The 72,089-nt window shown below is 39.3% G+C and overlaps 3 protein-coding genes and 1 long non-coding RNA gene across 5 annotated transcripts; 1 reads left to right on the forward strand and 3 right to left on the reverse strand.

The window, feature by feature from the left end:
• Positions 1 to 4,387: 4,387 nt before the first annotated feature.
• LOC133738495 (uncharacterized) lies at positions 4,388 to 11,642 on the reverse strand. Its single transcript, XM_062166053.1, has 10 exons — positions 11,481 to 11,642; positions 11,062 to 11,113; positions 10,538 to 10,615; positions 10,135 to 10,159; positions 9,996 to 10,028; positions 9,773 to 9,894; positions 9,518 to 9,648; positions 5,822 to 6,045; positions 4,957 to 5,210; positions 4,388 to 4,852 (listed from the first exon to the last, which is right to left on the reverse strand). The coding sequence occupies exons 2-10, from the start codon at positions 11,062 to 11,064 to the stop codon at positions 4,751 to 4,753; spliced, it is 972 nt and encodes a 323-aa protein (XP_062022037.1). The 5' UTR covers positions 11,065 to 11,113; positions 11,481 to 11,642; the 3' UTR covers positions 4,388 to 4,750.
• Positions 11,643 to 35,803: 24,161 nt separating this feature from the next.
• On the reverse strand, positions 35,804 to 44,679 carry LOC133738632 (uncharacterized). Its single transcript, XR_009860190.1, has 3 exons — positions 44,417 to 44,679; positions 39,825 to 41,378; positions 35,804 to 39,199 (listed from the first exon to the last, which is right to left on the reverse strand). It is a non-coding gene; the product is annotated as an uncharacterized LOC133738632 (long non-coding RNA).
• Positions 44,680 to 44,985: 306 nt separating this feature from the next.
• On the forward strand, positions 44,986 to 48,750 carry LOC133740522 (RNA-directed DNA methylation 4). Of its 2 annotated transcripts, none has more exons than XM_062168480.1 (10): positions 44,986 to 45,745; positions 45,825 to 45,905; positions 46,028 to 46,125; positions 46,247 to 46,321; positions 46,428 to 46,469; positions 47,283 to 47,431; positions 47,517 to 47,629; positions 47,865 to 47,952; positions 48,030 to 48,100; positions 48,182 to 48,750. In XM_062168480.1, the coding sequence occupies exons 1-10, from the start codon at positions 45,646 to 45,648 to the stop codon at positions 48,400 to 48,402; spliced, it is 1,038 nt and encodes a 345-aa protein (XP_062024464.1). In that variant the 5' UTR covers positions 44,986 to 45,645; the 3' UTR covers positions 48,403 to 48,750. The 2 variants fall into 2 exon arrangements, with proteins under 2 accessions (XP_062024464.1, XP_062024465.1); XM_062168481.1 differs by having other exon boundaries at positions 46,031 to 46,125.
• A 7,118-nt stretch (positions 48,751 to 55,868) lies between these two features.
• Positions 55,869 to 58,854, reverse strand: LOC133739222 (arginine decarboxylase-like). Its single transcript, XM_062166960.1, has one exon. The coding sequence runs from the start codon at positions 58,344 to 58,346 to the stop codon at positions 56,181 to 56,183; it is 2,166 nt and encodes a 721-aa protein (XP_062022944.1). The 5' UTR covers positions 58,347 to 58,854; the 3' UTR covers positions 55,869 to 56,180.
• Positions 58,855 to 72,089: the final 13,235 nt, after the last annotated feature.

A 72,089-nucleotide genomic window follows, 5' to 3' on the forward strand; every position in this document is an offset into this window, starting at 1 on the left:
TTTAGGAACAATGAATCTTCCTCATACAATAGTCTATTTCTCAAATCAGTAAGATCTAGGGTATTGAAACCACACAAGCATCACACTTCTTCAGATTATTTCTTCACAAACAACCAGCTACACTTTATATCAAGGTTTTGAAACCTCTAGAATCAATCTCAAAGAAACAATCACAATCTTCAAGAATTTCTTTAAGAACAAACAATTATACCTTGCAGCAAGGTTTTGAAACCTCAGTACCAAATCAGCTTCATAAATTTTCAAGATTTAGGGTTTTGAAACCTCAACAATATCATAGATTTGTAGAATTTTCTTCGATTTAACACTTGTAACTAGAATCAAAGCAACTCAGTCATAATAAACACAGAATCTTAAGCTTCGAAGTAAAACTATTTCAGATTTCTCCAAGAAAGCTATCGATGAACATGTTCAAGGTAGTAGAACACTTATCTTTGATAGTAGAATCAAATCGAGCACGAGAATATGAGAAACGAAGACGAAGCAAGCAGAGGAAGCACGAACAAGAACGATAGCCAAACCCTAGATCGTAACCTGAGCGAATGATACCATGTTAGCTGAGCTTAGAGGAAGCAGGCTAGGAGAGAAAATGAAAAAGAGAAACTGAGATATTTTCACTAACAAACTTTGGGAGAAATCGTTCTAATTCTGTTACAGTGAGTGGTGAGCTACTTATATATACTTCCAGATTGTATGAGAGTGTGCCATGTGTAGCACAGCTGTAGAGCACTAACATATTACACCTAACTAACTAATTAACACTAATTAAGCTGATAATCGAAAGAAACTGATAAATGGGCTTTTCTTTTGTTAACATCATTAAGGAGGAGGATTCCATAAATGTGAACCGCCTACACTGGTAGCTAAGAATGAGCAAACGGGAGATTCCACCGCCCCCGCGCCCTGCGCCTCGCGCCCCCATTCCCCATTTGAAGATATTTTCATATGGGGGATTCCCCGCCCCGCCCCCGCATTTGCCATTTTCTCTATATGAGCTTTTTTGGTTTTCTATTTTGAAATTTTTTATTTTCTATCTTTTAAAATTTTTTTTCCTTTCTTTTTCTGACAAAAAATAATTCACAAATCTCAATTATACGACAATCCAACGGTAGGATCCTCACAGATCACCTAGAGGATCATCTTTATCGATTTATACGATGATCCAACGGTTGGATCCTCACGGATCGCCCTTAGGTTCATCCTCTCAAAATTATACGAAGATCCAACGGTCAGATCCTCCCGGATCACCTAGAGAATCATCTTTACCGATTTATCGATTTATACCATGATCCAATGGTCAGATCCTCACAGATCGCCCTTAGGTTCATCCTCTCAAAATTATGTGAATATCCAACGGTTGGATCGTCCCGGATCGCCCTTAGAATCATCCTCACAAAGTTATATGACGATCCAACGGTCGGATCCTCCCAGATCACCTTTTGAATCATCTTTTCACAATTATACGAAGATCCAATAGTCGGTCCTCACCGATCGCCCTTAGGATCATCCTCTCAAAATTATGTGAAGATCCAACGGGTGGATCGTCCCAGATCGCCTTTAGAATCATCCTTACAAAATTATACGACGATCCAACAGTCAAATCCTCACAGATCTTCTTTTGAATCGTCTTTTCATAATTATATAAAAATCCAACTGTCAGATTCTCATGAGGAATAAGAAAAATTATAAAAATGCCCAGGTTGAAAAAAAAAAAAAAACAAACAAACAAAATGGGGAACCCGCATGGGTAATGGGAAACCCCCCACCCCCGCACATGTGATTGGGAACCCCGCCCCCGCCCCCGCTTGACAAATGCGGGGAAAACCCGGAGGTACCCCGCCCCCCCACCCCCGTTTGCTCATTCCTACTGGCAGCCTAGTGAGTGGCACCGCCATTACATCGTCAACACCATCCTATTTGTCGTCAAAGTACCAAAAATTGTACAAGAGAAGAGGAACTTGATGTAACCACTCGTTGAGATACATGTACTGAATTGGAGCCAATGAAATCTTTTCTTTTCTTCACCCTTTGTAACACTAATGATGTACAGCTTTCAGATATGAAATCCCCGCTCGTTCCCTGAGTTTGTTCATTTTCAACGTATATTATCTTGGAGTCATTTTCTGAAAAACCAAAGGGCCTTGCCCACCCATAGCCTTAATATCTTAATTAACAACTTTCCTATTGCTCTTGGGTAACCCGAAGCAACTTAATCTCCTTTTTTCTCTTTTCTTCTGCTCAATGGGATTAATCAGGCCTTTCCCAGTGTCACTATAGTTCAGTCCCTTCTTCTTCTACATAAATAAAAAGAAACAATGTCCAGTCGATCACTTCATTGAAACTTGAAAGCTAGCTAGTATGCAGCTCTCTGTCATGGCTTCAATAATTTCTGATTCTCTTCATATAAACTATCCTGTAACTGTATTTCTCATTCTTATAGTCCTCTCGCAAAACCTGGACTCACCTCCGCCATAGACATACTCGTGATTATGCTCATATACTCTGCACCATTTTGCTTGATGCCATTGATGATCCCCTTGACTCAATTGTAACATTCACACGCATTTATTTTGGTACCCAATCTGTGTATATGATTTAATAGTCATCATTGATCCGTATTGTTCAAGGAAGCTGATTACACTGATCACTGATGCAAGAGCTACACACCAAAGCGACATTTCCCCTGGTAAGAATTAGTGCCATGAGGCCGAAAAGCGATGTGATTCAGTTATCGGTTGAACAAAGAAATGGGGTTTTGCAGCGGGGACTGTGCTATTTGCCTGATGGAGTTCGAGAAAGAAGACAGGTGCACTTTGCTAGATAAATATAGACACACATTTCTCCATGTATGCCTCCAGAAGTGTACAGATATCTCAGCCTAATGTCCACTCTGTCGCCAAAGTATCAAAGACTGTACAAAAGAATAAGGAACTCGATGTAGGCAGGCATGTATTGAATGATTTTCAATAAATTTGTCTTTTACTTATCTATAGTGGAACTGGATTTCTTCAACGGATTAGAATTCGTGTTCTTGTATATAATTTAGGGAATTTACAAACAAAACATACCATTCAGTTGGTCACCGGTTTTTTCTTTTCCTTACCTCAGTGGGATTGCTCCTCTATATAAAGGAAACAAGGCTACTCCATATAACTTATTTAAAACTTTAAAGCTAGCCACTAAGCAACTCTGTATCATGAATCCTGTGGTTTCTGCACTGATTTTATCGGTTCCCACCGGCGTAGTCCTCTGGGTCATAGTTGGCGTACTCGAAGAGAAAATCAGAGTCGCCAGACCTGGATTCGCCCCCGCCATAGATATCGCTGTGAGTATACTCACGATACTAGTTATTTTTCTTTTCCGCACCATTACGCTTGGTACCATTTCCATTGTTGAACCCTCCCTCGATTACAGGATCGTAACAGGCCTCGGCTATGGGTTTTATATCCCAATGTTACCCTGGGTATATGACATAATAACCACCGTTGGCTCATGTTGTTCAAGAACAATGGTTAAACTGATGCACAATGCTACTTTTCTTATGGTGACAATCGGTGCCAAGAGCCCTGAAGGCTATGCGATTTTCAATTATCAAGTGGACCAAGAAAAGGGGTTTTGCAGAGGCGAGTGTGCCATTTGCTTGATGGAGTACGAGACAAAAGACAAGTGTGCATTGTTAGATAAATGTGGACATACGTTTCACCACAAATGTCTATATGAGAATTTGGCTATGTCTACCCGATGTCCGCTTTGTCGTCAAGTATCAAAGATAGTAAGGAACTCCATGCAGCTGCCAGTCAATAACTTTAGGGTTCTTGAAGCGAGAAACCAACATAACATCCTCCTACTCATAAATGTTGTCACCTAGAAGAAGATCCACTGGTGACAACACACCCTTATCATGAATTGCAAGGGAGGTAGGAAGAAAAAAGGAAGTGAAGAGTGGGATAAGTGACGAGGAAGATAACGGAATGAATAGGTAGGAAGAGGTCATGGCAGGGGATTGGCAGCGGTCGAAAGGCCTTTAAGCCTTAAACTCTACTATGTATTTGTTCCGTTCTTGGAATTTTGTCTAGCCACTTTCAATAGTGTTTAGATCTTCACATGCAACCTACAAAGATGAATAAGCGTACCACCTAGATGCTAATTAATAACTTCAGGGTTCTTGAAGCCACATCTAGATCGGTTATTAAATTTCGACATCATTTAATGAAAGTTTATGATTTGTTTGATTAATAAAATGGTTATGATAGTTTAGCTAGATCGGTTATTAAATTTCGACACCAAAAAAACGATTCGCCTAACACTACAAAACTAGAATGACAGTTGCAAAATAAAACGTCAATGAGAAACGTCACTCGGAAGGACATAGTTTATGGCCACATCAATTTTTCTTATTCTCATCAAATTGGGTATTAGTTCAACCAACCACACCGACTTAAATTGCTGGATGCAGTTATGATGGAGCTCAGTATTTCGGTACACCAGAATGAGCTCAAACAGCTCAAGTTCAACACTGTAATAATGACATAGGCAAAGGATTCAGGGTGCCCAAAGGAAAACAGATGCTTCACAAACAGAAGTTGTATTTCTATCCTCAGTTTCAGCGAGTGTAGTGTTTCATTCAATATTACAACATTTGAGATCAGTTTAGAATCTTCTACTATCTGCACCAGAGGTCAGATGGCAGGAGCAACATAAGTTAAAAAGAGACGGTGGTTTCAGAATTCAATCAACCCCTAAGCGAGTACTTTTTTCCGGTAAATGGCTGGAACTTGGGATCTTCTTTCTTTTCAGGTTGCTGCTCTTGTTTAGCGTCTTTTGTAGCTTCCTTCTGAACAGAAGAAAAAAGAAAGTACAATTAATATTATGGTCAACATTAGAACAATTTGGTAATGTATTCCAAACTTGTAGGAAACCATGAAACAAAGAGTGTACCTTTGGTGCCTCCTTTGGAATACGGCTGGCATTTGCTCCAAAAACAAGCTTTCCCTGAGCCTGACGATTGGCAGTTTGAGAACTAGATCCTGCAGAAGGTGGTGCAGTTCCATTGGTGGCCACAGGTTTCTTGTCTTTGGACCCTGATGAGGAAGCTGGTGCTGGCTCATACTTCAAAGGCTTACCATCCAAGCGCCTTCCAGCTCCAGTAAAAGGGTTGAATTTTGGTTCAGTCGCAGCAGGGTCCTCTTCAACTGCAAGAAAACAGAAACTCATATAACTTCCTAGATTTCTTTTTTTTCTTTTTTTTTCTTTTTTTGGAAAATGGGACCTGACTGCTAAAATAGTATTGACTATTAGAATTCAACATTAGTCATATACCAGTGTGATTTGAAAAAACATTAGTCATATATCTGAGCATTTTACACTAAACTAAAATCTAAATTGTGCCGAGATTTTTATTTTCAGCAATTACACTGTAACAGTTGCCAACAGTAAGAAAATTGGATTCCCAGGAATCTGAATAGACTTTATACATCACATTATAGCAAATTCAAAGATCAGAAAGCCAAGATCAACGAATTCCTGTTAAGATATTCCAATCAACACCTATGTGTGGCCTCTAGAAGTATATGCGTCAACAAATTTGCATAATGAAAAATGTTAGAGCACCCTTTTCAATTATGCAGCTCGCATACTAAAACAAACTATATATGACCACACTCTGAAAGAGAACACAAAGAAAAATGGAAGGAAAAAGCCACGCAGAGAAAACAAGGAAATCCATTGAACCGTAAGTCACTAAGTGAAGAAAGAAAACGGCAAACAGGACCAGCGATGGCAATGAGGATAGAGAAATCTGTACCTTGAGCTGTTGCCTTGTTAAGAGGAACAGGTGCCACAGGCCTTTCAGGTTCCTTGTAATCAAGAGGAGGTGCAAAGTCCACCTCACAGTCTGTCTCAATTATACTTATTGCATTAGAAGGCTTTGATTCAATGATATCTATATAATACTTCTTGTTGTTGTATGCTACCATAATACTATCCCCAATGGTCAAGCAGGAAAAATTCCTTAGTGTCGTCTCCAAGCTGTACGACAAAAAATAAATCGATATGTCAAATCAGAGACCTAGCAGGATATTCAAAAGATGCAAATAATTAACATGTAAAAATTAAAAAATAAAAACAGACACGCATAGCCCGTGCTGATGAAAAAAAAAATTATATATTTTGGTTTGGCTGAAATGTGGAAGATAATTTCTGCAACAATAGAAGGTATAATTGGATAGGAAGAAAAGGTGGCTCAGTTTTTAAAGAGCAAGTAACTGAAACACCAACCAAAAAGAGGGCAGAAAAGAAGAAAAACAAACAATACCAGCACTTTTCTCTTCTTTAGTTCTTTTTCATTTTCTGTTAGGAAACAAACTTTCATGGCTAGAGGACTCTCTATCGTCCCCATCGTCCCAACAGCCGATCACGCAATTAGAGCTACAAACAGTTTGATTCTTGGGCAACAGAATCCCAGGGTGGCAAGGACTTCGACTGCCTTGTATCGGGTGAAGAGAAGGGGGTGGTAGGCTTAGTAGGGCTCAAACCTACAATATAACAGTTATGAGCGGTACGTTTCAACCAATTAAACTATAAGCCCCTACGGATCTATACATGCAATTCGCTCAGTTCGGGAAGAGCGGACGGAAATAAAGAGGAGGCCTTTGCTCTACAAAAAGTCCCTAGAAAAACAAGAGAACTCTACAGAAGATACCAAGGCACAACAGCATTCCAATCATAAGATATTGCATGACACAATGATCCCTAAACTCAGAAGATACTTGAGCCCAAGGCAGCCTCAAAAACTGACTCATCCCACTAAAGATTTACCTTTTTCATACCTTGCTCCCTCAAAATTCTTGTATTCCCCTCCACCCACGCTAACCATCAGATTAACAACACAGCATGTCTCCCTAGCACCACAACCCTCTTATTTCTACCAAAGAACATATAGGTTTTATTCAATACTAGGCAAGACAAGAACTGGATTGTACCAGCTCACTTGGATCTCACAAAACAATATTCTCTGAACTTTCAGCATCCAGTTTGCACATGGCTCACCAAAGATGAGAGACAGCAAGAAGGTCGTCTCCTCAGAACCATATTACAACTTGCCAAATTAAAATAGGGAGACTGAAAAGGGAAAAAGTCCATTAGCTTTTTGAATAAGATGTTATGAGAAAGCTCCTGAGGGAGTGTTATGAGAAAGCTCCTGAAGACTCCCTCAATAATCTTCCATCCAGCCTATTAGGAACCAATTTAAACTTTTGCAAAGCAGCCAATACTCTGCGAACTCTCCCACCTCCTGATCATTTAGTTTCTACGAAACCCAAAGTTCCAACTGAAGATAGAAAAAGGATATGCACACAACCTTGCAGTAGAGATATCATGTATGTATAAACAGGGAAATACTATACAAAAAGCTCTCTCTCACTCACTCCATTTCCCCCTCCAACCGATAATAAGCAAAAGAAGAAATACCTTGGGACGTACATATTGACATGCAACCCATATTCACTTCTCACAACAGCACCAGAAAGCGCCTCACTTTCCTGATGAATCCTCCCACATTGTCCTAGTAAAAGCTTCAATTCTCCTTGACCAATTTCAGACACCATATTCCCCATTTTCCTTCACTCATGAAACCAATTCCCATCTGACCACGTAACTCTTCTTCCTTCCAACAGCCTTCCACCGAAAATTCCTCGTCAAATATTAACTTACCAATTCCCATCTGACCAAGTAACTCTTCTTCCTTCCAACAGCCTTCCATTGAAAATTCCTCTTCAAATATTAACTTCTGGCCACACTAATATGGATCCCAAAGAGTGAAATAGTAAATATGCATGTTGCATACAAGTTATTGGATAAGAGTTACTCTTCCCACTATAGATATAAAGGCTTTGCTTCAGCTGCATAATAGTTTCTCCGCATTTTCTAAAACCGGATCCCAAAAACTGATTGCCTCAAACTAACCACCAATAGGCAGCCCCAAATACGCCATAGGCCAATGGGAACAACCTCACAGTTGGATTAAGAAACGATCATAGAAACAAAAAGACTAAAAGGGGGACTGATCTGAAAGATCTATTTATTTTTTTTACAAGATACATTTTACTGAAAAAAAAAATTAAAATAAAATAAAAGGAGAACAATTACAAACAAGCGGATAGAAAATCCACCAAAAGAAGCTCCAAAAACACCAACACCAACTAGAGAAAAACAAAACATGTAATTAACTAACAGGGGCAGACCAATCTAAGTACCAAAAAAAATTAAAAATTAAAAAAAATAAACAAACGATTTTTAAACACTTAAGAAATAGATATTCATGGGGAAGACCAAAAACAAAGTCCACCCCACAAACTGTCAAAATCTTCCCCTCCCAAATTCTCAATTCTTGTTCTTCTTCTCCATCCAGAGAACCTAAATTACCGCCATAGTAGCACACCTACCCAGAAGGCCAGAACCAAACCCTTCTTTCTTCCTCCAAACAAACTGAACCTTTCACCCAGCCGGGTTAAATGATTAGCTGGATTAACCCAGGTCACATTACTATCCTTAAACACCCTTTTCCAGACAGCTGAAGCAATCAGATGATGTAAAAACATATGGTTTGCACTCTCTGCATCTCTGTGCATAATACACCAGTGAGGGGAGAAACTAGCAAAGGGTCTACTCCATTGAACCAAATCACAAGTATTTACCTTCCCATTTGCAATAATCGAATCTGGGGATAGAGAAAGTATCTGTAACAAATTCAAATCTGGAATTGGAGAATGAGGGTCAAGAGAAGCTGAGAAGAAACTCGGAAGACAGAGGGACATTTGATGTAAACCTCTCTTCAGAATGCTAAGCTTAGACTAGGTTCACAGAAGGAGGTTCAATTTAAACTACATTTAATCAGTTCTTATAACGAAGCTCTTAATTGTGTTATGCCTTCCGTTTCCTTAATTTCTGAATTTCAAGCATGGCATTCTCCATCTATAAAAGACTGGGATTGGTGGGTTGTGATACATTTGTTGACTTGTGATTCCCCATAAATGAAAAATAAATAGAAGTGATAATATTAAAACTATAACAGATAAAGACCTAGTTCCTGGACATAACCAAGGAGGAGGAACCCTCAGTATTATTTAGAGAGACCAATAACACACCATGATGACAAAGAAGCACATAAAATCGATAAGTATACAACATTTGAGTCAAAATGTATCACCTCCTAGGTTACTGTCCTCAAAGTAACGGCTCATATCAATTCATTCCTATACTACTCCTTTATGGACATAATAAAAATAACAACCCATGGTAGTTAACCTAATTAAAGAAAGGCAAAATTAATCCCAAGTTCTATACATGTCTGTTGTCTAGGATCTCCCTAAATAGTTAAGTTGTCACAAGTACAAGCACAGTGTAGGCATTTACCTTTCACAAGAACCACTTTTTTTCAAGACACAATTATTAACAAATAAGTAAAAACATTTAAAAAAAAAAAAAAAACATGTTTACTTACATAGCTTTTGGATTTGAGATGTCTAAAAAGTCCTTTGTATGGGGTTGAAGTTTAACATATGTTCCCTTTGGAAGAGTCACATTTTTCAGTCGCACAATGTCCCCCTCTTGCAAGAGCATATTCTCCATCATCTAAGTGAAAATAATTAAGAAGGAAACAACACGAATTGAAGATCATAATACAATTTTGGCTGCCAGAAAAATTCACAGTAACTTGCCCAAATTATACGAGTCATCTCACACACTGAAGTCTTACCCAATAAGGCATGTAGATCATGCCTTCTTCTGCGATGAACTCCAACACCCCACAATGAGAGACCCGCTCAGCAGTGTCATTACGAAGCTCAAACAACATTGGATAATCAATGTGGAGCGATGCTGCATGATTTTGATCGATATAAGTAATTCCAGATCAGAATGATAGGTAATACAAATTAATCAATAAGTAAAACACCATAATAAAGGAGTAAGCGACTAACCAAGGCGGTCAAGGGCTGAGGGAGGCATTATAACTGGAAAAAAGAAAAACACAACAATAAAGCAAATCAGGACTACATATTGTCAGATACCAGTAAGAACTATCTAACCAAAAATAGTGATAAGAAGTTAAAGACTTACTTTTATCACCACTTTCAAGTTGCGGCTGCAAAATTGATTACGGAAATAAACATCAGAACAAAGGAACAATTGAAAAGAAAAACTCTAGATTTCAAATGCTGTTACATGAACGGGATTCAGCTTCCTAAAGAAGTGGGAGGGGGATTACCCTAAAAAAAAAAAAGTGGGAGGGGGGAAGTTTCTCCTCTTTTCAAATCCAGAATAAAAGTTTGCCAAGTATTTCTCGACACAATCAAAAAAGGGAAAGCATTATGGAGAGGGGAGTGTGCCTGAGGTTTTTTAGTAGACAATAGAAACCCAAAAATGAAGGACATAAACATTATTCTCAAAGTGCTCAATCACACATAATCTGGGGAAAATATGAAGAAGAAAAAAATTAATCAAATACGAAAGCATTTCCAACCTTTTCAATAAATGATGCAGGATAACATCGATATGTCTGCTCGAATGACGTCCCATGATACCCATATCCATCAAAATACTGCAACATGACAAACTTTTATTAAACTTCAAGTTAATCAAAAAATTTTATGGGATTCAAAGGAAGGCAGATGAATAAAAAAGCTGTCCTCACAAAGACCAAGCAATATGAATGGTAGCAGTTATCATCCTGTTTTGACAAATTAAAGCTAAAGCTTGTATAAAGACAAGTGAATAGAAACACCGTCCTCAGGTGATTAACACAAGCACCAAACACCTGAATGGTAGCAGCTTACTTTGACAAACAAAAATTCAAAAGCAAACTTGTATAGTACATATTTTCGTCTGCCAATAACACGCATCATCAATAACTAGTAACATCTCCAATTGCATGGAAAATGCAGAGTAGATTGTAAGCTAGAAGAGCTATTTGTCAAAACTAGTATCTGGAATCAGTAAAGTAGAAAAAGTAAAACCTTTTACATTTCGATTGAAATGAATTCATACCATTTTCACTGCTGATAGATTTGCACACCAGTAAATAACCTCCAAAGGCTCCCTACAAAAAAAAGCAAAGATAGCACAATAATGAAATACTTATCACTCTCAAAAGCAACTACAGCCCAAACTGAAATAATAAATAGTAAAAAGTTTTCAACTTTTTATTGAATTTTCACTTGTTCTTGTCATTGTAGTCTGAGTAAATCAAAAAAAAAAATCACATTCATACAATTAACAGAAGAATACAGAAAATAAATCAATGGCATAACCCTAAAGAAAAGAATAACCTTGACTTCAATTTCAAAACTGACCCAATACAATTTCAAAACGCAAAGAAGAAATATTGATCGCAAGGCAATGGGCAAAAGAGCCAAAATTGGATGGATCTAAGAAAGCGTAGAAATTGAGATTCGGAATTGCAATACCTTTAGGGCAGAGAGAGAGAGAGAGAGAGAGAGAGTGTTTGATCAGAGCTCTGAGAAGAGGGAAAGGATGTTGGTATTTGGTATTTGGTATTTGTATGTGATTATTAGAGAACCTATTGCGCACGAAATGGCTAAGATGCGCCTCTGCTTTCTGTGCACGCCATATATAGGAACAATTTACAAATATGGACCGAACCTTCTTTTCTTTTCTTTTTTTTTTGGCTTTTGTCTCTCTCTATCTCTCACTCTCCAACGTCTTGTCTTGCCAGCCTCGGATGTAAATCCAACGGTGAAATTATCTTAAGTTGAGTTGTTTTTATTTTCCATCATTACATCTACAATTTCTATATCTACTAGTAATTGAGCATAATTTTCATGGTCAGTTACTAACCAGGTGACCACCACTGAGAGTTGCGCTATTGACACTCTATAGTGATATAGTCTCTACTTTTGTTCATCCTACAAATACTTTTTGGTTCTAAAGTATCTTACTTTTCATCCTTATTGTATTAATTGATTCTAGGATGGTGGTACTCTTTTTTACTTGCTCTGATCAAGCTGGATTTTTAACGAGGCCACCTTAAGTTCTCAATGCTGTATTGACCATGGGAGCCATTGTAATGAGGACCACTAAAATGAGGACTAGTTGAGGACTTTTGTGTTAAACCCACTTTTCGATCACATTTCCACAAATTAACCGTTAGATGTTTAGATATTTATGTGCAGATCATTTATGTAATTTTCAACCAAATTGAAAATTGTTAAGACATTCATAACTGTGATTTAACAGTTATGAACATGAACGGTTTATATTTGACAGATTTGGTTTGTCCATTGATTGATCTAGTTTGGTACCTTAATGATTAGCAATTTAGAAGAAAATTTTAAGAAGTGATCTACTCATGCATTCATAAACATCTCACAGTTGATTTGTCATAATGCAATCGAAAATTGGGTCTCTTAAACCGTTGATTAGAAAGTCTTCAACTAGTCCTCATTTTAGTGGTCCTCATTACAATGGCTCTCGTATTAACCATGTGCTATTTTTCAACCAAATTGAAAATTGTTAAGACATTCATAACTGTGATTTAACAATTATAAACATGAACGGTTCATATTTGACAGATTCGGTTCGTCCATTGATTTGGGCCCAGTTTGGGATTGATTTTGGAGCTGCTTTTGGGCTTACGGTATGGTGTTTGGTAAATTCTCTAGAAGTTGCTTTTGGTCCAAATAGCTTCTCCTGGAAGCTAAAAGTGAGAAGCAACTAAGGCCCCGTTTGAGATTGCTTCGCTTTTAAAAAAATCAGCTTTTGTTCAAAATTTTAGATTTTATTGTGCTTGGTAAATAAATAAAAAGCAGCTTTAATTGAAACTTGAAAGTTATAGGTCACTGGCAGCAGATTTTAGAAGCAGCCTAGAGGTTGCTTTTAGAAGCTGTTGTGGATCAAAACACATTCTGCAGTTGTTTTATGTACTTACAGCACTTTTTAAAATATTATTTACCAAACACGAAACTATTTAAATTCACAGTTGATTATTCTCACAACACAGCAGCAGCAATTTTTTAAAAAAGTCACAGCAATCTCAAACTAGCCCTATGGAAAACACGGAGTGAACAGTGCATCTTTAATGAAATTTACCAAATTACCTATTCTATCCTTATCATTTTCTAATAATTACGTTGAGCCAGATAGGGTTACTTAGGCTATGTTTGGTATGGCTAGACTTTTCAGAAAAGCTAGCTTCTGCTTATTTCTGAGAATAAGTGGCTGAAAAGCAAAGCAGCTGAGTATTTGGTAAACTGGCTTTTTATAAGAGCTGTCAGTGGCAAAAGCAGTGGCAAAGTGTTTGGTAAACTCAAACTGGCTTGTGCTTTTTGTTTGTGGAATTACCAAATTGGACATGAGAGATTATTTGGTAATACAATGTTGTTCAAATGCTCTTGTTATTATTTTTTATCTTTATTATGTCCTTATTAATTTTTGTTAACTTTAAATTTTTATAAATCATGGTGACCATATGATTAATATTGGACAATTTTAAAAATAACTAATATATTTATATTAGTAACATTAATAACAATTGGTTTCTGGTTTGCATCAAGTAATCACAAAAAATAGGGGAATTTGATTCTACACCCAAATTCACACACCCCTTTTAGAATAAACTCATCCATAAGAGTGTTTTAATATACACCCAAACCAATTAATTAGGTTTATTCAAAATAAAAAAACCTATTAAATAGGGTAAATATTAAAACTCAATGTTGTTAAGAATTACTGAAGCTACCATTATCAAATTCCTCATTCACCTATTAAATAGGATTAATAGTCAAAATCATCTAGCAAATATTATGGAGTTTGATTGACGTTATTGTTGGTATTACCTTCACTTTAGGTTTTTATCAGTACTTAATTTTAGGTGTTTACATTAATGTCATTATTATCATATAATGATGAATTTTTGGTATGTTTCTTCCTATATATAGAAGCTAGTGAATTCATTCATCATTTTTTCTTTGGGTGGAGACCTTTCACAAAGTTGCATATGATTTCAAGGGATGAATTCAAACGACCTATTCATGAGGTTTGTTTCATCATTTTCTTATGGGTTAGAGACTTTCTTTCAAATAGGTACATATATCATATTCGTAATTCAAATTACCTATTCATCAGATTTATTTAGTATAATATCTTTGTTAATCTTTTGATTTTGTGTAAAGCTTGAATTGGATGAATTTTTAGTAATTAGGAATTTCAATTTATGAATCTGGTACAAAACTTAGTTTCATTCCTTCAAAATAGAATCGGTGTTTCTAATTACCTGATACTTAGATTGCTTTAATATGTAATACCTATGATTTAGATGTTTATTTTTGTTGTTTTAAATTATTTGTGTGACTCTATATCATAGGTTGTTTATTCCATAACCTACAATATTGACAATTAATATACCTATAATTTAGATAATATATTTTGGATATATGTATTTAAATCCTATTAGAGTTTTACCTTTGAAATAGATCTATGAAGGTAATTTGCAATTGCATAAGGAATCACAACATGCAGGGCACTAGTAGTTGGGAGATTTATGAAGACTACATTGCAAAGCGCTAGTCGAGATGACGGATGAAGTGTTATAATGCATGTTTTTTATATTAGGTTCGAAAATGTAAAGTTTATATTTTAATTGTAAAAACAAATTTAAAATTGTTTATTTCAATACTGGATGAACATCATTTACGGTTGTACTCATTGTCCGTATTTCAATAAATTTTTAGGTTTATTCCTTCAAAAAGAATGTGTATTTAAATTACCTTGATATTAGAAATAAACTTCTTAATATTGTAAAGTTCATTTTCAATTGTAAAACAATGAATGATAATAATGAGTTTGCTAAATTATAGTGCAAAAACTCTTGCACATTCAAAATTATTCAATGTGCCAAAATTAAGGATAATTATATATTAAGCAAACTCTACAGTTACACATAACTATTATGTGGTCCTTGACCACCCCATAGAATCAGGCACCTATGTGGAGAAAAATGTAGGGGCGGAAAAAAAAAATCTTAAAGCAATCAATCTACATCAAGTACATTTTACATGGGCTAATTACATTAACTCGACTATTTTAGAAAATTAATGAATATGGAATGATTGTATAACTACACCTATTAGAACGGATAAGCAAAATAACATACCTTAATGAGAGGATGTTTAATCATGTCGAGAAAGAGAAATATTTATATAATATGAATATAACAGAATCTGATGATACACAATAACAAATATATAGATCACATCGGAAAGGAAGAAATATAGGATAATTAAGGCAATTAATCGTTTTAAATAAGAGAAAAATCAAGGATTAAATTGATTGTATTAAATTTTAAATATTTAAATTCAAAAAATAGTCAACAACTATATTTGAGGAATATTTTATTTATTCAATCAGAATGGCAAAAAAGTCAAACTAAAAAAATGTGAAAAATGTTAATTATAGATTTAAAACCTATAAGGAATGTTCAATTAAGTGAATTGGGTGTAGATTAAAAGAAAATATAGGGATGAGTTTTTCTTAATAGGAGCTTTGTTTTTTGGGTTTTTATCTAATTTTCTCCAAAAAATATCATAACATATTCAAATGTCCACGTTATTACGCGCACTCATCAAACTTTGAGTAATGCTATTTCTTATTGTTTCTATTTCTTGTGCACCATGACCATGATATTCTTCTTCTACATCATCATCCATCTCTATCCCACCACTTGACCCATCACCTTCTCTTTCTTCACTGCGGACAAAATGTCTATCACAATGTGCATGTCTTCGTATATAATTATGAAGTGTCATGGTAGCAATGATAATCTTCATTTGCTTCTTAAATGAATAACATTGCATGTCCTTTAAAATCTTCCACTATTTTTTTCAAACTCCAAATGTGCGAAACTAAAAAACATTTTATGGAATAAGTAGTCTCGTGAACATTAAGAAATGATATTCAAGCTTGGGGACAACGAGCGTGATTAAAAACGGTTCCTCCCTAAACCCTAGTTCTTCTCGCAAGATCCAATAAGCTGAATCATAGACTTTGAACTGAGTATATCCAGAATTCATCTCTTTGAATGTTTTATCTTTTTTTTTTAGGGGAAAGGAAGATATATTCCTGTGATCGAAAAGATCATACGACCGTACAAGGTCATTCTAGGAGATCTGAAGATCACCCATTACATTTGTATGGACCCAAAATGAGCATTTTGACCTGACAAGGCACGTCTTGGAGAAATTGAGCCAATGTCAGTGGCTCAAGCTATATATTGTCGACAAGTTCGAAATATATATTTAGAGGCTAAATAAAGCCTACTATGGAAGCATGGAAATGAAAAGTCAACTTTAGCACATTTTCCTACTTCGGCTAGGAGAAACCAAGCTAAACAAGGAAGGAGGGGCGGCAGACTAACCAAACGAAATCTAAATGAGCTAAAACTTTCTAGATTAAATCTAAACAGCCCAAGGATCATTTCTTATGAATAGTGCCAGAGCTATTTTTGAGTGGAAGACCTTCAAACAATCAGTCCAATTTTCTACAGAAGCAAAACTGGAAAACTGGACCTATAAGAGGTCCAGCAGCTTTTACGGCCCAACCACTATACGAAAAGCCCTGAAATTTTACCAAGATGATCTACACTCATAGTGGAACATTTGTTATGAAGAAGTCACGGTCAAAATCTGAATCCTTGATGGAGATATAATTGAAGGAATAAAGGAGCCGAAAGTGCTTCCTTATCTCCAAAATTCATCATTCCTTATCTCCAATTATGCTTCCTTATCTCCTTATCTCCGAAATTCATCATTCCTTATCTCCAATTATGCTTCCTTATCTCCAAAACTCATCATTCCTTATCTCTACTATCATTTGTTTAAGAATAAACACTTTGGCATGGTAGCCTATAAATAGAGGTTACAATGAAACACTTAGACACACAATTCACAACAACAATATCTAAGATTATCCAAGCCTCTCTAGAGCAACCCTCTCCTTCTCTTACCTCTAGTCACACTCCAGCCCTAGTCTCCTCAAGAGCCGACTGTTAGTGCCACCAAACCTTCCAGCCAAGCTAAAGTCACGCTTTAGCAAGTTCTCCTCACTTCCTAGTAGTTCTCGCTTTGCTCGATCTACAACATCGAGTATCGATTGTGATTTTGAAGAAGCTCAGCAAAAGTCCTCGCCACGAGGCACAAAGAATTCCACGACGAGGTTGGTGCTCTCCTCGTCCACAATCGCTTAAAAGAAGTCAGGTCAAGGGACACCCCCGACGACCGCACCCGAACGGTGCTGGCACGCCCGCTCAAGAAAAGAGATTGTTGACCAGCTCAAGGAAAACTGGAGCCAAACAACATTCACTGCTCCACTAACCGTAGTCAGGCACACTTCCTAAAAGAAGATGCAAAAACTAAAATCCTAAAAAGGAAAATGCGAAACACTAAAAACCAAAAGGAAAATACAAAAAAACAACTAACAACTAAGGGGGGTGTATTCAATTAGGATTCTGTGAGATTGTTTTGGATTTTTAAAATCTATAGGTATTCAATCAAGATTTTAAAAAGTCTTTTAAAATCTTGTGGTATTCAATTAAGATTTTTAAAAGTCCTTCTAAATCTAGTGGTATTCAAAAACTCATTGATTTTCAATGATTTTATTAAATGGTGGATTGTGGAGGATTCTAAAGTGTTTGGTATAAATACCAAGCCCTATCAGAAATCCACTCTCTAGAGGTGAGATTTTGACGTCTTATTTTTTTTTTCTCTCATCCTGATGAAACGACCTCAAATAGTAGAATATGAACTGAAAATGAACCGACCTTGACCTGATGGGACTTGCAGTCCAACAATTTTCGGAGGCAGGTTGGATTCGGAAATCAAAACTCTCGGATTTCTGCGAGGTACATTGGGATGTTGTTTCAAGTTGTGGATGACATTCTGGATGTGACGAACTCTTCATTGAATTTGGGGAAGACTGCTGGGAAGGACTTGTTGTCTGATAAGGTGACTTATCCTAACCTAATGCAGATTGAGAAATCAAGGGAATTTGCAGACAAACAGGGATGCACCAGAACAGCTCATCGGATTCGACCTAGAAAAGGCTGCTTCTTTGATTGGTTTGGCTAATTCCATTGCTTACGGGTAAAACTGGAGCTGAGGCTCTATTGTTGTATTCTAGAATTGGTTGTTTAATAGAATTTATGAGAATCTCTCACAGTTTACATGATCCTGTGTTTGAAAAAAAAAAAAAAAGTTGGAAATAGCTGGGAGATATACACATTTTTACTGTTTCAAATCTATGACAAAATCTTTGTTTAATGTGGAATAGTATTCGTTAATTTCGTACTTTACTTTTGCATTCAACTATCAGTTACAATGATTTCTGAGAAATCTGTGGGTAATGAAAAAGCAGCAGCAGAAGTTGGCTGTTTCTGGCCAAGTAGAAGTTGAGTTGTTATGCAAAGTGGATGGGTGTTTTCAGATGATTATATGGAATCTGTTGAGAAATAGAATGGAGATGATCACGGATTAGGGCATGGGGTTTGATCTAGGGAAAGCAAAATTGATGGCGGCAAAATTTGTCACGTCCATATGTATGTTCATAGGAGTTGAATGTTCTGGTACTACTGTGATTCAAATTTTACAAGGAATTGATATTGTAGTATTGTGCATTAATGAGAATTGACTGAGCAGGTCCATCAGTTTGTTTTCCCACCTTCTGAGAAAAATCCATTGTTATGCTCTCTTGTCATAGTTAACAGTGTTAACTCATGAGACACATTTTTTGTGTGCCTATCTTCTTTTCGGTTCTGAACTTCTTCCAAGTTATCCCCAATTCTGGGTGTACTTCATATAACTGCAGCACCTATACTCATCAGGATTAAAACCCTCATGTGTAACAAACAAGGTAAGAAGGGAATGCATGGTAAAATAAAAAGGAACTGAGATTGCGAGGACTGAGGCTGGTATTGATAGGAAACTTATCAAAAAGCTGCTCAAGAATTTCTCTTGCAAAGGTAACATATTTGCTCTCTTTCTGCATAAGCTGAAGAATGTTTTCGTTCTGTCTGGTTTCTGTTAATCTCATGAAATAAACAATGAATGCTTCTATTTTTACTCTGTTTTCATTGTGTATAGTCTCTAGTTCTCTTACTTTATGAGAAGCTATAGAATGCTCTTGATGATTTGTATTGGACCATAGTTGGTGATTCTGAACAGTTTTGTGACCTTTTAAAGGGAGTATGGTACGTGGTTTAAAGGTAGGCCAGGGGTTTGATCCTATAGTATAAGCAAACAAGAGGAAAAATGTAACTGTAAACTTGAGTTTGGTAAAAATACATCAGTCATGAAGGAGGTTCCACTGGTGATTATGTCTTCTGAAAGCATACCGAATTGGATTAACAAGTAAATATTGTTAATAGTTGTTGAATTATGCTAGTTTTCCTTTGGTCTTTGTTTTGTTACATAGAGGTTAATGTCATTAATATTATGAAATATATAGGTGCTTGGAGGAAGGAGCTAAGATGTTCATGCAAAAACCGATCAAACAGTCAGACATTAAGCAATTGAGATGTCATCTGATGAAACTGCAGAAGCTGAACACACATACTTTGTTCTGGAGGAGAAATGGAGAGAAGCTAAAGAAATCACCTGCTTTTTTTTTCCCCTTCAGAACTTGCTATCTTCATATCTTGATGAGTTCTTTTAATTGGATTTCCATCTCACTGTTGTCCTTAGTGTGACTGAAATCATTTGCTACTGTGGTGATAATTGGATGGAGCAAAACTGTAAATATATATTCATTGAAAATAAATTTGTACCAAGTAAAGAAATCATACCTTATATAGTACATGGAAATCACCCGCTAATTTTTGTTTTTGGATTTTGTTTCCTCAGAACTTGCTATCTTCACATTTTGAATGAGGCAAATATTTTGAATTAGCATACATTTGTTTGAGATTTACAATTTGCCTTAAAAAAGTGTTAGAATTTGTTTCATTGCTTCTCTGATGATTTCCATATATATTGTTTTAACACCATCCATATGATATCTATATGATGCTGTTTGGACCCAAAATGAACATTTTGGCCTGACAAGGCGTGTCTTGGAGAAATTGAGCCAATGTCCGTGGCTCAAGCTATATATTGTCGACAAGCTCGAAATATATATTTAGAGGCTAAATAAAGCCTACTATGGAAGTATGACAAGTCAACTTTAGCATATTTTCCTACTTCGGCTAGGAAAAAACCGAGCTAGACAAGGAAGGAGGGGTGGCAGACTAACCAAATGAAATCGAAATGTGCTGAAACTTTCCAGATCCATTCTAGACAGCCCAAGGATAATTTCTTATGAAGAGTGCCAGAGATGTTTTTGAGTGTAAGGCCTTCAAACAATCAGTCCAATCTTTTGCAGAAGCAAAACTGGAAAACTGGACCTGTAAGAGGTCCAGCAGCGTTTTCGGCCCAACCACTATACCAAAAATTCTGAAATTTTGCCAGGGTGATCTACACTCATAATGGAACATTTTTTATGAAGAGGTCATAGTGAAATTAGGAATGCTTGTTGGAGAAATAATTGAAGGAATAAAGGGGCAGAAAGTGACCTAAAACCAGCTCAATATTCACATGTTCATGTTTCCTACCCACATGAAGAAAGCTAGATGCTTTTCTTTTTTTCCTTGGATATATTTTTCAAGACAATCTCTTTAATAGATCATCATCACTTCCATGTTGTTGCACCTTCATGCCTTGCTTTCATTTCATCATTTCTCTATCTTTTCCATATTTTACAAATCACTTTCATATTCCACTTTCATTATTTTTCTTCCACTCATCATTTCACTCTTCTTTTTCTTCCCTATATAAACACCTTCTCTTCTCATTCTAAAACACACATTCACATTCAACAACAACATCTCTAAGATGATCTAAGTTCTCTCTAGAGCAAACCTCTCTAAGAGCAACTCCTCTCCTTCTCTTTCTCTTAGCGGTGATCACACTCCTAGTCCTAGTCTTCTCAGAAGCCGACCTTCAGTGCCACCAAACCCTCTGTCAACGTGCTTCGGTCCTAGTCTCCTCGGGAGCCGACGGTAGTGCCACGACCACAACGGTTACAGAACCAGCCAAGCAAGGGTAACGCCCTAGCAACCCAGCCAAGCTAAAGTCACGCTTTAGCAAGATCTCAACATTTCCTGGTGATGTCGCTCTGCTCGATCTACAATATTGAGTATCGATTGTGTTAACAAGAAGCTCAGCAAAAGTCCTCGCCACGAGGCAGAAAGAATCCCACGACGAGGTTGGTGCTCTCCTCGTCCACAATTGCTTGAAAGAAGTCAGGTCAAGGGACACCCCCGACGACCGCACCCGAACGGTGCTGGCACGCCCGCGCAGAAAAGAGACTGTTGACCAGCTGCAACAAAATTGGAGCCAAACATTTTGGCACGCCCAGTGGGACAAGGTTAGAATTTCTTTTTTCTTGAAGACATTCAACCACCGGGCTTCAAAACAAACATTTTGGCACACCCGGTGGGACCTACTGTAGAAGTCTTTTCTCTTGAAGCACATTCAACCACCGGGCTTCAAAACAAACATTTTGGCACACCCAGTGGGACCAGGTTAGAATTTCTTTTTTCTTTTGAAGACATTCAACCACCGGGCTTCAAGCCAAACATTTTGGCACGCCCAGTGGGACCAGGTTAGAATTTCTTTTTTCTTTTGAAGACATTCAACCACCGGGCTTCAAAACAAACATTTTGGCACGCCCAGTGGGACCTATTGTAGAAGTCTTTTCTCTTGAAGCACATTCAACCACCGGGCTTCAAAACAAACATTTTGGCACACCGAGTGGGACTACATCAGAGTCTTTTTGTGTTCACCATCATTGGGATGCCAGAGGAAAATCTTTACCAAAAGAAATTCCTGAAGTCATGGCGACGATAGAAGGCTATGTGCCCATTCCCATTCCGGAGAATGCGAGCATAGAGGAGCGACTTGCTATCTTTCAACAAAACACTGCTTCGTATTATGCGAATTTGAAAAATGTCCTGGCAGCGCAGCAGAAGAGGATGGATGAACTTTTCCAATCAGCCCAACAAGAGCCGTGGCAGACTTGGGAGCAGCTGGCCGACGTGACCCAACCAGCCCAAGAAAACCACCAGCAGTCGATGAATGTCGTCGCGACCCAGCACAAACAGACCTCATCGGAGTCCGCGACCATGCACAAGAATGACGCCAATCTGACTGCAACTCATGTGGATTCGCAACATGGGGAGGTTGACGCCATCAACACAAAGCAAGAGAGCTCCTTGAAAAGTCAAGAAGCGGCGCGCGAAGATGGTGTTACCAAAATTGAATTGCCTATAAGAGGCGATCAATTTAAAAGCAAAAACCTTCCACTCGACCAGCCCGTCGCAGAAGAAGAAAGTAGCTTGCCCATTGTTGAATCACAGCCTTACATAGAGGCTACTTATGGAGAACGTCATCAACAAGATTGTTCTTCAGACAAGAAAATTGTCTCTGAACAAATATCTGATGTCTCCACTGATCAAGCCAAATATGTGGCTACTGATCAGATGCATGGGGGCAAGATATGACCTATGATCATCCCTTTGATCAAGAGAAGTTGGCGACAGTTGGCGACAAAGTCGATCTTGGGACACCGTCATCTCCCAAATTGCAATTGAAGATCATGCCTTGTCAACCAACAAAGATACTTGGGGGGCAAGATTACCCCTCTCTCGAGCCAAATTCCTCCAAATTCTTCAAGGAGAAGTATCTTTGTTCTTTTCCTACAAGCTCTCACAGGAGGGATTTTTACCCTACAAATTTTGATACATCAGAGCTTGGAATGAAGCATAGATGGCCTCCCCCGTGGTCTTCTAGAGGTTAGCCAAACATGGTGATGCTAGCTTCTTTCTTTCTTTGCTTTTAATTTTCTGTTAATTTTTTCGTTTCTAGTTTTCTTTTAATAAATAAATAAAAAAATAAAAAAAATAAAAAAAAAGTTGAATTTGGTAAGGGTTTGTGAATCATAACGGAATAGGTGAAGTCTCTTTTGTTAATATTGGCCTAAACTCCTTATTGGTGCCTAGTTCAGGTCCCTTAAGGTTAAGGGCGGCTTTTATTAACACTTGTTGAACTGTCTTCACACTTATGACCTTTCTCATCTTAGTAAGTATAGCCTATGTGAAATGGTGTCTAGAAAGGGGACAACGTTCATGACAGGTTCTTGAATCCAGAAGTGCGTGCAAATGGGCCTAAACCACTATGTGGGAGTAGCTCATGCCAAAATGGATTCTGCCTCTCTTGTTCGCCCTCCCCCACCTGGCCATTTCAGTAAGGTTGCCTAAAGGATTTGAAAGAAAATTTGTGTCTAGGCGACTATACTTGGGCCGCATGTCTAAACCTTGATTCACATTGTCTTATTGAATTCAACTACTTAAAAAAAAAAATAAATAAATAAATAAATTAGTGCAATCCATAATTACTGAGGAGTCAAAACACGGAGGGATTAATTTATTAGCCAGTCTCTTCGCATAAGCCTTCGTGGGAAATTCTAGTGTTCCTACACTCGCGAAGCCCATTCATGAAGGCCTGTTTTTGAGGCCCATAATCGTTTCTTCGCTTTGCCTATCAACACTAGGGGGCAACACTATACAATACTAAGCCGAGTCAGCGGCTCCGGAAATTTTTTTTTCAGCTTTGCCCTCGCAGGAAAGGCTGAGCTCAAGGGAAATGTGAGAGCCACCACCGTGACCGCCACCTCCATCGGAAGTAGTCTTCATGTTACCAAAGATGTCCTCACCATGCATTGGGAACAGAGGAAGGGTTTCAATCTCCATGTTCATAGATCCATAACCACCATAGTTCCCCTTCTGCCCGTTAAAAGCAATCACACCAGCTGAAGAAGCAGAAGCAGATGCAGAAGATTCGAAGTTAATATACTGATCCTCAGGTTTCCAATTGGTACCATTGTCATCACCAACAAGCCCTGATCTTTGCATGGGCACATGAACATCCGAAGTGGACCTCTTCTTCCGCTTCTCCAGAGCCCTTTGGTTCACGAACCAAAAATAGACGTTCTTGAACTCGATCTGGCCGTACCATTGCAGCTGGAGACAGATCCTCTGAATCTGCTCTAAAGTTGGGGACCTAACTCCCTTATTGTAGAAAAGCTCCTTGAGGATTCTTATCTGATCTGTAGTGGGATTCCACCTGTTCCGCCTACAAAGCATGTTAGCACTACTCCCGGCTGCTTTGTTGCTTCCTCCATCCTCGATTGGTTGCTGGGTTTGTGGTTCCATTGGTGAAGGGTTGAGAGAATGCGAGAATTGAAGAATGGTGATGACAAGTAATTAAGAAAGATTGCTGTTAGAATTATTGGGAAGGACTGAAGATCTGTGAGAGAAGGACTAAAATTGACAGAAAGATGTTCGTAAAAAAGGAAGGGTATTGTTGAGGATCTGAAACTCAAAGGAAGGTTTTTTTTTTGGCGTGAACGTTCCCATCCCCATAATGCACCTATTTATAGGAACAGGGCATGCAAATCTCCACCCTTGGCCGATAGTCTCGGAAAAGCATTTCCACCTGCTGGATGGTTAAAGAGTCAAACCGATGTCAGTAAAGCGTGATTAAAGTTGCCTTAAATCTCGGAAAAGAATGGATTATTGGCACGAGGGAACCGAATGGTTTCCGAGGAGGTAACTGTTCTTTTCACGAGATTATTTTTCATGACTGTTGTTTTTCAACGAGTGATTAGTGCCTTAAATCTCGGAAAAGAAGGAGTTATTGGCGCTAAGAGTTTTGAGTTGGGAGCCAGCAAGTGGATCCAAAAGATACATATTTTCTCAAAACCCTCGCCGCGAGGCTCTTTTTGATGCGGAGCATATTTAAAAGTTCGTATTATTTTCAATATACAACTATGGGGGCCTATATTTGGGGCCTTGCGAGACACGTTGACACAGCTTCTCACGGATATTTGAATATCAGGATAAGAAAATATTATTGTATTCATAAAGTGGCTTTGCGGCCAAAAGCAGTACATTCATTACAAAGCCAAAAGTGGCTAGAATACAAAACATGAATCTTCGGATTATCTTCTAAATCTTTTCTCAAGTGGAAGCAGCTATGGAATCCAACGCCGGGTTGAGCCACACCATTATCTCAAGGAGGGGCAGAGAGTGAAGGAACCAAATATCAGCTTGAGTCTCTGCACCCCCTCTAGCCTTGGTAACCACCATTAGCTGGACGTGAAGTACAGGAACAGCCATTCTGTAGCTTGAACCCATTCCTTCAAAGAGTCCATCCCTTCTCATCCCTCCAAGATTCTATCAAGAAGAGAAAGGGGGAGAAGGAGGTGAGAACCAAATCTCCTTCCATCTGGAGGGCACAACACGGGCCAGGTCCAGAAGAAAGGAAACAGAGGAGGAAAGATGAACCTCAATTTGGCTTCCCTCCTCTCCCCGTTTCGCTCCGCGTATGGGATTTTCTCAAAAAATGATCTTACATGACCGGAGATCCCACACTTGGAGCCCCCTCGTGTTTCTAAACCAATCTGAAGCCTGGCATTTTTGTTGCAGAACTCCAGAAAGACGAAACAAGGGGTTGCCTAAGATTACGCCATGAGGCCTAACTCAGGCTTAAGATTACGCCATAAAGCCTAAAATTTAGAGGCTAAAGGTCATTTCATGAGGGGAAGATTTGTGAAGAAGGAGAAAAAGAAGCAAGGACTGAAAGGCCATTTCTTGAATATTTCAGAAAAATTGTTGTGAGTATTCCCTTCCCGAAATACAACTATTTATAGGGAATTCAGGCAAATCCCCACCCTTGAATGAAGCTCTATTTCAAAACCGATGTCAATAAATCGAGATTAGTGATTCCAAATCTCGAGAAAAAAAGGGATTAGCAGCATGTGAGGAGCGGTTTTTGAGGAGTTAGCTATTATTAGAGGATTAATAGCATGTGGGGAAACCGAACGGTTTTCGAGGAGGTAACTGTTCTTTTCACAAGATTATTTTTTCACGACTGTTGTTTTTCAACGAGTGATTAATGCCTTAAATCTCGGAAAAGAAGGGATTAACAATATGTGAGGAGACCGAACGGTTTTCGAGGGGGCCTACAGAGATTGGCCCGCAAAGCTCAATTTCAAGCAAAGTTCCTCCACGCGGAGATTCGCCGCAATAGCACTAGCTTCGGCCTGAGTGGCCCGTTCTCTGAGATGGGCCAGGTTGCGGCCCATTTCTTCAGAAGCAGCCAGAGGTTCATCGAGTTGGGCTTCTTCTGTAGCAATCGCGTTTTCAACAAAGGCTAAACCGGTATGGAGGTCCTCGATCCGAAGTTTGAAGTCGGACCTTTGGATTTGTAGTTCCCGCAGGCGGTTGGTTCGCTCATTTAAAATACCGCGAGAGATGTCCATTTCTCGAGAGAGGCTATTCAAAGCCTCTCGAGTGTCGTGAGCCTGGGCGTTCGCGGCCGGTTGACGTTGGCGGGCCTCACCAAGTTCATTCAGCAGATCGTCAATGGCACTAAATTGCTGCAGGGTCAATGCCTTCTCCTGGCAAAGGTACCTTAGGGCTTCCAAGACTCGCGAGAGGATGTCAGCCTCCAATACCTGAGGACCCAGATGTTCGTGAAGCACCATCTTAGCCTCATCCACAGCAGAAGGAGGAGTTACCTCTAACACCCTCATCAATCTCTCGAATCTGGTAGGAGGCGGCGGAGGCACCACAGGATCACGAACCACCAATGCAAAAGGGTGGACAACTTCCTCAGTTTCTTCATCTTCAATAGGTTGGTCTGTCCCTTCAGCCGCGGGAGAATCTGGAAACTCAACTCGCGGCTCACCATGGGCAAGTGGAGCAGATTCAAGCACAGGGCCCTCGGCTTCGACGGTTGTCTCATTTATTCGCAAGACTTGGGGGGCACCACCACCGTCAGTATCATTTTTCATCTCTTGGGCGACTGTCCTACCGATAGGACCCTCAGCGTTTGTAGCCACCTCCTCGGTACAAACAGAATCCTGGTTAGATTCAGAAATGTCAGAGAGTGGGGTTGGATCAAAAGGGAAATGGAAAGCATTGGCCAACAGTGGCTTACCTCTCGAGTTGTCGGGTCAATATCTGGTACGTGGTCACCAAGAGGAAGAGGCCTCACTTCATTCACCTCTTGGACCTTTAGTGCCGCGAGAATCTCTGTCGTCATCAGTTCCTCATAAGCGGCAGAATCCTCAGAGTGGCTTTCCACACTTTCATGCTCCGAGGAGTCGTCATCGGAGATCGTTATTAGAATGGTAGGACCTTGCAGATGCTCTGTAGATGTGGGAGACGGAAGAGGCGCCACGGGGTTAGTTGATGCTTGAACTAGCGAGAGAGTTGGCTTTTCTGCAGTGGCTGAGGGTCCAGCCTCGCTCAGGCGAGAGGGATTAGTGGTCCTTTGACGGACCTGTCAAAAGATACATAGTGAAGATCCTGCCCAGATTCTAAAATTTAAAAAGGATAAGACGGGGTCGGAGTTTACCAATCGCATTCCCAGAGGTTCGTCATCTTCAAAACTCTCTTCGACGAATTGAGCTCGATCGCGTTTGCAAGCAAAGACAGCTGTGGCCTGTACGAGAAAAGATTCATAACTCAAAAAGGGGGGAAGCACCAAATATACAAGTTTGGGATCATTCTTAACTAAATTACCTCAGCGGGATCTTCATCATGCGAAGACTCTCCCTCAGAAGTCTCCTCTGCTATTGCCTTTTGTTTCCCCGCCTGAACAGAGGCTATCCTGCTCCAGGTAGTTTGCTGCAAAACACACTCAGGAATAAGAGCGGGAAAATCAACACAAGGAAAAAGAATGGTGAAGAAAGACAAAAACTTACTGTTGCCCTAGGCTCGTGGATTTGTATCCCTGGACGCAATAAGCGAGAAGGTAGAATAGGTCGCGGGGGTTGTGCTGCAGGGTTGGAGAAGCACTCAAGAATCTTGCGGTCCTCCGGACCAGGACTACTCATGCCACGAAAGATTAGGACGAAGAGTTCGTCATGTGGCAGGTCCCAACAGTTCACGGACACTTCTTTCCACCAATCAACATAATCATCGTCGACATCGTTGAGGGGGTACAGCGCTCTGACCCAAGGGGGAATCACTATCAAAGTAAACTGACTCTGAAAGGGGGCAGACCCAGGTGGGGCTAATCTCCGCCAAGAGGTGTAGTAATTGGCAGAATCAACCAGAGGCCAGGGTACCAACTGGGCCAACCCAAATTGGCGAGCAAAATGGTTAGGGGCATAGAGCTCATAACTTACGCGTTCAGTGGCAAGACGAATATCCAAGCAGGAGATGGCGCGACGAAAGGCCAGGAAGGCTCTTTCGCTATGATCCCGTCCACTGGGCAGAAAGCCATCATCAAGGGGAGGAGGGAATCGCCTAGAAAGGACTATTTTTGGGTCCGGCATCTCTCCCAGCAAGTACAAGTAAATAAAACACTCGGAGTAGGGTGGAGCTCGATACCTTACGTTGCGGCAAAGCCAGTTCCCCAAAAGGGAATCAACTGGAGGTTCCTTTGGAATATCACCGCGACGGAAGAGAGGGAAATAAATCTGCAGCCAAAAGGCAAGGATCCAGAAGGGGCCACTAATTTCGGTATCAAATGGGCGCATTACGGCTCTATAAAGGGAGCGATATAACGCACCCAATACAGGTTGCCCAAGGCCAACGCAAATACCATTGTAGAGAGCAGTGGCCAGAGAATTCCAAGGTCCAGTAGGTTTGTTGGAAGAAGTGCAAAAGATAAATTTGCAAAGCCAGAATTCCAGGAATGCGATACCTCATGTATGGTCACGCCGGGTGCAGTAATATTCGCGCCAGGATGGGTAGGATCTGCTGTGATGCCCTCGACCAGCCATATCCATTCTCAAAGAAAATTGAGTGCCATCAAACTGACCATGCACATAGGGGTCAAAGTCAATGGGCAACCCCGTGATGGTAAGAACATCCAGCAGAGTTATGCTCATCTGCCCAAACCGGAAATCGAATGTATTGCTGGAGGTGTTCCAGAAGCAAAGAGCGGCAGCTAGCGGTGCAGGGCTAGTATTATTGGGAAGACAGAAGCATAGATCGATGGTTTGGGTGATACCCACCGCATCCCATCGGGCCAAATCTCTCGCTCGGTTCTCCTGATACCAAATATTTTCCTCGGGAGCGACGGTAGGCCAGTAGCCCACTTTCCTCCTTGGTCCCCAACTGCTAAAATCACCAGGCACCTACCGAAGAGCCGCTATGGGACGGCGGATGGGAAGCCCATAATAGGCCATAGCATCATCTGGCAAACGATCGCGAGGTGTGGGACCCAGACTCGCTTGACTATCACCGCCACCAAATCCCATCAGTCGACTTCTCTCCTCTCCGTTCTGACTTCTACATCGAACACTCATGTTAGTTCGCCAGGCGAATGCGGCTTTCTCAGTGATTTCATCTGCCTGATCGATAACGAATGGTTTCTTGGATGCCATTTCTAGGTCGCAAGGAATACTTCTCCAATACGCTTTGATTTATAGCTCAAATATGTTTGGAGATTAATTTATTAGCTGGGCCAGTGAGTGGCCCTAGTTGATAATTAATGAGTCATTATTCCATCTTGAGAATCGCATCTAAGGCGACAGTGAAGATACTTCTCCAATACGCTTTGATTTATAGCTCAAATATGTTTGGAGATTAATTTATTAGCTGGGCCAGTGAGTGGCCCTAGTTGATAATTAATGAGTCATTATTCCATCTTGAGAATCGCATCTAAGGCGACAGTGAAGATATTCCACCTTTTCCTATCACCGCAGGGCCAGCATAGTGGCCTGATGGTTTTTAAAACATGATTAAAACCGATGCGGTTTTAGATGCTAAAGTTGCAGCAAAATATGGTGGTTTCAATTGATCACACGTCATGATGACGATAGCCATGATCCAATCATCCTCTTTGGCATAAGACTCGCGAAGGATTAAATGAAAGCAAACAGTTTGCTATTTTGCATCTTATTTCGCCAAGTACTATAGGCCTTGATCTAGCCAGGAAAGCGGCTCCAACACCTACATTTGAAAAAATCAACAGAGAGCCAGCAAACAAGGCAGATACTTGTTGCTATACATATGGCGAAGCTACCACCAAGGAAGAGAAGGATCCTCATTCGCGATCAAAAGCAGTCTCCTTCGCATGGGGGGCACGCAAAAGTTTTGATTGCCTACAACCTGCCCAAGTTTCGCTAGATCCATGGGGGGCAATAAAGTTGGCAAAGGAAGCGTCAGTTCATGACAAAGGCAATTCAATAGTGGCATTCAAGCTTTATGGTCTATTTAGAGGCCTATATGGAAACAGTCAAGCCAATACAAGTGGCTTTGGAGCAACAACATTATAAGAGGAGTGCTAATTCAAGACCTCTTTAGTCAAGACGAGAACCTTTGACTTCGAGGTCTGGGGGGCAATGTTTGGACCCAAAATGAACATTTTGGCCTGACAAGGCGTGTCTTGGAGAAATTGAGCCAATGTCAGTGACTCAAGCTATATATTGTCGACAAGCTCAAAATATATATTTAGAGGCTAAATAAAGCCTACTATGGAAGTATGACAAGTCAACTTTAGCATATTTTCCTACTTCGGCTAGGAAAAAACCGAGCTAGACAAGGAAGGAGGGGTGGCAGACTAACCATATGAAATCGAAATGTGCTGAAACTTTCCAGATCCATTCTAGACAGCCCAAGGATAATTTCTTATGAAGAGTGCCAGAGATGTTTTTGAGTGGAAGGCCTTCAAACAATCAGTCCAATCTTTTGCAGAAGCAAAACTGGAAAACTGGACCTGTAAGAGGTCCAGCAGCGTTTTCGGCCCAACCACTATACCAAAAATTCTGAAATTTTGCCAGGGTGATCTACACTCATAATGGAACATTTTTTATGAAGAGGTCATAGTGAAATTAGGAATGCTTGTTGGAGAAATAATTGAAGGAATAAAGGGGCAGAAAGTGACCTAAAACCAGCTCAATATTCACATGTTCATGTTTCCTACCCACATGAAGAAAGCTAGATGCTTTTCTTTTTTTCCTTGGATATATTTTTCAAGACAATCTCTTTAATAGATCATCATCACTTCCATGTTGTTGCACCTTCATGCTTTGCTTTCATTTCATAATTTCTCTATCTTTTCCATATTTTACAAATCACTTTCATATTCCACTTTCATTATTTTTCTTCCACTCATCATTTCACTCTTCTTTTTCTTCCCTATATAAACACCTTCTCTTCTCATTCTAAAACACACATTCACATTCAACAACAACATCTCTAAGATGATCTAAGTTCTCTCTAGAGCAAACCTCTCTAAGAGCAACTCCTCTCCTTCTCTTTCTCTTAGCGGTGATCACACTCCTAGTCTTAGTCTTCTCAGAAGCCGACCTTCAGTGCCACCAAACCCTCTGTCAACGTGCTTCGGTCCTAGTCTCCTCGAGAGCCGACGGTAGTGCCACGACCACAACGGTTACAGAACCAGCCAAGCAAGGGTAACGCCCTAGCAACCCAGCCAAGCTAAAGTCACGCTTTAGCAAGATCTCAACATTTCCCGGTGATGTCGCTCTGCTCGATCTACAATATTGAGTATCGATTGTGTTAACAAGAAGCTCAGCAAAAGTCCTCGCCACGAGGCAGAAAGAATCCCACGACGAGGTTGGTGCTCTCCTCGTCCACAATTGTTTGAAAGAAGTCAGGTCAAGGGACACCCCCGACGACCGCACCCGAACGGTGCTGGCACGCCCGCGCAGAAAAGAGACTGTTGACCAGCTGCAACAAAATTGGAGCCAAACAGATGCAATTTCTTTTAGTACATTTGTTACACCCCGTATCCAATTTACCTTTTTCTGAGTCTAAAGGAATTATTATACGTTTTACCGTCTTTAATTTTGGTTTTTATCAATTAGAGGGATGCTAGAAGTTGACTTTTTATGGGTTAACAATTTGAGAAAATTTCCTTCACGAAAGTTGTAGGGGACGTTAAACCGAGTCCGTGGACATGTGGTACACTTAAATCGGAGTTCGTATGTGAAAGTTATGGCCGAAAATGTAAAAGTTACTGTTCATGGCAATTAATTTATATGGAACGTTACTGTTCATGGTAATTAATATATATATATATGGAACGTTACTGTTGGTAGATTTCTATTTTCGGAAATCTACCCCAGCTCAGTAACTCTCTCTTCTTCTTCCCCGATTCTTTCCTCCTCTTCGGTCCAATTTTTCCTCCTTCGATTTCTTCCTTCTCCGGCCGACCCACGACGGAATCCGGGCACCACCAAGCTCGCCTCTTCCCCCTTGTTACATATGTGGTGGTGTTTTGCTGAGACTTGGCCGGAGGAGCTCGATTTTGAGCAGTGTAGTCTACTGTAGCAGTTTGGGATTTTCGTCGATTTCCGGCGATTCCGGCCATCTCCGGTCACCAAACCGGCGTCGAATGTTCGGTTTTTGCCATAGATCATTTTGCCCCTAGCCTTGAGCCACGATTTGCAGTGTGGAGGTCGAATCGACGATTTCAAATCCTAGGGTTCTTGGGTTTTTCTGGAAAAACTTCACCGGCCAATTTCGATCACTTACAGGTAAAATTGGAACTTGTTATGGTTGTGAAAAATGCTTGGACGGTTGAGTAGGTGGTGCTGCCAAAATTTGGTGGCCTGTGGTGGTGTTGCCGGCGGCGCCCACGCGCCGCCACTGTGGGTGGCGCGTGATGGAGCGTAGGGTGGAGTTTTGGTTTCTGTTTTTAGTTAATTAAAATATACAGGAGTTATAGAGGTTGTAATTGTGATTTTGGTGAAAATTGGAAGAGTTGGGTTTGGATTTCGAATTGTTGGAAAACTATAATACCGGTTATCGAATATCGAAAATCCGACGATCGGATTTCTCTTGTATAATACCTAGAATTTATAAATCGATGAATTGGATTCTATGGTGTAGTTTGGAGGGAATCCGAGATGGATTGAAAGAGTTCGGTTTAAGGGGATGATTAGGATTTTCATTATCTAATTATCGTAAATTTAATTTCCGTCCTGTAATTGCGTTTTTACGAGTATTATTCGTACAGGACGAGAGGGGTCATCATACGAGGAGGATACCGATCGACGTCGAGCTTGACCGCATATTGTGAGTGGACTTTTGATTTTAATTGATGCATGCAAATTAATTTCCGCAAATTTTGGTTTTATTGACTTATCAATTTAATTATCGAGCATTTTAATTTGGTTTGGATTATTAATTGATTTATTGGTTTGAACTTTTGAATTAAGATTCATTATGCTCGATTTGAGAATTTTGATTTATGTGATATTTACCTTGTTATTATTCCGTGGTAATTTCTGGAAATTTTTATTATAATTAATTATCAATTCTTGAGATTTCAAGAGAGATTCGGATTTGGTTTTGGAATATATGAATTACGTGATTTTTCGACGATTTATTTTCCCGAGATGATTTCCGGATTACATATTATATTTGGTAGCCAATTTTGAGAATATTTTGGCGTGCGGGGCTACGTCATTGGAATGGTTATTTGTCTTGTGAGAGATTGGGGAAGTCTTTTGAATTTTTCGGGATTTTTGAATGTTTTCCTTACCATACCGGGGTCCAATACTAGGTCTCCTCCTCACTTACTTTGTGTTTGTGAGTGGCAGTTGAGGTAGTTTATTCTCCTCCTCACGTGAGTGGTAGTCGAGGTTATTAGTTCTCCTCCTCACACAATCTATGTGTGAGTGGCAGTCGAGGGTAGGTAGAGCCTAAGGGGCTCCTTTACCCGTATGGTGATTCCTTCTTCCCCATATCCTATCATTACTTGACTAGCGGGGCTAGTCCGATTTCTCTTAACCAGCGGGGCTGGTATGTTTTCACGAGATTTTAGAGTTTAAAGAATTATGTTTTACAATTGTTGCATGCATCGGGTTTTTAATGAAATAAATGTGGGAAAGTATAAAATCCTTTTTCTTTTCAATTATTTATTTTTGTTCACTCACGCTAACGTTTTTATGTACTTTCCCCTGGGCCCTTCGGTTTCAAATGCCCAGTTCTCAGAGTTGCTGCTCGGCGTACTAGGAGTGAGCCATAGTGACCGCATCAGTTTTCCGCCATCTCATATTGTAGGTTACCTGTTTAACCTACTGTATTCTATCGTATATTCTGTTTAGTTGCTCTGATTATTAAGGGATTTGTGACCCGAACTTGTAATGTTTTATATTTGAGGTCTATGACCTAATCTCGGTGAAATGTTTACTTATATGTATGAAGTTTCTCGAATTAAAATGTTTAATTTACCTTGATGATTTAGAGATGGATGGATTATGGGAGTAGGGTGGCTCCGGAAGTTCTTGGTTGGTATTTTAGAAGTGTTTCGATCTTTTACAGGTTTTGGGTTGCCTACTTTTAGGGGAGGTTTTGTCGAAATTTTCGGTAAAATCTTCCTTAAAAGTGGGTCCCGCAAGCCCACTTCGGATTTTGAGGTGAAATCCGGGGGCGGGTTCTGTCAACATTGTTATAATCAGAGCCACTGATAATGATCAATAGCATGGACCACCAAAAAAATAAGAGCAAACACAAAATTAGATAGATAGATGGGCATAGGCATAGTTGTGTTCATTAAAATCCAAACAAATCTTGCTAATAGAATACATTAGAATCTCTTTAAATCCATATAGAATTAAAACAATCCATGGATTCTACATAATCCTCGAGAATCCACAGATTATAAGAAGTCAGACAGAATCATTTAAAATCTAGATTGAATACACCCCCCTAAATTTATTCCTACACAACCCTAGTTCTCCGCATCTGCCTTGACTGGCTTAGGGCCTAAGACCTCTTGGTGTACCCTTCCACCAGACCCTGCAGTGAATAGCTTCAAAATAGGATTGTGTTAAGTCCAGCCCCAAACGAGCTCACCAAGGCCCAACTGCGAATCCAGCCCAAGTCAGAGAGAAGAGGGAAAGTGGGCTTGACCCAACAGGCCCAACCCACTCCCACTGCCCTCATCCCTACACCCAAACCAGTTCACGTCGGAACCCTAGCAAGACTGTCAGAACTGTTGCCGCCACTGGTTCAGTCCGGCAGCCTCCCCAGATATGGACCCACGACATCCATCCCGTCCGCCCAAAGCTTGCCTCTGTCGACGCTACAGCCGCCTGATCCACTCACGATCCAATTGTCTCATTCGGTTACCCAATCAGCCCGCGTCAAGCCTCACCGCTCAATCAACAGAGAACTGGAGACCTCCGCCGCCCTGCAACTCGAAGCCCAAATCCACAACTGGCGCCGCAAATCCAGATCCGACCCGCCTTGCCTTCAAACCCGACACTGGAAGAACCCTTATCGCTGCACACGCCTGACGTACACCAGACAAGATCGACGTCGGAAGACGTCCTCTAGCAGGCAGTGATCGAAACCGACGCTGCCGCTCTGCTGCACGAAACCCTAGGTTTCAGTATGCGGAGCTCTGAGTTTTCGGGAGTTAGCTTATCTGGCTCGAACTCTTTGGTAAGGCAAAGATTCTTTGAATGTTTCATCTTAAGCTGTCTTCTGAGAGTAAAATTATGTCTAATGCCAAGTAACAAAATTAATCCAATCAAATTTCAATAGTGGTTGCCTCAAAGCTTTCTTCTTAATCACCTGTGGATGACTAGATTGTGATCTGACCCATTGTTAGAAATCTAGCTTAACGATACCTTAAGGTCAGGGTTGATATATGAAAGATTGAGATTGTGCGGAAGAATGTTAACAGTATCACGAAAGAATGTTAACAGTATCATTAATAGTTTCCGTAACAATGTTACAACAAAATTTCTTGGAGAAAAAGCACTTATCAACAGATTTTCTGGCAATAATTTACAAATTCATCTAGGCGTTCCATGTGAAACAGATTACAACAGGAGCATCAAACACTGCTTACAGAACATACTTGGTCTTTTGGTCAATAGTTTTACATGCTCAGTTTTGTCACCAGTGAACTATATCTAACAAAAGCTCCTACTTCTCGTAGCATGTCGGTCTTCAAGGCCTCTCAAGAATGATCTAGTTGCAAGGTGCTCTGACACGCTAAAAGTAGCACGCAATTTATGTAAGACCTCCGAAATTTGCTATTAATTCCTAAATGTTTCATGGGATTAATAAAGTGTTCGTTGGTACGATTTCGTGGTTCGAGGGTGGAGTGAGATTATTTTCGGACGAACAATTATTCGAAGTGCACGTTTTAGGGGGGTTACGAAGTTTGACTTTTTATACATTAGGATTCTGTGAAAACTTCCTTCATGGATATTATAGAGCGCGTCGATACGAGTTCGTGGACATGTGGAACGCAAGAATCGGAGTTCGTATGAGAAAGTTATGAGCGATTGAAATTTGGGGAAATTTCTATAAATATAAGAAAATTCCGGATTTTTTCATAAATCCCAAAAGTTTCGAAAATCCCATTTTCCTCCCCAAATTCTCTCCGTTCTCTCTCCTCAGACCCGACGGGTCATGCTCGACCCGACGCCAGGGGCGCCGTCGCGCGTCCTCGGGCCACGACCTGGCGCTTCCCGCGTTCGCCGCGAGCCGCCCAGACGCCCCGTGGCATCGCCTTGTTCAGATGCAGCCTCCAGGGCTGGATCGAAGCCCTCCACCGAGCCCCAAACCCGACCCGGCCGGAACTCCTCCACGCCGGCGTTGCACGGGCCAATCCTCCCCAGTTTTGAGTAGTTCTCTTCCTCCTGATCATCCCCATATAAGGCTTGCATCACGATTTGGGGTGTAGAGCGCTAGATCAAGGTTTGACTTTTTTGATGGCCCTCATTCGATCTGGAATCTGATCAGACGCACGAGATTAATCTAACTTCCAAGCTTGATCTAGGACAATCTAGACCGAATCTCGCTTAGCTCCAGGTATGAAAGTTGATCACTCCTTCATTTTGAACAAGTTTGTAGTTGATCACTTTGCCATCGGAGGTGGTTGACTCGGCGTTGACCGCCTGCTGACCCGTCGTTTGTGGCGGCGCGTCGGTCATCCAAAATGTGTTTTGTTTTCAGTTTATGCATCTACGCATCGATACAGTCGTTTTGATATATTATAAGGTTATTTTGGAAAAAGTTGATGCATGTTAGATTTACGGTTTTACGCGTTATCTTCGGTTTGCGATCCGTGAGGATTCGACCGTCAGATTTACTTCAAATTGTGATATGTTGATCGTAGAGCTGTTCCGATGACTTTGTGTGGTCACGGATGAGGATTCGACCGTGGGATCGTTGTTTAAGTGCGTTTTATGAATTGTGCGCTAAGTTATTTATCGTATTTGATTAGGTGCTTGAAGGATTGAGTTGGTGAATGTTGTGATTTGGTGATTATTGGGCTGTTAGAGAAGACGCAGCGGGAATTTAGAGGTGAGTAAATCTCACGGTGTTTCGGTTGATAAAGTATTTATGTTTTAATTTAGTATATTTAATTGTTAGCATGAAAAATCGTATTTATCAAAATAAATTATTTGTTTTAAAATATATGAACTTGATCGACAACGGTTCATGGGTAAGTTAAAACAATGTTTTGATATAAAATGATTTTCTAGAAGTATAATTTATAAAACTATAGTTGGTATTAGTGGTCATTCCTGCGTGAATGACTACGTATATATATATTTACGTGAAATATATATATGGATGGCGTGACATTGTGATGTGCGTATGAACTGTGAATTATTTAGAATGTGGTTTTGTGCGTTTACTCTTTGTGGAAATACGTTATATCATGGGATTGTTGATTTGTCGTGTTGAATGAGAAAACGAGTTGGGGTAACATTTTGAGTCATGTGGGATTCTTTGTAAATGTTTTCTGATCTTTGGATCTGGAGTCATTGTGGGTGACCGTTTTCTGATCTTCGGATCTGGTGTTTATTGGGAGTTGATGGGTGATCATCTACTCTAGTCGAAGTTGATGGGTGATCATCGACTATCGACTTTAGTTTGGTGTTGATGGGTGATCATCGACTCTAGTGTGAGTTGTTGACCTGTGTGGTGACCAAAGTGGCGATAATTTATATAGTAGTACCAAAGTGGCGACCAAAGTGGTGACCAAAGTGGCGATGATTGATGTTTGAGATTGTTGATGTGGTGTTTGGTGTTATTAATAGATGAATGGTATTGGCTTTTAGTTTATTTCTATTATGGACTTGCTTGTCTTCTTTCGTAATCTCCTGAACTAAATTATATGCAGGGATTACTGTTTTCAAAATTGATTGTTTTTAATGTAATCTCCTGAACTAAACAATATGCAGGGATTACTATAACTTGTATTGATTGTTTTTAATGTAATCTCCTGAACTAATCTATACGCAGAGATTACTATGAATTGCTTGATGTGCTTTTGATGTGATCTCCTGAACTAATTCACATGCAGGGATTACTTTCTGTTTGATTTTGAATTATACTTGATTTACATTTTCAAGAAGTAGTTGTTGGGATTTCAATGTTTTTGGAAGGTCACTGAGGTGACAATGATACAGTTGAGATAAAAGGAGCATGATTTTGGATTACTGGAGTATTGATTGTCAGTTGGATAGTTATGAAATTAAATGCATGAGTCGAGTGTCAGAGCATGTTGATATGATATGATATAAACTTCATGTTTGGTTGTGTTTGTGGAGTTAAATGTTGTTGCTTTAATTCATCTCCCGAATTGAGAAATTATAAGCATGCGTGACGTGAATCACTTTGTTTTGTTCATTCCCGGTGCACTATTCTATGGTATAGGGGTTTTTGTGCAGGTTAGAATATCGATTAATTGTCGTCGAAGCTGAGGTTTTGTTGCTGTCGTAGCTTGGACGTAGTATGGTATCTTGGTTCTAGTCTTCCGCTGTGTTGTGAGTGTAGAGGGTGTGTTTACTTATTGAATTATTATTCGGTTTAATTTGTAAACTATCTGTAATGTAATATGTGACTCTAAAGAACGAGTCGGTATTGACATTGTGATCTTAGTTTGTTTTGTTGCTTAATTTAAATGAAAAAAATTTTATGTGTGTTTTCTTGTGTTTGTTCTCGCGTTTCGGATTTGAATTTATTTATTCAAAATTCGGGCCGTGACAATTTAACACTGTAAAATGTCATCGTTAGTATATGATAAATAGGGATCGTTCTATCCGGGGATTGAGGGTACACCTGTAATTGTGTAAACAAATAAAGAAATTAAACAATAAGAAGTATTATTTACAAAAATAAAACAAAGAAAAGAAATATATACAAGTAAACACAAATAAAGGGGTTTTATGATTATAAGATTGAAAATTAAAATAAAGAAAATAAAGAAAATGTAAAAACACATATACAAGGGTGGAACGTAAGAAACAAAGATCAAAACTACATCCATATGCAAGAAATCCGGTAACAATTCTAATAATTGGTTATCTATGATACGAGAATATATCAACCAATAAACAAAGATCAAAGCAACTAATGTCCCTTATTTTACTTCCCTTTACACAATTGATCAAGCAAAGCACCTAACCAATATATTTCGAAAACAGGTTTCACACAATCAAAGCAACCATGCAAACTCAAGTTTCAAATCATTAAGAGCAAGTGAAAGTTTGGTCAATAATTGTATTAATCCTAGTACACAAAGCATGTCTATTCAATAACACAAACCAATTGATTTCGACTTTTATCCAAAGCCTTTACTACTTATTCGAATTAAGATCACAAAGCATGAACCTAATTACTAGCTCCAATTATATGCAATCACAAAGAAAACCAAAAGAGATTACAAAGAAAAAGATTGAATTACACCGTGAATGGAGTGGATGATGAAGAACTTGAGACGTTGATCTTGAATGCAAGGTTTCACTATCACGGCACAAGGTGGAACAATGGCGGCTAGGATTGCTCATGGCTTCTTCTCCTCTTTGCTTGAAAATGCAGAACTAGAAGACTAGAGAATAAAAAGGAAAATGGAGACAAAGAAGATGAAAATTGGATGAAGGAAGAGATGTGTAGGCATGTGATGTGATGGCAAGGGAAACCGAATTGGACACAAGTTCTTTAAAAATCAAATCCATTACAGATTCGGAAAACTGTCAGTGCAGATCAGTCAACTTCAACGGAGTGTCAAAAATCACTCAGAGCTCAGAAAATTATGATCTTTATATGGTTGGAAAGCTACGGATGTCTAGTTTCCAGAACTTTTTACAGCTCGTCGATATCTATTTTCTAAAAGAAGTTATGACCGTTTTAGTGCACTAAGGTCAAGTCTGCCAGAAATCTATTTTGTGTCAAAGTAACTCAATTTGGTTTCTACATCATCTATCTTAGTTTGTTTTCAAACTTGGGTACCATTTGGAAAGAACATTCAGACTGTTATAGTATAAATATATTATAGTATAATGACTATATCATGTAATAGGTACTTGAGTGTATAGACATAGTACTTGAGTGTATAAACATAGGTATGAAGACTTGTGTGGCATAAAGTTTGTAGGGAGGCAACAAGCATGGCAGCATGACAATTATCATCATTGCAGCAACCATTTTATGATCATGGTTACCAAATTGGTTTTCTCTTGGAGCATTCACACTATAATGTATTCCTATAAATACCCTCTTTTGTGAGAAGAAAAAAAGAAGGTATTTATAGGAATACATTGTAGTGTGAATGCTCTAAGAGAAAACCAATTTGGTAACCATGATCATCAAATGGCTGCTGCAATGATGATAATTGCCATACTGTCATGCTTGTTGCCTCCCTACAAGCTTTATGCCACACAAGTCTTCATACCTATGTTTATACACTCAAGTACTATGTCTATACACTCAAATACCTATTACATGATATAGCCATTATACTATAATATATTTATACTATAACAGTCTGAATGTTCTTTCCAAATGGTACCCAAGTTTGAAAACAAACTAAGATAGATGATGTAGAAACCAAATTGAGTTACTTTGACACAAAACAGATTTCCGGCAGACTTGACCTCAGTGCACTAAAACGGTCATAACTTCTTTTAGAAAATAGATATCGACGAGCTGTAAAAAGTTCTGGAAACTAGACATCCGTAGCTTTCCAACCATATAAAGATAATAATTTTCTGAGCTCTGAGCGATTTTTGACACTCTGTTGAAGTTGACTGATCTGCACTGGCAGTTTTCCGAATCTGTAATGGATTTGATTTTTAAAGAACAACTTGTGTCCAATTCGGTTTCCCTTGCCATCACATGCCTCCACATGTCTTCCACGCCTTGTTTTAAGTAGAAACGTCAAGAACCTTCAAGAATCTTCATTTCTTTCCATTTTCTTGCTTCCTACAACTCATTTTCTTCGTTTGTAGCTCAAATGTACCTAAAGACATTAAACTAAGTTAATATGATTAAGTTAAAGGAAATAACATAGCAAAATGTGAGTAGAAAAACACATAAAACGTCACATATAATGCTCCTATCATGCTCCAACACATATGCCATGAAAGATGCCAAGATTAGGCCTCCACAACCATTAAACCTAACCTATTAAAGATTATATAAATCTGTCAGTTCTTGCTCCTTAAAGTGTATATGAGCCCACAAAACTGGATAATGCACTTCAGGTCTTTACATCAGAGGATGGAACATGAGTACAAACTTGGCTCATGAATGAAGACTGTTAAAGACTACAATGATAGATACAACTTTAAGAACTGGTACCATGAGTGATAAGGTTACGCTATTAAGTCACATGAATTTAATGTATCAATCCCATTGACATATGCTTAAAATCATTTCAAAAGGATCAATATTGCAACTGCAACTCAAATTTTCCGTAGGGTAAACCAACAATATTCTTAGCACCGACATCAATAATTTGGTCGAGCAAATTACCTTAAAAATAGAGCAGTGATACCAAAAAGACATGGCAAAGATGGAACAAACCCACCAAACTCAACTATGGAAACTAGTTTCAGCATCCAACAAATATAGACAAGATGACCAACTCCAAGTATAATCAACAAAGAATTAACAGAGTAAAAGAAATGGTCTTGCATAATACAACAATTCAAAATAAACACAAACACTTCAGTAAGGATGTAATCAGAAACCAAGAGTTCCAAGAGTATTAACATAGAAAGCATGCAGCTATGTGGATTTGAAGAAAGCAATGTTACCTGCTACCAGCTTTAGAAAACCCCAATTAAACCCATGATAAAGTGAAAAACCATCAATCTAACAAATGTTAGTTACAATGTTTGTCACTAACCAATTTAGAAATGTTCCTACACGACCCAACTCTTTCCCAAAAACTTGTTCTATTCTAAGCAAATGGCAGCTGTTACATACAATACATACATCTCCTAAATCTTTCCTCAGAACCTGTATGAAACAGCAAATAGGTAAATTACAAAAAGCCTAAGCCTTCAATTGGGCAATCTAAGATAGTGATCCAACCTAATTTGTGCACAAGTTGACATACTAAACCAGAAAAATGCTCAAATTGATGGAAACAAAGATACACAAAACTAGAGTCCAAAAACGTGAATTAAGAAAGTGAAGCAATGAACCCCTAGTATCATCATTGCTAACCTCCATTTATGGCTTTCTGCATCGAACATGTATATATCACAACAAATGAAGCAAGAACACACGAACAAAAGACAAAACAAAACTGCTCAGAAACAAATGATCAGTATAGAATCCCTATGTTACTCCTTCATTTTGATAGTTACAGCTTTGTTTAAAAGTATATAAAAAAAACTTTCATTTTGTTGGAAAATTAAGAATCCCTATGTTCAGTTTGTGAACAAGTTTGAATAAAGGAAACTATTGAAATCAAATGAAACAAACAGAAACATAGTGACAATTGAAGAATTTCCTGATGCAGACCCTCAAATTCGAAAAATCATAACTTACTCTACAAAACTCCTTTTTTATGATATTTTAATTTTGAATAGATCTTTAAGATGTCTACTGAAACTTTCATGAAGACACCAACTTCAAATACCCAGCCGAAATGTACAGTTTTTAGTAAAAAAGCAACTGGGTCAAAAACAACAGATTGCAGACCTCTGTTTTTGGCCTCAAAATTAACCACTGCCTCTTAAATGAAATAGTACGAAACTAAACAGATATCAAGCTTACATTATAAGCTCTCAACACATGCAAATGGTTTCTGTAATGAGGGTCTAGATCAAAGGATATGGTTGCTCGAAGTTAACTAAACGATTATAATGCAGAAACTTGTTCTAGCTTTCTCCAATGCCTACAAACTAATGTTTGAGGTTACTGCTCAGTCTAAGGTTGTTAAACTGATGCATATAGGTTCTTTGATCAATGAAATCTCTTGTTGTGAAGTCAAAATAAGAATTCCAATCCAAATAGCAACCTAACAATTTGCTCAGGACACCCACTTTTAGAAAGCTAAGTTTCTTATCATCTTAATTTGTTTCTATGCTTGCATTCTGTTTGAAAATCATTTAGGTTACTAACTGTGCAGAAGCTTAAACCAATTTAGACAAGCCATACATTTATGGCTTTCTGCATCGAACATGTATATATCACAACAAATGAAGCAAGAACACACAAACAAAATAGTTAAAAGATATCTCATAAACTTAATCTGAACAAAATAGTCTCTGTAAATTCTGTTGTACTTTTCGACAAACCAAAACAAAGCCCTCCACTTCAGAAACTTTCTCCCCTTTTGCCTTTCCACAAATCTGATCAAAACCAGCAAAACCAAACTCTCAAATGTTCACTTTTGCTTCTGAAATCAATCTAGCATAGATCAGCGGCTCATATAACAAGTTTCCATTTCTATGAACATCTCTAAGCATAATGTCCACCAATAAATATAGTTACTCAATACTTCTTGGTCCTTTAGAATCTGATATCATTTAGACATAACCATGTGATCCTTCAAAACTCAAATGCCTATGTCTACAGCCAAACCCCACAGAACTTCCTCCTTACGTACAACTGTTTTGATATTCTAGTACATAATAATTTACGAAGCAACTTTCCACCTATATATAATTATATACTAATAAATATACATATTATCCCAAGTAGAAATCAAGCCATGATCAGAATGTTCATTAAATATTTCCTTCCGAGTCATTTTGGAATTTCAACCTCAGAACACAACCGAATTCAAACATTACTCTTTACTTGCCCAGAACACAACAGATCAAACATTACTCTTTACTTGCCCAGAACACAACATAATTCAATCTGAAAGTTCCATTGCTGACACATGTTCAACTTCTACTGATTCAAAAGGGGATCAACAACAATCAACACAGGTTAAAAGGGTCCAGAAAAATCACCAAAACAAAATCAATTTCAATTGCAAATCACAACACCCAGGTATTCATCAAACTTTGAAACTGAAATAGATTAAAAACGAACCTGAATCAAATTGCCAAGCAGCCTTGCTTGCTTGAGGCTTCGATTTCCAACCCGAAATCTTGATGAGAAGCTACGTGAGGTGGCGTCAGAGGGATCGAGATCGATGCGGCGTCTGTGATGAGGGAGAGAGATAGATGCAGCAGCGTAGGGATATCAAAAGGGTCTGAGGGCAACGAGTAATAGCTTCAACCAAGAAAGGGTAAAGACCGGTATTATACAAGTTTCATTAATTTATTGACTTATAAGTTATACGTTATAAGCCGGTGCCCCGCCCCCAAACGCAGCCTTAGAGCAACTTCACCCGTTGGGTCACCGAGTCACCTACTATTCACTGCTTTTTAGTGTATATTTTCATTCTCTGAGTCACGAAATACACTGTACAGGTCACCATGGTGACCCAGAACACTGTACAGGGTGACCCACGACAAGAAATACACTGTATTTGTGACCCAGATGGTGAAATTAACACTAAAAAACAGTGAATAGTGGGTGACCTGGTGACCCAACGGTGAACTTGCTCTTAGCGTATCCATTCTCTCTTCCCAGCCTCCTCTGCCGTTAAAAACATAGCCCCGACTCCCGAGAGCTTTCTGGGTTTTCCGACTTCTCGGCGACCGACGGTAGCGGCGACTTCCTCTCAACGTCAGAAACGTATCTGTGGTTTCAGATAGGCCCAACAACCAAGCATGAGAGAGAATCGAAGGTTTGAAGTTCTTTGGGGTTTCCGGTGAGTTGCCAGGCGACCTTTGGTTTCAACTCAGGTATCAAAGTTGGTCAGTTCGTCGAGCTCTACCTCTCTGTATAATTAAATTTGAGTTTTGATTAAGGTTTGAAGAATTGGGATATTTTGAAGTTTTTGGTTCTTTCGGGTTCTCTGTTGTATGTGATGATTTTGGGTTTCGATCAACTTATTTGTTCTTAACAGAAGCTTTGGGAACACTAATTACTTGTTAGTTATGCTTGAATTCAAGAAATGGAAGAGTTGGGTATTTGAAGGTTGCTCCGCGCTTATATATTTGATTAAAATGAGAGAGAGAGAGAGAGAGAGAGAGCGAGAGATGAAGGCCAGGACCTCCTTTCAATTCTTCAGCTCAATTTAGGCGGGTCTGGTACTGGGCCTGCTTAAAACAAATTTCAACCCGACCCGGCCCTTTTCATAGCGGCATAAAAGCGTTTAGAAACCTCTCGATCACGCGCCACATTACTGGAAGCCCTAATTCTGGATTGGAATGGCGGTGGTTGGCGAAAGCTCTTCGGCTCCGCCGGAACAGAAGCCGGTGATCGTTAGGGTCAAGCGCAAAGCCAACCAGTCTCCAATCGACGCTTTCTGTGAGTAGAAGAAAGAAACTTGCTCCAATTTTGAACACAAATATGACTCAACTTAGCTGACACTGATTGTGAAATGCAGGGCTTGAAATCAATGAGAGGCCACCCAAGCGTCCACTTTTGGATTTGGCCAACCTTTCACTCTCTGATTCATCTCCAAAAGGTACTAATTATTGCTCCTACTCCCAATCTTTATTCGCAATTGGAGCTGTACCAAACTTTTTTCTATGATTATCTTCTTTGAATTGGGTTACAGCTTGTAATCTAAAGCTTGTATTTTCACAGCAGCAGCAGAAGAATTGAAGGCGAAGAAGGTTTTCGTGCAGCATGTAGAGACTGTAAGCAGCTTTGACACCACCATTGACATTGTCAAATCATTTGTGGTGAGTAGAGCAGAGTCCATCTCTTAATTCTTTACCGGAATTGTTCTTGTTTTGTACACTGTTCGACTTAAGCATGTGTTTACCAACTAGTACTAAGAGGTTGGTTAAAATGTTCATTTAGGACCCTACTACGGATCAAGTGTTTGAAAGTAAAACAAAGGGTGAAGAACGGAGACACTCTTTAAAAAATGACAATGTAAGCTCTCTCTCTTTTTTTCTCCTCATCTTAATCTTCGCTTGTAGTTTCCATTTACTGCCCTAATATGACCTCAACTTATATTTTACGTGCATTATATTCTCAGAAACAAGAGAAGATTTTGTCTAAAGCCAGACAGACGCAAGAGGTACGCGACATAGTATATACTTTAGTTGTATTGGTTAACTTACAAAGTCTAGGATGTGTTATCTCTTGTTCATGTGCATTCAGTTGTATCCTTCGTTCTTCCATCTCTTGGAGTGAAAACAATGCTTTGAATTTTTAGTACTCCGACTTTATTTATTCAGTTTTCACATATCAATGCCGCATGTTCTTTTTGTTTTGTTCCTTGTTAATTTGCTCTTCTCTCAGTCTTATGCTTATAATAGGTATCATTGTCGTTTCAAGCCAAGAACATGAAACACTAAATTGTAAATTCTATGCTAGTTTTCTTGTTGTTTTTTTATTTTTGTTTTTTATTTGATCTTCTCCATAATCATGGATTGCTTTTGGAAGTGTATTGTATTTCTAAACAATTATTTATGGCAGATTTAAATCCCAAACCCTCTTTGAAGTTATATGCATCATATCACATTATGTTGATGTTAGGTTAGCTACCAAATTTCTAAGGATTGCTCCGAGTGATAGATTCTTTGTCACTCATACTAAGTTACTAACCTATTAGTCTGTTACATTCAGAAGATCTAAATTCCTCATGCAGCCCTCTATCATTTTAAGTCATCTAATAATGGATAATTACATAATGCCAGATTAGTAAAAATCACATAATCCGATCTCTTTGACAAACATAATTCGACAAAAAGCTTCTGAGAGTGATTATTATTTAAAATTAAACTGTATCTGTTTGATGATCATGGTTTTTTTTTTTTTATTAATATGCACTTGGTCTATTCTGTAATTCCCTCTTGGACGCTGTCTCATTGTGGGTCCTTTCTACTAGGTTGTAGCAAAAAATGCCCGTTTTGAACAAATATGGAGGAGCCGAAAGGGAAAGACAGAAGAATCCGATAAATTACAGGACATGTGTCATTTCTATGATGTTCTTCGTGTTGATGCCGATGAAAGATCTAATGAACTGAAACAACAGGAGTAAGTTCCGTAATCATGATTTCTCTTGCCCAATTGTATTTCGTACAGTATTGTTGAAAATAATACTCTCAATGGTCTAATGCAGAGAGTTATCTTTGGAGGACCAGAGGATTTTGCAGAGTTACTTGCCTCTACTCAGAGAATTCATCCCAAGTGCGGCTTTAGAGGTTGAATCAGATTTGCATGCTCAAAAACAAGGTTGGTATATTTAAATGGATAAAAGTGGTCATCCTCTATTCGATGGTTAAATTAATTAGAGCCATCAGTAAAAGAAATGGGATCTAGACTTGCATTTGCTGCTTGTGGAGATAGCATATTTATCCTTTTTTTTTTTTTTTTGGGTTAGTCTATGGTGTAGGCATTTTTTTTTTATACTGGGATTTCATTGTTTTCTGAAGTACTGTTTGATGGGTTCCTCTTATGTGTTGTGTAGAATCTGAAGATGAGTATGTATATGATGTCTATGCTGTGAATGATGAAATGGATATAGCGGATGAAGATTCTTCCCACCCATTTCCTTTGTAAGTATCCTGTGTATTCAACTTGTGAAGTTTCCACCTTAATATCTTGCTGATACTGATCAATAACTTTGGCTCAGAGTGCAAGTTGATGATGAGGATTTCTATGATGTGCCTGATGAATCAGAACATGACACTGAGGATTCAAATGGTGATGGCAAATGATCTTTTCATTTATCTCCCTGTTACAAATCTTTGTATTGAAATCTTAACTGTTTTTTGTGGTTCTCAGATGAAAACAATCCAAATTTTGATTACCCGGATGAGGAATTTGAAGATGAAGAAGAGGAATCGGACAGTGAAGCATCTGATAATGAATCAAAAGATGAGAGTGCCAGTGACAAATCCTTAGAATCCAAGGATTTAGAGGAACATGTCATTTCAGGAGATGATCTTTCTTTGGATTATGATGATGGTGGTGATGATGGGGATGATGGTGAAAACTGGATGTGAACGTCAGCTTTTGTGTACACGATGACTTGGATCATTCTACTCTGTGGATATTGCTTTTGCACAAGTACATCAATTCTCAAATGTTAAGTATGAATTAGTGGTTAGATGTGTGATGATGTGAATACGAATTCCCTCAACTTATTATGCTGTTAACACCCCAGATCGATCTAGTAGTGGTAGGTTAGGGCACGGAAAACCTTTCTTCTCATTATAGGAGGTCCATCTTTTCAGTGATTAACCTAGTTAGAAAATGGGAGATTTATGTGGACTTATCTTGTTTCCAAGATGAATTTGCAGTAATATTTTTACACACCCAAATGCTCATGTTTTACAGTAGAGTAACGAGTTTCTTCTTTTGTTCTTCTGGAGAAATTTCTGTAGCTTGTTCATGTTTCATTTAATTTAATCAGTTTGGCAATTCTACCTGTGTGGATTGCTAAATGCTGCAATTTGGTCTGAATAGGTAACTCCACTGAAATATATGAAATTGGAATATGCTTATCTTGTTGCATTGACTGAATGGATTGATGTTATAAATATATGGTGATCCTCCTCCGTCGTCGAACCTTAGACCTTTACTAAAAGTGTTTAAATTTATTCGTAACTATTGAACCTTTTCATGTTTGCAGTGGCTTTAAGTTATCGTCTCAAGTTTGAAGTTTTGTTTGGGTGATGGTGACAAATTGTGGAATTATTCGTTTCTCATCCAAACATCTTTTGCTCCTTAATTTGCCGGAGAAAATCCATAATTGTTTCTTAATCAAGTTTATTTACATCATTCCCCTAGTTAAGGTTGTTCTCTGGTGTTAACACGTGTCACAGTTCACAAGTTTCATATTAGAAACAAGAAATAAACGCTTACAGTAATGGCTCACTTCATTAAAAAAATTTAAAGTTTTGCATGACATTAGAGAATCATCCTCAGCTCCATATAGTAGTCTCCCCAGAAAGGCTGAAGCCCTGTAGAACTGGTATTTTAGCTTTTGCCTGGAGAGCCTGTCCATTTCAGCATACTTATCTTGGCAGCAGAACCAGTGGCGTAACCAAGTGAAGGGCTACTTGGGCTACAGCCCAACCCAAAATTCTTAGAATATTTTACATAGTATAAGTGTGCAAACTCTCCATGAATCTGGCTTTGGTAAGTGATGGGTTCTTTTAATTATTTTTCTTTTCTCATGTGTGGTATGCGTATGATATTATCAGCACTCACAACTTGTTTATAGATTCGTTATCAAAAGGATATTCTGTTTTTGTTATGAAACTTACCTTAGTGGTATCTGGAGTTCTGGACCATGTACACAATGCAACATCCAACAGCATTTTAGATCGAGCCATTGATTCAGAAGAATCTCAACACAATGACTTCCTCAGGCTGGTAAGAGAGCTGACATAAAACTTTGTATCCATGGAACTATTATACCATAAATCTGTTCTGAGTCTTGTTTTGTGCTGAAGGAACATGTTGAAGGTTATCATGAGTTGCCTGCCAAAACAAAAATTTTCTTCACCACTGCTGTTGCAAAGTGGGATGTTGATTTTCATTTCAAGGTGGATGATGATGTACATGTCACTTTGGGTCTGGCCTATTGCTGCATTGCTCCTATTTACTTTTTTAGTAGTAAAAAGATATGAATATCATTAGTAAGGATGAGTTTCTTACCTTTCTTGCTTGGACATGCATGCTAGATTCAACTCTTGCCCATCCCCGTTCAAAGCCGAGAGTATACATATATTGGCTGCATGAAATCTGGACCTGTTCTTGCTCAAAAGTCACCAAGCCTTATAATTGGGAGGAACTTTTAATTCTAATGTTTCTTTATCTCTAGGAGTGTTAAGTACCATGAACCAGAGCACTGGTAGTTTGGTGAGCCGGGTAACAAATACTTCCCACATGCAACTCGACAAATTTATGCAATCATCCAATAACTGATTGGTTGACAATGCACTTTTGTCTACATACAAAATAGTATTAGTTACATTTATACAAAATGTAGTCCTAGTTGTTATTTAGTATCTTGTAGTGAAAAAAAGGTTAGAAATCTATTTTACAAAATTATGCTTGGTTCATATACTAGCTTTTTTTTTTTGCAGACTTTGTGCCACTGCAAAATAATCTTGAATTGGAGGAAGCCTATTGCAAAGCTTTGTTATGCCGCTTATGTTTCGTAAGGTCTTACCCTATGTTTTATTTTATTTTATACGCATCTGCATCATCTGTAAGCATGTGTGCATGCACTCGAAGATATATGTCATTCTGCAACAAATAATAAGCTGGACTTTCTGAATGCAGGAAATTTTGAAATCTCATGAGAAATTTAAACCTCACATCTGCATTTTTCAAACCCCAGACGAAGCATAAAGTAAAATTGGACAGAAGAGGGATCAACTTTTTTTTGTTTTTACTTTTTGGGTGTTTCAATTATGTGGTGGTTAATAGTTTGCTGTTTAATTTTTTTATTTTGTATATCAGAAAGGCTCCAATGGCCTTAATTCCTAATCTTTTAGTTTTCAAAGTAATTTTGTAAGTAGAAAATTGGGTGAGGAAGGGCCTCAAAGACCAGCAAAAAGAGAAAAAGAACTAAACTATCGAATAAACGTAGAAAAATCACTATTATTAAATAATTTTTATTTTCAAAAAATAAAATCGAACTTGGACCGGACCGAACCGAAGTTCAAGTTCAGTTCAGTTCTCAATTTGGACTCAAAACCGAACCGAACTAAATCGAACCCACCCCCTAAATCCCTAACTCTTTCTCCATTCCCCACCATAAAACTACAACAAGCAGTAAACAAATTGACTTCATGTGTTAGTTCTCTCCAAGGATAAGGCTTGAACCTTAAAGAATAATATTGGAATCCCAGCTATTTGATTTCTCAATCATCTTACACTAGCAGGGATTTGAAACAGGGTGAGGTAATGAGTTAGTAAACTGCTCAACACCGACTGAACGAAAGTTGGTCTGCCACCTCTTGACAAAAATGACGTTCTCCACCCTTCTAGCCTCCTCTCCACTTTCTCCACTACCAGATCCCAGAACTCACGGCCTTAGGATTCCCTCCTAAAGGCAGACCCAATTATTCATTGGCCATCTTCCTACACCGCATCCCATGTTGGATTTCCGCCAACCCCTCCACTTCCAACTTGGAGTGTTAATCCAGCTATAGAACAAATTAAAATGATTTTATTCAATTTTGATATATTAAAGAAAATAAAAAAGTTGTAATTCATGAACTACATAATCCACCAACTTTTTGTCATCTTCCACCATACTTCCCCCAAAGCAATCACCTTTCTCATCAACAGACTAGGAATACTTTACCTAAATAATACCTTCAAGAAGAGAAAACTGAGAAAAAGGCAAACAGCTATTCAGGTTTAGAACATTTGCATGCATGAAGCATGAAAAAGAAAGATGAGGGTTGAAAAGTTGCAAACAGCTAATGGTCTTTTCTTTGCTCACTGTGCATCTAAAGAAACCAAAAGAGAACAAAGAAGGTTAGTTGACTATTCAAACAACCCATCTTCAATGTAAACTGACAAGAGGCATAACTTCCACAAGAGAAAAAAAGAGTGTTAACTTAATCTTGTTCATCTAACTTAAATTGTAACTATGTAGTTAAGGTCTTCATGCTTAATATCTAAAAGTATCATCAAATACAAGTAAGATTTTAACTATTAGAACAGTACAATAGTGGTCTATAATGTCTGAGATAACAAAAAACTATAAAACTAAAAAAATAAGAAAACTCTGTGTTTTCAACTTGCTTGCTTTCTGTGCTTTATATTAATTGCAGAAACAGCACTAATTAAACAAGATTGGTCGAAAATCAAGATTAAAATAGAAAAAGACCCACTTTTGTGATAAAAGGACTCAACTTGTAGAAATGGATGACCATTTCTACAATAAGATAATAAATAACTGAGTTCTTCCCTCTCAAGTATATCAAAAGTCAGCTCCAATATTCTTGAAATACCCCAAAGATCAGATTGTAAGAGCAATGTGCATGGTGTCAGTGTAAGGAGAATATTGTCTTGGTATAAATATCAACTCTTCCCTAAAAACCCCAAATCAGTGGAATATCAAGCAATGCATCCAAGCAAGAGGAGGAAATATGAGAAGTCGGTAAATAAATCCTACTGATATGCTAAAATATCTCATACTGTGATGCTGATGATTCTTTTGGTTTTCTAGACCTTATATATCGTATTAACAATCGAAAGATGGTGAAGAGAAAAAATCTCTATTTGATAGGGCTTATTCACTGGACCCAATAAGTTGCATGAGCCTATGAGTGGAAAGACTAAAAGAACCAGTCTCTCTTCACTGCCTACTCCGGGTCTCCGGCTAGGTTGGACAATCATGTAGGATAAGTAATCTTGATCCGAAGCATAGTGAAATATTTTATGCATAGTAGCTACATCATAATCATAACAACGAGAGGAATTGAATTTTAAAGGGATTTGAGAATATGACACGTACTGACCTCCATGAACAAATTTTTTCTGGACCCGCTTCATGTGCCTTAGATTTTCCAGCTGCCAAATAGTGCATGACGCCTAAAGGATGATTTTTTTTTTCCCATCAATTTTAAAGAGAAATATTATGTTGTAGACTTGAAATAATGCTACATGAACCACACCTTTAGGTGTTCCAACATCTTATTGGTTCATATGGCATGAGTTGTGCTTCTTTCCCTTTGAGAGTATATTTGTTCATTTGGCTGCAAAATGTTGTTCATGCATACAGTAAAAGTACCATATACAATGTTCAGTGACTTCAGTCTATGTTTAAAAGTGACATATATACTTACATGACAAAGTTTCTAAGTTCGGAATCAACAGAGAAATTTATTGACAGCCATATTCCTCACACATCAAAGTATTGGAGCTAAGTAAACATTATGGCAATCTACTAGGAATGATGGTGGAACAAAAATTCAATTATTCTCAAACCTCTAGTAGCTATGACAACTATTGCCCCTTGAAAAGACATCCAAATCCAGTCAGAAAGATTATGCTAAAATCTTTGTTGATATCATGACACCAGTGTTTCACCATGGTAATCCATATATAGTCCTATCCAAGATGTAAGGCTCCCACAGCACAATCTGATTTGCATAAAGAAACATGAGAAGAAACACCAACAACCACTTGACACAATCAATTGGGGCAACTCCAACCATGGGGGTTCTATCCCATATTTAAGACCTAAATGAGATTTGGGCTCTCCAACAATTCATTTTAGGGGAAGTTGGTCTCAAAAATATAGCACTTGGTCTCAAACCAAGTCTCAAATTTGTGACTTTTCCAGAACCAGGACCATAAACAGTAGCTTGGGGCCACACATTTTCAATTAAATCAATTAACATGTTTTTGATATAATATTGATAAACATTATACTCATATTATATTTTAATCAAGAATAGTAAAAATAGCACCCCTATATAGTATTTTATGGTTGGAGATGAGAATTTGGTGTAATATAAATTGTGTAAGAAGGATGTGCTAAAATGAGGATAGCACCCCCAAATGAGACTTCATGGTTGGACTTGCCCTTAGAATCCTAGAAGATAATTAGTTTAATGAATATATAAGTTGACAAGGAAATTCTGCATAAAGCAAAGCAAAAGAAATCATTTGTGATGTCTATAACAGTAGAAAGCCTAATATTCTCTGAGCCTTTTAACAGTATATCATATGTATACAAGAAAGTAAAAAGCAAGGCATCTTCAGAATGGGTACAGTCCAGCTCAGAAAACTTAAAATCTATCAGTGAATCTTCACAGTTGAAAATGCTCGTTCTATGCTAAAGACACATACGTATAAAAGCTCTGACACTGTTGTATCTTTCTGTTTAGATTCCCATATATCCATTAAAAACAAAACTAATTTGGTGGATAATACGCTTGAGAAAATTATTGATAAAGAATATCACTAAAATGAGGAACGAACATTGCTGGGAGTAGAGAAAATTCAAAGGGGGGTTCATTATCGAGGGAACCAACAGACAGTAATCTGTAGAAGATTGCGTTAATTTTGTGTTCAAATTTGAATTGGAGGATACAAATATCATGAAGGATCTTTACTTTTGTTCCCCAAAGCCTGAATTATGCAAATTACATGGTTCACGAATAATAGTCCACCTGCAAACCACAACCACCAGAGAATATCAACCCCAATATTATACAAAATATGAGACGCATCAATAGTTTTCAACAAAAAGTTGTTCATTATTCTCCAAGCATCTCCAATCCTTCATCCAACTTCCAGAAGCTAAAGCAAACAAGTAAATAGAAAGTAAATTTATGTCTTTTTGTTCCCTTTCATGAGGCACTAGCTCATTTCTCTAACTACGCTAATTACAATGGGTTGCTCGGGACTCAAACCTGAAACTAGCCGAATGGAGTAGATTTCCTGAGCAACTCCAACAGCTTCCCCATATTTTAGTTTTTCTCTATTTTAGAGAAAAATGAGCCTCTTTTGCTCCAACAGATTCCCTATAACTTTCTCCATTTTAGGGAAAGTGAGGAGAGAGAAAACAAAATTCTTTAAATTTACAGCAATCTCTAAAATTTTAAGGAAGAATTTGGAGATTTTAGAGATTGCTGTAAACTAGGGAATCTGTTGGAGTTGAAGAAGAAAAATTGCTTAAAGCTTTGACTTTTGCTTTCCTATAATACAAAAATTATAGAGAAGCTGTTGGAGTTTAGAAACTAAAACATGGGGAAAAGAAATCCCTCTCCAAACATGCTTGCATTTTCATTGCACACGGACTTTCCTAATACACAACTCTTTAAAAAGTCGAATACTCATTTGATCAATCCCAAGCATGAACATTTCATAATACATAATAGACCACATCAACTGAAGTACTTGAATTGTGCAAGTTGCTCTTGTTTCTTCAAGTTTCAAGCCATAACAGCACATGAACTTATGACTTCTGTGCCTCACAACTCACAGAGACTCACAACCACCAGTTTCTAAAACTATTCACATACAGTACTACAGCCAATCTTGACCACAACAAGTCTTGAGGCTACTACACAAGCCCACAAAATTGTGGTCATGGTCAATAATCAACCAAGCCAAACATTACCATCTCATCCAATTATTATGATGCAGTTTCTAAATGGTTCCAGTATATTAAATTGTGTCACAGACTCACAGTACTATATAGAATTCATACTTCAACGACCAAATCTGAAAGATGCAAGGATTGGCAGGCAAAAACCAAAACAACACGAAAACATAAACAAAAGCCAGAGACCCTACAAGCCATGATTTCTGAATCTCCTTATCCAACCCTTTTCAAAAGACAGAGACCCAATTTTCGCTTGATTATAATCAAAGCAAACCAACCAACCGCCCACAAAGGCCCTACACAGGATCACAGATTGAATGAGAAAGCAAAGGGAATCAAAACACATGCAGTAGACTAATGAAGAAGAAAGAAGTAACAGAGAAATTAGGTTAAAGCTAATATAACATCTGAATAATAATTTAAAAGAAAAAAAAAAAAGTAACATAGGAAGAGGGAATAAGGCCCCGAATTTACAAAAGGGTGGATTCGGCTCCAATTCCCTCTTTTCCACAAACTGCAAAGGACTCTCTCACTCTGACCAGATTTTCTTACATCCTTTGCCTTTCATGAAAATTAAACAGCAAAAAGAGAGAAATTAAAATTCAAAAATTAAAGTAGACGTTCCCAGCAGAACAGACCACCAACAACAGCAGCACTAATAAGGGAATGCTAAGACTGACTGACTAAATCGGCTCCTCAAGCACAGCAATATGACCAGTCCTCCTCGCCAGCACTAGGAGCACCAGAATCAGCAACAATGTCATAATCATCTTCACTGCAATAGTACAATCCATGGTTGTTCATTGCAGTCAGGCAACAAGACGAAGCTACAGACAGATACGGCATGTTGTGGAAAGAGTGTGCTAGGCTGGTGGCCAAAGCCGAATTCGCCATTCCATCTTCATCGACCTCACCACACTCCTCTGCACGGTGTTTGAGCGTCTCGAACATGAGCTCGGGCTCGTGCTGCATCACTCGGAGGACGTCTGCGCAAGACGGCCCAGGCACAGCCCGCGTAACCGCAAAGCTGTATGGACCGTCGCTCTGGGAGACCCGAACAACGCTCGGGCCTCCAAACAGGTTGTGCACCCCTCCGAGTGCCTCCTCATAGGCCCCACCCAAGAACATTCCCAAATAGTACCGCCCACCAGAGCCATTGCCTTCCATTTCATGAAGCGGCAGGCTGGACTCGCCGCCAATGAACTTATTGATCTTCCCGTCACTATCACAGGTCAAGTCCGATAACACACCTCTCACCGCCGGCCGTTGATCAAGCCGGTGAATTGGGACAATAGGGAAAAGCTGCCCAATGCCCCAGAAGTCGGGAATGGAAGTGAAGACCGAGAGGTTCACATTGTATGTACGAACTGGATCGGACGCTCCAATTGCTTTCGAGACCAAATCACAAAGCCCATCCACAGTGGCTAATTGTTCAATACCCAGAGACCCTTCTTTGAATTGATCAACACAGCGCTGCTTCAGCAGATCAGCATATGTCAAACAAGCTTCATGCTCTCCCCTGATTGCCGCAGCCGAAAGGTTCCGGTAATCAGCACGAGCTTCCTCCGTAAGTCCCTCAATGAAATACTGAAGCGCATAGGCAGACATGGAAGGAGCAACATCACAAGCACTAGCAGAAACAGCCTCAAATATCAGAACAGAGTGATGAGACACAATGGCTCTGCCGCTCTCGCTGCAAATCACAGGGTGCTTCACTGACCTCCGGTCACAAACATACCGGACTGCTCGAACAACAGCCATTGCATACTCCTCAACCCCATAGCCAACAGAAATCTCAGAGTCGCTGGATTTGGATCCATCATAATCTATCCCCAAACCACCTCCAATGTCTATGACCTTCATATGGGCACCGAGGCGGACCAATTCGCAATAGATCTGCGCCGCCTCGGACACACCATCGGCGAGCAGAGCAGTCGAAGGGATCTGAGACCCAATATGAAAATGCAGCAACTGAAAGCAATCAAGCATACCTACTTGCTCAAGCTTCTTCACCACCCGCAAAATCTGGATGGTGGTTAACCCGAACTTCCCTTTCTCGCCGGAAGTCGACCCGAAATGGCCAGAATGCTTGGTTCTGAGCTTCGCACGCGCGCCAATCACGGGACGGACGCCGAGCTTCTTGCTCAATTGAATCACCAAATCCAGCTCTTCCTCTTGCTCGAGAACAATCACGGTGTTCAAATCCAGCTTCCTCGCCATCAGAGCCAGCGAGATGTACTCAAAGTCCTTGAATCCATTGCAGACCAGGAGGGATTCTGGGTTACCTTTGCACAGGCAGCTCATGGCCATGAGGAGCTCGGGCTTCGACCCGGCTTCGAGTCCGAACCGGAACGGCTTCCCGAACCGGACAATGTCCTCCACGACGAACCGGTCCTGGTTGCATTTCACCGGGTACACGCCCTGGTAGTGGGACCCGTAGTCCTGGGACTGGATCGCGAAATCGAAGGCTCCCTGGAGAGATTCGAGCCGGTTCTTAAGGACGTCGGGAAAGCGAACAATGAGAGGGAGCTGCAACCCGAGCCCGGATTCGGATTTCGGATCCGAAACCTTCTTCACTATTTTCAGCAAATCTATCTCCTGGTGGGGCATGGTCCCGGAGCCGTAAGGCCGGACGGAGACGTTGCCGGAGGAATTGACCGTGAAGTACGGCCCGCCCCAGGCATCGATTCGGTAGAGCTCGTTGGATAGGGAGGGAGACCAGGCGGCTGCGGAGGCGGTGGTGTTGGCGGTGGTCGGAAATACGCCGGAAAATGGGACCGGCGCAGGAAGAGAGCTATCCCCGGCAAAGGCGTAGCCGGGAGGAGCCACTGCAGCATCCACGCAACAAGCCAGGGCCGGCATCTCTTCCGCGACGATCTAATCAAAGAATGAAAGAATAGAAAGTGAAAGGGGGGAAGGGGGTTAGGGTTTGATTTTGTATCAGAGTTTGTGAAGAATGGGGGCTTTAGAACCCGCCGAGGCCGGAGCCCCGGCTACCCCCTCAAAAGAAGCAGTAAAGGGCTCTATCGAAACGGGTCACAACCCCAGTGTCACCCTCAAACAGCTCCGAAATCCCCACACCGAAACCTCAGGAGAAAATCTTCCCAATAGAACACTAGGAATTTCTGTGGTCCTCAACGACCGGTCAAGCTTTTAAGCACCGAAATCGGACCCAACCATGCAGTTCATGCAGATCTGAGAAGGCTCTGGTTTTGAGGGAAAGAAAAGAGAAAACAGGAAACCCAGAAATTTTCACTGGAATTTTTTTGGGGGAATGGAATTGGAATGGAGTCTCAGAGTTTGAGTTGGCTTCAAATTGTGAAGAAGAAGAAGAAGAAGATGGGTGACGAAGGTGGAACTGGCGAGAATTGCATGAAAGCCCAGGCGCCTTTATATAGGGGGATTGCGTGGGACCCTTGGCTAGTTGGGCCTGGAGTGGGTCCTATTTTGATTTGGGCTCAACGAACAAATATCTCCTCTTTTTAATTTTCTTTTTTTGTACTCTTTTTTATCTCCCGTGAGATTCCCTTCAAAAAGTCATAACCACTCATCGGCCGCAGCGTCGAGTTGCCGCGTGGCACTGTCCGGGGTGGGACCCCTTCTGGTCGCACCTCCCAAGGGCTTCTCTCCTCATTCCAACTTACATGGCGAGAAATTGGGGGGGGGGGTTAGGTTTCAAAATATCGCGAGCGGCGATATTTTTGGGAGGAAGCTAGCTGGAAGTTTCGCGCCAATGAAGATCTGAGATTGGAGGGACGGTGGGGATGTGGACACGTGGGGGATGGTTACTTTGAGGCTAGAGATGCTAAGCTTCACTGGCTTTTCCTGAAACGCAAGGACAAATTTAGTAAAAGTTTAAAGAAGGTCACGTGCCAGTCACGGACTCGATAGGCTGGATTGCACGGCCACGACGTCGGGGATGAATCATTCTTTCCGAGAAAAAAGGGCAGCAAAATCATGCATTTGTTGCCGCTTCAATTTCTTAGGGAAATGGATTTTATTTTATAGAAACTTTCTATTTATGAATTTTGTTTAAAATAGAATTAATTACAAAAAGTTTTTTTTTTTTTTTTTGGGTACAAGTTATAAAGTTATTAATTTATTCTATTTATAAATTTTACTTTATAGAGACTACATATTATATTAGGGTGATGGGCCTGGAGCTTGAGGCGATTGCGTTGCCGAAAGTATGTCGTAGTGGTAGTGATGATGCCGGTGATGATGCAAGTGACGACGGTGAAGTCAAGTTGTGGTTGTCAAGAGTAACATAGGGGTTGTGATTATAGAAGGGGATGGCTGTAATTCTATAAACAACAACCATTTTAAGATAATTCATATTCAAAATATATGTTAATTTCATATTCATATGAAGATTAATTTTTACTTTACGGATAAAAGTCATAAAAATGATTATATTGTATTAACGAAAGTATGAAACCAACCAAATAGTCAGAATAACATAGACTACTCAATTAGGACAATTAATTCAGTAATTAATACGGCGGTAAATTTCGGTCATGAAAATGTTAGTCATAAGTATGGTAATAATTGTGCGCAATGATTACAATTATAAGTGTGCAATGATTAACCGTCATAAGTGCAGCAATAATTGTCATCATAAGTGCATGAGTAAATACAGCCATATAAACAGTGGTAATGACGATTTGTCGCCCAAGTATGTCATCACATGTATAAAAAAAGGCTCAACATCCAGATAATGCATCTCATTCTGACTTTTTCTACTTCACTCAATTAAGAAACATACTGACTTAGGCATCGGAGGGTTTTCTGCATTTAACCCCCTCCTCTTCGAGTCGACGGTCAAACTCCAAGTCAAAGCTCCAATAAAGCTTATTGATCCTTCTTGGTCAACTCCTGCTCCAGTCCACATTCATTGGTGAGTCAAAATCCTCTACGGAATTTTTCGTCACCAAAAAGTGGCGTTGTTTATGGGAATCGAGTCCATGACCACACTGTCAATTATTTTAGACCTGTAATTAGGACAATTAACTCATTCATTAATACAACAGTAAATGTCGGTCATAAAAGCAACAACGATTACGGTCATAAATAGGATAATAACTGTGCTCAATGATTACAATTATAAGTGTGCAATGATTAACCGTCATAAGTGCATGAGTAAATACAGCCATAAAAGCAGTGGTAATGACGACTTGTCGCCCAAGTATGTCATCGCCTATATAAAGGAGGCTCGACATCCAGGTAATGCATCCCATTCCGACTTGTCTACTTCACTCAACTAAGAAACGTACTGATTTAGACATCGGAGGGTTTTCTACAGGTATCTTGCTCCTCTTTGAGCCGACGGTCAAACTCTAAGTCAACGCTCCAAAAAAGCTTCTCGATTTTTCTGGTTAGCTCCCGCTTCAGTCCACATTCATTGATGAGTCAAAATCCTCTACAAATTTTTTGTCACCAACAAGAGGCGACTCTAAGTCTATAGCTAAGCAAAAACACTTCGCCTTTGAAGGAAATCTTGACTATTAACTACCCATGCCGAGCACTCAATTGTGGTATGAAAGTAATTAACACTTTTAAGAAAACTCATAGAATAGCTCATGCTAGCAACAGACTAGACAACTGCAAGAAAACTAAGCAATGACAATCTCTTTCCCCTTGGGAGTGGAGATTCTTGACTTCCTCAGATAAGAGAAAGGAGGGAGTCCATTTTCATCCACTCCGCCATTCTTCTTGGAACCTTTGACTTTGTGCTTCTTCAGAGAGACCTTCATTGACTTAGTAGCCCCATTAATCTCTTTACCCTTGTTCTTGCTACATACCTCATTACCTCCCACATATCTTACAGGCAGCTTGACCAGAAGGAACTACATTAATCCCCATATTAACCGCATCTAAGTTCGAACATCCCACCACAAGACTAAGTCATGTTTTTTGCAATGATGACTCAAGCACCTTCTCTCCTAGCCTGCATTGCCTAACCTGAGTAGTACTAGTGGCTGGACTTGATGATTCAAGTTCCTGGATCGCCGCCCTCTAACACGGTTTTGGAGTAGAAAAATTATACCCTCCCAAAGAAGTCGACACCAATTATGGTCGAACACTGGAGGAATTTGCGCTTTGAAAATAATTTTCAGGCCAGAAGATGGAATTTTAAATGTATAGCCGTAACCCTAGCCAAAGCTTGTTCTAGATTGCGCCACACCACATTAGGTCTGACCGGCCACTCATGTGGCAATAGTGGTTCGGAGCAAGACATCCCAACATGGGTAAGTAGGCCACACAACTGACATCGAAAAACCAAATTGTCATAGAAAAAATCAAGGTCTAAGGTAACTTCGTCGTCGAGAGTGTAGCTTTTCTTGAAAATGATAGGCTGAGAAAAGTTTGTTTCCAACTTAATCTGAACCCTACTAGCATACCGCTCACCCTCATTCTTGTCCAAACAGATACACTGAGCATTTTGAAAAGCTAACATAATGCTGGAGACTTTCACCTAGAAATCCAAATACAAAAAGATAAATCGATAAAAAAAATACATTCAAAAATGATAAATCAATAAAAAATACATTTAACTTTCAAAGAAAAAAAAATTTATATAAGAGGAATAATATCGTTCATTTTGTCTTAAAAAAAAAAAGAATATCAAATTATTACACTTACATACCTAATACATAGCGCTACATATATATCAAAAGAAACCATATATATGAATAATACATGCTTAGAAGGAAGCTAAAGTTTGGTGAGAAACTAGTTTGGAAATCCTAGCCGTCTGCTAGGGTTTAAGAACGGAAGCACTAGCCTGCTGAGTCTCACGTAGGATTAGGGTTTCCCTCATCTCTTCTGTACCTCTACCTTCCATGGCTGAGGAAATGGCGGCACGTTTGTCAGCAGCGCTAGCACTAACAGAAGCAGCAGTGGTGGATTTTGGATCGCTAGGTTCGACAGTGGTGGCGAAAGATGGATTCTATCTGGTGGGACGCATGTTATCGAAGAAACCTGGTGATGAGAAGAGCTTACCGAGGTTGATGGCGACTTTCTGGGGGTTGCAGAACAGATTGGTGATTACGGCTCAGGAAGGAGACAGGTTTGTGTTCCATTTCAAGATCCGTGAGGAATGCAATCGTGTTCTTCACGATCGGTCATGGCATTTTGGTGGCAGGATGCTAGTGCTTGGGGAGTATGATGAACTGAGTGCGGTGGAGGTAGTACCACTGCATATGGTGGAGACTTGGGTTGGGATCAAAGGGTTACCTCCCCGTCTGAGAACGGAGAAAATCCTAATTCTCATAGGGTTTTCAATGGGCCGGTTTTTGAAGGCTGACACACTGCCTCTGCAGCGTAGAGCGGTGGAACAAAAATTCAAGGGCCAGGTTGATGTCTGGCGGCGTCTGTGGACTACACGGGGATTCACCTTCAAGGCAGGGATCTCGGCGAAGGTGCAGATCCGGTATGAGAAATTCAAAGGTTTATGCAGGGATTGCGGTTTCTTTTCTCATGAAGTGGAGTGCTGTGACAAGTTTTTGATGATCCAGAGGGAGAAGCAAACGCCAGTGGCAGATCTGGCGGTGGTAGGGCTGTGCATGGGGGAGTCATCCTTTGCAAGGAGAAACAAGGTTCGGAGCTGGGTCATGGATCGTCTAAAGCAAAGGGTTTGAACCCTCGCAGAGAGAAGATGAAAGGGCTGGGCAGGCCAGTGGTGGGTGGTCCGGCGTTGAGCCAGTTGTTCAAGGTGGCTGATTTGGAAGCCATTCCAAGTTAGAATTCTGTGGTTGCTTCTAGGGGAGCAGTGGAGCCTCCACCAGCAGTGTTACTGGTCTCACCTCCCAAACTGTCTAATAGTCACCGTGAAGCCCAGTTGGAGTTGGCTAGAGTTGGCAAAAAGGCCAAGTTGGTAGATGGGGTTATTTCGGGCCCATTAAACTTTGAACCGGGCTTCGATCTCCCAAATACTAATGGGGTGATCTACTTATCCCCAAAGAAACGAGGCCGGCCTAAAGGAAGTAGAAATGAAGCAAATCTTGGGTTAAGGATGCCACAGCCCAAGAAGAAGAGGTTCCCTAAGAAGATCGGGGATTCCAAGTAGATGGAGGTGGCACTTCCTCAGAGGCAGTGCAAGAGAAGGCCAAAGGGCTCAAGGTAGGAGGAACAATGGATTGTGCCACCAACTTAGAGATGGCACCAGGTGCAAATAAGGTTTGAGAAAAGTCGCCAGTTACCCTTGTAGTATCTTTGCTTTTGATATTCTCTTAGACAATGCAGGGTGTTTCTGGATATGTTTTAAGCTTCTTTAGCCTAAAAATGTCGAATTATTTGACAGCTCTACTGAGCGGGTCATTATGTGTAATTTCACTGAACTTCAATATTAGTTGACTATTTCTCTAAAAAATATATATATATATATATGAATAGGGGCCGTGACCACTTACCCAATTTAAGCCTGAAAATTGCCCACTTACTCCACTAAGAGTTTTTTACTCCCATTTACCTAATCTAATATTTATTGATAGTTTTAACCTTATTTTAATTGTTAAATTACACTCATCTCTCTCTCTCTCTCTCTCTCTCTCTCTCACACACACACACACACACACACACATCCCCCTCCTCACCCAGACCACCATCGTCGAACCCTAGGCCTCGTAGCTTCCATCACCGCCGACTACCAATGGGCATTTCTCGGCCATCACCGCCGCACTCCATCGTCGAGCCCTATGCCTCCATCGTCGCCGTCGTCGTCCTTGTCTGGTGCAACAAACTCGGCGACTTCTCAATCTCGTAATTGGATTGGACGACTCGTTGGGGTCATAGACGGAGAGGAAGGAGAGTCCGGAGATGGCTGCGAGGAGGTAGGATTTGGATCGGGCCTGGACTGAGCAGAGGGCCTGAACGGCGAGGCGGGAGTTGTTGGTGGTGTCGGCGTCGAACCAGAGGACGGGGACTTGTGGCGGAGGTCGAGGAGGAGGGCGATGCGACCCTGGCAGTCGCCGGTGACGAGGAGGAGGTGGCAGTTGGAAGGTTTGGTTGAGGGGGGGGGTGGCTGAAGTTCGCTCTGATTTGGTGCCTAGAGCAAATTTCTGGGTGGCCTTTTTTTTTTTTTTTTGGTTATACTATGAGCTCCAAGAATGGGGAAGGAAAAAAAAAATGAACATGTAGAATTGAACATATAAATTGATCAATTGTGTTTGTAGTGTATTCATTTTGGTTTTGGGAGTTTATACAATTCAGCTGGAGGGCAATAATATGATTATTGGATGGTAATAATATGATTATTGGAGGCAATAATATGATTATTGGGGGCAATAAAAAGAGTATTGGGGGGCAATAATATGTTTATTGGGGAGCAATAATATGATTATTAGGGGGCAATAAAATCAGACACCTGAATCCGGCCACCAGTCCGGTAGCCAGATTCGGGATTCAGGTGACCGGTCGCCTGATTCCGGTGACCGGAGTCCGCAGCCGGCCACTGGTCACCGGAGTCCGGCAAGGTCTTCAATGACTTCTCTCTCTAAGTGACAAAGAAGGAGAGGGCAAAATTGTCCCAAAAATAAATAAAAAGTAATAAAAAAAAATACATAATTTGGTATTAGGGAAATGATCTCTTAGAGTGTTTGGGTAAGTGGGCAATTTCTTAGAGTGTTTGGGTAAGTGGGGTTAATTAACCCCAAAATTGGGTAAATGATCATTTCCCCATATGAATAATACCATGCTAAGTTGGTAATAATTATTATGAAAGTGTATAATTCTATTGGGTGATATATACAAATTCAAACACTCGGTTTAGCAAGCAAAATTGATATAGCAAAGAATCTAACGAAAACGAAATTCGTAACCACCAGTGTCAACGCAGTTCTCCAAGTTTGTATGGGATTTGATCGTTTTTTCACTGAGAAAGTATTCAGTGCACCGACGTGCACTTATACCAACAGCAATAGACAGTTAGATAAGATCAAGTATTATTTTTTGTTATTAAAAAAAAAAAGGTTGTCTATAAATATCAACGGCTCAGATCTGCTAGAATTGCTAGTTCACTTGCACCGCTAGTGTATAGAAGAATTTTTGCTTTTCATTCTAGATCTTAAGCTTGTTGAGTTGTTGTCGAGCCATGATCATCTGGTTAGATAATAATCGTTATGCTAGTCGCGGCAGCAATGACATTGCAATCCATCATCTATTTCAAAGTCTTATTGTTGAAGTTTGAATTAGAAATTTTGAAGTTAAAAGAAAATATAAAGTAAGTCTATTTCTAGAAAGGTCAACTGTAAACATAATATAAATAAATAAAAAACAGAGACTTTGAGACTAAAAGAAAATGTAAAGTGTAGGACTCATCACTTGAGTGTAAAAAAAAATTACTACTACACCACATAAATGCAATAGTTTTGTTACTATGATTTATTTTATTTCATGTTTATTTAAAAAAATTAGGCATATCTTCATCTCAAAATAATATTTGACGCATCTTGCTAGCCTCACTTTAAGTTTGGCCATGTTTTGTTAAACCAACCAAGAATTGAGTCCTCCTTATCATTTATGATCGAAAGATTTAGGAATTTAGTAGTAATTAGACTTGGAGTACCATCCATGGCTAATTATCTCCAAAACCTTTCTAGTTTAGTTTGAATTATAAGTTGTAACTAGTTTTCTCCTTTCCTCTATCAAAGTAATTAAGTATCATTTAAATAAACAATTATCATTAGAGACCGCAATTATTGCACCACCAAAAGATTACAAGGGCATGACAAACATCAAAATTAAAGCTAAACATCTTCATTCAAAAGTAGTTGGTCATTGATTTTAGAGTTGCGTTTAGTCTCGACAATTTGTTGTTGTCTCGAGGTGGTTTACACTCCGTCTTTGTTTGTATTTGCTTTTGTAAACTTTGTTAGGTCTGATGACCTGACTTTAGTTAGAAGTGTGTGGTTTTTGACTCTTACTTTGTATTGCAATCCTACTCGTAATTTTTCCTTACCATAAAATAGATTTAATTTGATGCATTTGGTGTTTTGATTATGTCTTTGAACGCATGTTATTTATTTCAAAGAAAGAAATGATGAAAAACGAAAAAGGAAAAGATAACGAAGTAGGAGTATTAAATGGGGAAGGCATTGATTTGAAAGTATGGGATTTGGTCGTTTTTTTTCACTGAGAAAGTATTCAATGCACCGACGTGCACTTGTACCAATAGCAATAGACAATTTGATAAGATCAAGTATTATTTTTTGTTATTAAAAACAATGTTGTCTATAAATATCAATGGCTCAGATCTACTGGATTTGTTGGTTCATTTGCACTGCTGGTGTATAGAATAATTTTCGCTTTTCATTCTAGATCTTAAGCTTGTTGAGTTGTTGTCGAGATAATAATCGTTATGCTAGTCGTGGCAGCAATGACACTGCAATCCATCATCTATTTCAAAGTCTTAATATTTAAGTTTGAATCAGAAATTTTGAAGTTAAAAGAAAATAGTAAGTCTATTTCTAGAAAGGTCAACTATAAACATAATAAAAATCTAACCTAGCCGTCTCTCTGCTAGGGTTTGAGAACCTCTCCTTTGTGGCGGAGGCTTCTCCGATTTCCTCTATTGCTCGCCAATAGAGGCCATGGCCATTCTCTGGCTGCTTCTTCTCTCCTTCGTTGCGTTGGGTGACGATGTTCCTTTGGTAGTTTCGAGTTTTAGTGGTGATGGTGGTGTTGGACTCGATGATTTTGCCTGGCGGGTGGATCGGATGCGGATTGGGTTTCCATGGAGGTCCATGTACGGGGTGTTGTCAAGGCCGAACGACGACGGTGTAGGTTGGGTTTTTCGATCCGATCTCATTGCAAGTTCGCTGGCGAAGGATGGTCGATGTGAAGCAAATTGCTCGACGGGGTCTGCGGCTCTTGACGGTGGCGCAACAGTTGGAGTTCCTGGTTGTTTTGGTTGGTCCCGGAATCCTATATTCTGCTCGGGTTGTAGGCTTTCGGTGGCAGGGGTGATTGTGGATGGTTCTAGCTCGTCGGAGGAGCCGGTCTCCTGGCGCCGGCACGGTGATAGTAGATGGGGTTGTTCATGCTGCGGAGGCTGGACGGAGGAAGCTGCTGGGCTCCCATCTATGGGCTGGCTTAGGGCATGCTGGTCCAAGGAGAGAGTGGAATGGCAGGGCCTTTTGGGCCTTAAACTGGGCTCGTGACACCTTTCGTGTGATTCAAGCTTCGGTGGAGAAGGCATGCAAGAACTCTGAGACACTTATAGAGGAATTGCGTGCAAATGATGGTTTTGGGGGGGGGGGGGGGGGGGGGATGCAAGTGCTGCATCCTCGGATTGCAATGTTTAATTTCCCTATGGGTCGCAAGGTCTAGTCGCTCGGTTGTTACCTTTTATTTTATTTTCTTCTGAGTGTCTAGGTCTTGTTAGAATAAATGTGCTTATTTGTCCTTAAAAGGTGGGTGTACCCGGGAGTGTGAGGCTCTGTCTTAGTATAGGTCATTTATATGTCCTAAAGGACGGCTCTTTCTATCGGCTCCTATGGGGTGTGTCGTTTTTGGTACTGCTTGCTGAATTATAAATCTGACTGACCTCCTTTGATTCAAAAATAAACATAATAAAAATAAATAAATAAATAAAACAGAGACTTTGAGACTAAAAGAAAATGTAAAGTGTAGGACTCATCACTTGAGTGTAAAAAAAAACTCCTGCTACACCACATAAATACAATAGTTTTGTTACTATGATGTATTTTATTTCTCATGTTTATATAGAAAATTAGGCATATCTTCATCTCAAAATAATATTTGACGCATCTTGCTAGCCTCACTTTAAGTTTGGCCATGTTTTGTTAAACCAACCAAGAATTGAGTCCTCCTTATCATTTATGATCGAAAGATTTAGGAATTTAGTAGTGATTAGATTTGGAGTACCATTCATGGCTAATTATCACCAAAACCTTTCTAGTTTAGTTTGAATTGTAAGCTGTAACTAGTTTTCTCCTTCTCTCTATCAAAGTAATTAAGTTTCATTCAAATAAACAATTATCATTAGAGACCGCAATTATTTCACCCACCAAAAGATTACAGTGGGCATGACAAACATCAAAACTAACGGTAAACATCTTCATTCAAAAGTAGTTGGTCATTGATTTTAGAGTTGCGTTTAGTCTCGATAATTTGTTATTGTCTCGAGGTGGTTTACACTCCGTTATTATTTGTATTTGCTTTTGTAAGCTTTATTAGGTCTGATGACCTGACTTTAGTTAAAAGTGTGTGGTTTTTGACTATTACTTTGTATCGCAATCCTACTCGTAATTTTCCTTACGGTAAAACAGATTGAATTTGATGCATTTGGTGTTTTTGATTATGTCTTTGAACGCATGTTATTTATTTCAAAGAAAGAAATGATGAAAAACGAAAAAGGAAAAGATAACGAAGTAGGAGTATTAAATGGGGAAGGCACTGATTTGATGATTGTTGCCTTAATAATTGGGACCATAAGTGTAGGACTCTGGAAAGAGATTTCGCGAGTTATTGAGATTAGGATAACAAATGTGGCAAGGCAGCCAGAGCCTAACCTTATCCGCGACTCTCTCCATATTTTTTTAAATTGTTACGGCTCTATCTCTGCTCCTATTTTCCTGACGCGCATCCGACGCGTAAATAAAAAATTAAAAAGAGAAAGCTTGGAAAAGCAAGTGTTCAGTAGTGACATAAAAAAAAAAAAAAAAAAAAAAATTGAAAGAAAAAAAGAAAAAAAAAATTTGGTGCGTGTGGGGAGGGGGGGGGGAGGGTGGTATCTAGGTCAGGCTCACCGCATGGCCCGTCAAATTAGCAACGACGCCATGGCTTGCGTGTAATTTGCGGATAGCGGTTTTACCAAACTGCCCTTTATCTCTTTCAAGCCTCCCAGTACGCTTTGAGATTTTCTAGGATAATGGGGGGGCTCTACAAATCAATCTTTGCCATCGCCTCAAATGGACGACCACCTTCACCTTCACCTTCACCTTCCCAGATAAAGCCTCCTCCACCTCGTTACATGTTCGTTAGAGTTTACTTGTGACTTGTGAGCGACACCAATTTTCAAACATGTGACTCCAAAATAGAACTCACCAAAAGAAACTCCTAACTTTCAATAAGGGCAGATCAAGTTGGAATTCACCACTTGTCCAATATATATAGAGTGCAGCTCCTACGTCGTCTTTTTGGACAAAAGAAGATAGGTTAAATTGTACTGATTGTATATTTTTATCCAACACTGCTTGTAGAGTATGTTTTTTTTTTTGACCCCTCTGCTTCTTCCCATTTCTATTGTTCTCCATGATTTCTTCTTTTCGATCTCTTGAGCAAAACTTCCATCGATTTAAAAGCCATACCCACACCCGTATGGAAAATTCTTGCTTAATTTATATTTTTATCTTATTGAATAAGATAGAATAATAAAATATGTACTTTTGACCGTTGGTATAAGTATAACTTTTGGCTCCACTACATAGGTCATTGGTCCAAAATGATGCAAGTGATTACTTCTTGCAATGACTAAGGATAGATAAATCGTTTCAGTCGGTTTTTAGGCTTTTACTCATGGTTTGAGACTCTGAGGGAAGCCAATTTCGTAGCAAAATATTTATTTAACTAGGACTAACACGTATCTCGATTAACTTGTTCTTGGATGTCTACTCTTCTCCGTATCTTCTTGTTCCACGTTTTATCTAGAACAATAAGCTAATTGTCTTAAAGGATGTTCACGGTATTATTTGTAATTATTATAAAACAATGACATTAAATCGTCTAATATTGTGATTGATCTTGACTCTTGAACAAAGATATTAAAATTGAACTTCCTAGAAAAAGTGAGACAGAAACGAAGACCACGTAGTAGAGCTTTGCTAATTGAGTCGATAGGTAGGAGCCAAAGACTAGTCGTTGCAGAAGGACAAGAGCATTAATATTCTTCTTTTACCCGCAACTCATTTGCTATTTGACTATTTGACTTTGGGGACTTTTCTTTTCATGTCACATGGAATTTAATCAATCGTTGATTTTCGGTGACCTATTTAAGATCCTTAATTAGACCATCTAATGATTGGTCCCAACCAATTCCATCTTCTCCCCCATTTTAATATGATAGAGATTGCTTTCATGTCGTCTAAACTTCTCCCGCCGAATATTCGCCAAATTACTCAATCTGCCCCTTTGGGTTTTGTTACGGGCAAGGGCTTCTTGGTCAATTCATCTATCACCAGATTCCAAATCTCCAACAGCTATTAAAACAATAGCTCCTGGAATCTTGGATGTGTTCAGAGGATGGTCACCGCTTTTATGTTTCTTTTTTAAGCAATTTTTATAACGTGTTGAGGGCATAAATATCTCATTTTCGATATTTTAAGTTTTGCATTATGAGACAAGAACTACTTTGGATCCAAAAATTTTGGTCAAAATACAAGAACTCATATGACCTAATCATCGGAGTGATAGGCGCCCCTAGCTAGGGTTTCTTGCGTGCCTATATCTGGCTCCCGTTTAATGGGGCGACTCGGCCTCCCTCGGCTCTCGAGTCTTGTGAGAAGGATGCCGTTACCTTTGTGTGACTAGCTGGTCTAAGTGATCTTAACTAATTTTTAGAAGCTAAACTAGGTTATATTTTGGAGGGGGATTATTTAGTTGGAAACGACCCCAGGAAGGATTTTAGAAGCTAAAAGGTTCATGTAATCTAACTCATTATTCATAGTTCAACATTGAAAGTGCGTGATTGTCCTCAATCGGCCACCACTTTTCACCGGTTAAAAGAGGCACTCTTTAATGCATTAAGAAAAGATATTCACAAAAGTCAGAAAAACTCAATTATAGGATGTTCGACCACCAAAGCGGTGATAAACGAAAAGCATCTCAACTGGTGAATATTCATTTTAATTTGTGGCTCCTCACTTATTAAAGATTCTCTACTGGATAGAAGTGAAAATGTTATTGATTACGTAAACAAGTAAGTTGATAGTGTTGCACATAGTCACATATATGTTGTTTTGTTTTAGATTCTTATGTTAGTTATACTCTATTTTCCATAAAGAGAAACAATCAGAGAATTCAACTACTAGAGCGTACGAAGTATGACAAATATTTTTATTTATTCTTTTAAACAATGGAGGTGAGTCATATTCGGTTTTTCACATAAATTTCTTTCTTTCATGCAGAAAGGGTTATTATCACAAATTGTACCTGAACTTATCCTCTATCTTATCGATGGTACCTGAACTTCAATTTTGATCACAACTAGTACCTGAACTTTTCGATTTCATTTCAAATGGTACCTATCTCTAACTTCCGTTAATATTCCGTTAAAAAATGACATGCGCAAAACACATGACCTATATTCAAGACTAGTTTGACGAAAATACCCATTTAAATTATTTTTTTTACTAAAAATATCTTAATAATATATTGATCAATTAATATGTTAATAAAAATAGAAGTTCAATTAAAAATAGAAATTAAAATGTATCTCAACCTTTTTATGAAAATAAAATTTAAAACAAGATCTCATCAAAAATTAATTGGTCTTATAGATATAGACAAAACATTGCAAATAAAACTATAAAACATTTTTTTTTAGACAAACTATAAAACATTAAAACCAAAAGTTTATCAAAACTT

The sequence above is a fragment of the Rosa rugosa genome, chromosome 3 (assembly GCF_958449725.1).
Source record: "Rosa rugosa chromosome 3, drRosRugo1.1, whole genome shotgun sequence".
In the NCBI taxonomy this organism is placed as follows: Eukaryota; Viridiplantae; Streptophyta; class Magnoliopsida; order Rosales; family Rosaceae; genus Rosa; species Rosa rugosa.

What these genes read in the sequence shown, in the direction of transcription:
- LOC133739222 (XM_062166960.1), bottom strand. Translation starts at nt 58,346, where the DNA reads ATGCCGGCCCTGGCTTGTTGCGTGGATGCTGCAGTGGCTCCTCCCGGC.
- LOC133740522 (XM_062168480.1), top strand. Translation starts at nt 45,646, where the DNA reads ATGGCGGTGGTTGGCGAAAGCTCTTCGGCTCCGCCGGAACAGAAGCCG. An exon ending in GTCTCCAATCGACGCTTTCT is followed by an intron (nt 45,746 to 45,824) that starts GTGAGTAGAAGA and finishes TGTGAAATGCAG; the next exon opens with GGCTTGAAATCAATGAGAGG. An exon ending in TCTTCCCACCCATTTCCTTT is followed by an intron (nt 47,953 to 48,029) that starts GTAAGTATCCTG and finishes ACTTTGGCTCAG; the next exon opens with AGTGCAAGTTGATGATGAGG.
- LOC133738495 (XM_062166053.1), bottom strand. An exon ending in ATCTCAAATCCAAAAGCTAT is followed by an intron (nt 6,046 to 9,517) that starts GTAAGTAAACAT and finishes TTTGTCGTACAG; the next exon opens with CTTGGAGACGACACTAAGGA. An exon ending in TTCCAAAGGAGGCACCAAAG is followed by an intron (nt 4,853 to 4,956) that starts GTACACTCTTTG and finishes TCTTCTGTTCAG; the next exon opens with AAGGAAGCTACAAAAGACGC.